General features: G+C 46.9%; 3 protein-coding genes across 3 annotated transcripts; all 3 read left to right on the top strand.

The window, feature by feature from the left end:
• The first annotated feature begins 2517 nt into the window (after positions 1–2517).
• Positions 2518–3453, top strand: LOC127196192 (olfactory receptor 6B2). Its single transcript, XM_051153740.1, has one exon. The coding sequence runs from the start codon at positions 2518–2520 to the stop codon at positions 3451–3453; it is 936 nt and encodes a 311-aa protein (XP_051009697.1).
• A 7223-nt stretch (positions 3454–10676) lies between these two features.
• LOC127196191 (olfactory receptor 6B2-like) lies at positions 10677–11663 on the top strand. The gene has a single exon (XM_051153738.1). The coding sequence runs from the start codon at positions 10677–10679 to the stop codon at positions 11613–11615; it is 939 nt and encodes a 312-aa protein (XP_051009695.1). The 3' UTR covers positions 11616–11663.
• A 7075-nt stretch (positions 11664–18738) lies between these two features.
• On the top strand, positions 18739–58506 carry Ndufa10 (NADH:ubiquinone oxidoreductase subunit A10). Its single transcript, XM_051154366.1, has 10 exons — positions 18739–18892; positions 21127–21295; positions 22018–22233; positions 25238–25324; positions 28178–28299; positions 30740–30819; positions 31568–31622; positions 34258–34343; positions 45264–45372; positions 58079–58506. Exons 1-10 carry the CDS (start codon positions 18818–18820, stop codon positions 58145–58147), a joined length of 1068 nt encoding a protein of 355 aa, XP_051010323.1. The 5' UTR covers positions 18739–18817; the 3' UTR covers positions 58148–58506.
• Positions 58507–71004: the final 12498 nt, after the last annotated feature.

Raw genomic sequence — 71004 nt, 5'->3', positions numbered from 1 at the left:
CCCTCTCCTGTGCTTTCCCTCAATGACAAGTGTCCTAGGTAGACCACCTGAGCTTACCTGTGTCCTTGCCCACCTCCCAAGATCACTGAGGATCATAGCATGGGTCTCAAGGCAACAGGCATTTATTCCCCAATTACTTGGAAGACCAGTAATTCAAGATCAAAGAGGAACAAAGCCATCTTCTCTCTTGGTCTTTGAGGAGGATCTCTCTGCCTTTTTCTAATCTCTGATTATTTGAGGATTTCTCAATCCTATGGCCTTGTAGATTGGGTCTTCACAAAACCTTCCCCTATTGTTGTTTTCTGTCTTTCCCAAGGACATGTCATCTCCCTTAGGGTCCACCAGTAAGGAGGCCAGAAGTCTGTGAAATCTGAGTCAACCTTGTAAAACTGTGAGTGCTAAAACTCGCCATCAATGAGGAGACTTAATCCATCCAGAGACCCTGAAAATCCGACTCTGGGGATCCCCACAGTACAGCATTCCTAAAAGTCACTGTCACCTTTCTGTAAGCCTTGACCTCTGGTAGCTGCAGAGCGCCAAGGCGTTCGCAAGCCTCTTTACATGTATGCAAACTTCAACAGGGCAGGTAGAGCTCCCAGAACATATCAAGCCCCAAGTGTGCCTTTGCCCTCCCTCTGGCAGGAAGGCATAGTCCTGGCCCAGTGTCCACCTTCTGGTCTCATTTAAGAATGTGGCGTCCATCTCACTCTCTGCATGATGGTGAACTGGGCCCGTGGCTGCATGGCTTAGCAGACAGAGTGAGGTGCGAGGAGTCATTCACAGAGATGTGAGAGATGGGAAAACTAAGTGGAGCGGGCAGATGCCAGCTGATCTCTGCTTGGAGGGGCTGCAGCCTCCCAACCTGTCCACCTTGCTGGATGGGTCTCTGGGAAAGTGAGCAATTTCTATGGAGCCTTATTTGATGCCTGTTTAGTTTGGGGACAGTTGGACCTTATGATGAAACTCACTGTCCAACCTGTAAGGAACTTCCTGGCCTGCACCGTTGGTGTTCATCTAGCCACCTCTGTGTTGGGGCCAAGGGAAAGCATGTCCACTCCAGCCACCCTTGCACTGTGTCATTTCCCTAGTCTCAGAGCACTGAGCTCTGCCTACCCTGAAGCCCTTGTCCAACCCCATTGATGCTTCTCGGTCTCCCAGCCTGTCCCCAGCTCCCCTGTGCACTCCTTCAGAGCCCCAGAGGTGAATCACCTCACAAATGGCAACACTCACCCCTGAATTTCTCTCGTGTTCCCTCGAATAGTTTCTTTAATTCACGCCTGCCAGCCTATTCCCATAGATTCTGTTTTAAAACAGGGCACGTAGAGCTTCACACGGTCTAGATTCACTCTAGCTTTCATCATCAGGACCAGGAGAGGATCTGTGAGCTACCCTGATGCTCACCCACCCACCTGCCAACCAGAAAAGCCAAGACCAGGAGACGGCACCAGCACTTGCCACACAGGTCCTCAGGTATACTCCATGGCGCTGTCCCAACACCTCCCTTCTTATTTGTACTCACTTCACCCAGTGCTCCTGCACCCACCCAGCTACGGCACCTCCTTCCCTGCATCTAAATGGGTCACTACAGCCCCTCTTCCTCTCTCTCTCCCTCTACAGCTCTCTTACTCTGTGTCCCTCAAGATTCCAATCATGGTCCTAGAAGGGATCCTTCATCTACTGAGGGGCCAGCCTTCCCCGACATGACTTCAGGGGTTGCCCTAGATCTCCTCGGGCCTCAATTTCTACATGTTCAAGTTCAGCTGGCTTTCTAGCTACCACTTTAGTCTGAGGCCAAGGAAGGCAGTGATGCTATCATCAACATGAGGACTGAGTGGTTCCTTCTGGTGTGTGTGTGTGTGTGTGTGTGTGTGTGTGTGTGTGTGTGTGTGTGTGTGTGTGTGTGTGTCTTCATGCCGCTGAGGATGTAGGGTCGGAAAGCAATTAATCATGCCAGTGAGGCAACTTTGGAGCTCTTGCTCAGTCAGTCCTAAGATTCCCTAGACCACTACACTCATGCATTCTGGGAGGTGGAGCATGACCCCCAACTCTACTCACCCCTAAAGAAGGGAGGCCATGACTTCATGAACCCTCACTCACATTTCCAGAGTGGGGTCATGGATTAATATTTTTTTGAACTCCTTAAGGATTGGATTCCTTCCATGCTTCTGGATCCAAGGTGGAGGGTATGGACTTGTCAATAGAGATGGAGACATGGGCCGATCTACGTCCAGCATTCCAGGGTGGGGCCACATGGGCAACAGAAACAGCTTACATCCTGAACACCTATACTTAGCACATCGTCTCCTCTATGTCCCCTCTTCACTATGCACCCAAACCTGAGTGCACAGCTCTGCCCAGTCTAAGACCTGGCAGGAAAATGAATCCTTTCCTGCTACTCACGGGAACCAGGAGTGCTGTCTGTCTGCCAGCTGAGGTCACTGCCTGACTCCCTGTTCTCCCATCAGCTGACACTTGGCCCTTCCTGTTGGCCTGTTGGCCTGTTGCAGGTGCAGAAGGATGAGGGGGGAGAACATCACCAAGGTCAGCACGTTCATCCTGCTGGGCTTCCCCACGGCCCCTGAGCTGCAGTACCTGCTCTTCCTCCTCTTCCTGCTCGCCTACCTCTTCGTGCTGGTGGAGAACCTGGCCATCATCCTCACCGTCTGGACCAGTGCCTCCCTCCACAGGCCCATGTACTACTTCCTGGGCTCCTTGTCTTTTTTAGAGATCTGGTATGTGTCAGACATCATCCCCAAGATGCTGGATGGCTTCCTCCTGCAGAGGAAACGCATCTCTTTCATTGGCTGCATGACTCAGCTCTACTTCTTCATCTCCCTGGTGTGCACAGAGTGTGTACTCCTGGCTTCCATGGCCTATGACCGCTATGTGGCCATCTGCCACCCTCTGCGCTACCAAGTCATCATGACCACGGGGCTGTGTGTCCAGCTTGTGGCTTTCTCTTTTGCAAGCGCCTTTACAGTCTCTGTGATCAAGGTCTACTTTATCTCCAGTGCCACCTTCTGTGGCTCCAATGTCCTGAACCACTTCTTCTGTGACATCTCCCCCATCCTCAAGCTGGCCTGCACCGATTTCTCTACTGCAGAGCTGGTGGACTTCATCCTGGCCTTCATCATCCTGGTGTTCCCTCTCCTGGCCACCGTTCTCTCCTACGGACACATCACCCTGGCCGTGCTGCGCATCCCTTCAGGCACAGGCCGGTGGAGGGCCTTCTCCACCTGTGCCTCCCACCTCACTGTGGTCACCTTCTTTTATGTAGCCATGATTTTTATATATGTGCGACCCCAGGCCATTGATACCCGGAGCTCCAACAAGCTCATCTCTGCTGTGTACACTGTCCTCACACCCATCTTAAACCCCTTGATTTATTGCCTAAGGAACAAAGAATTTAAGGATGCTTTGAGAAGAACCCTGGGGTTGGGTCACACTCTATAGGGGGACATTTCATGATCTAGACTCTAATTTGTGGTGAAAAAATGTCTCTTGCACAGCACCTAGTGTTCTTTAATTTTTTTTTGTAAAATGTAGCAAAAATATAGAGCTAGCTACAGTAATGAGTCTTTATCCAAATATATTTTCTGACATATTCATAGAAAATGTGTAGGCTCCGATAATTAGCTCCTGGGTAGATCCTAGTTACACTCTCTGCTTCACGAGAACCACTAGGTTGGTTTCTAGTGCCAGAAAGTAACCTGGGTCTTTTGAAGGCTTTATGAGTTCAATCATGAAGCGCTTATACTTGTGTGTTCTGCTTTGGCTCAGCACCATATTATTGGGTCTTCCTGTCTTTGCATGTAGCAATGATTCATGCATTGTTGCTCAGTAGTACACACACACACACACACACACACACACACACACACACACACACATGCATGCAGCTCTGTTTTGCTCTTGGTTGGGAGTATTATAGATACTGTCAAGCATGGAATCCATGTAGTAATTTTTTTTACTGATATCCATACAGTGTGGTGAGCTACACAGGACTGTATCTAGGCTAGGCCAAGGTACATATAGGAACCTGATGAAATACAAGATATGTGTGTATGGCCAGGTTTAGCAGAAACTGCAAAACTGCTTTCCAAACTGTACATACCAGTTTTACTCCCGTTAGCAGTATAGGAGAATCCCAGCAGTTGCAAGCCCTGGCCAACATGTAGTGTTGTTCATGTTTCAATTCGGCCTTTCTTCTGGGCTCAAAGTTATCTCACTGTGACTTGAACCTACATTCTCCAAATGTCCCATTACCCTAGTTTGCTTTCCTGTTGCTGTGATAAAATACTTCGAGAAAATAGGTTTATTTGCCACTAATTCCAGGTTATAGCCCATCATTGCAGGGAGGTGAACATGGCAGAAACACAAGGCAGCTAGCCACACCCACTGCCAGGGGCAGAGTGAGGAAGTGCACATATGTTTATACTCATCTTGTTTTTCCCACTTTTTAAATATACTTTAGGATCCAAACCTAGGGAATTGTGTCACCTACTTTAGGCTGGGTCTTCTCACATCACTTAACACAATGACAGCGTCCCCACAGACATGATGCCAACCCAGCCAGACCCACAGAACTCCCTTCCAAGGTCATCCAACATTGTGTCACGCTGCCGATTGAAACTAACCATTACACTCATCAAGGATGTCCGTTCAATAGTCTCCATCTGTTAGTGGGCAGACACAGTCAACATGAAACACTGATTGTCTTCCCACCATGATGGGACTGTAGAGCTTAGGAGCTATGCTAGTACAGTGGGAACAGTCACCTCACAGTTGTCTTGTAACCCAGATAATTCCCCCAAGCTTCATAGAGTCGGGCTTTTAACAAGATAGCTTTGAGAGCTTAGGAACAACCAGCACTGAGCCCTCTGTGGGGCCACACTTACACACCCTTTCAGATATCAGCTTTGGTTTTTTCTGAATCAGGGGCACAGGTGTGGCCTATTAAGTAGATGGTTCTTTCTGAGAAGGCTTGGACCAGACTGTGGGAGGCACTAGGCTTACCTCTTATCAGTGTCCACACTGGCAGGTGCAGCACAAAACCCTGGCTTGATGTTGACTGACACTTGTGAGCTTCACCTTAACGGTGGCAATGTGACACTGAGACAAAGGAAAGGAGTTTGTCCACTTGGGGTTGTTTTGATGACAGTCCCACTGCACCTGAGAAGCGACAGGTCCACAGTGGGCCTGCTCCCCAACTGTAAATGTGTATAGATGTTTGCTGGTTTTTCCTAAGCAACATGATGCCTGTCGTGTAGTGCAGGAAGCTCCATGTCTGGGTTGGCTCAAATCCTGAAACACTTTCTTTCACTATGAACTTACTTGGGACTTGAGCATCTTGTCTGCCTGGCAGCCTCCTTCTGAGTCTTTGGCATAGGATGCACCAAGGGGATACGTGGTGAGGACTGCCCAGTAGACGACCTCACAGAGCAACACCACAAGCCTCTGTTTCTGATGCGACACTTGCTGAGCTGATGATGGTTTCTCCATCATCATGCAGCAGTAAGAGGCAGAGTCTACTTCACAACTGTGTCTGAGACAAAGACACTTAGATACTTTCTACTCTACTCATGGTTTCTTTGTGCATGAGAAAATGTACATAACCTTTGGAACATGGGTACATAAAATAGGTACACAATCAGGTATTTACTGACATAAAGCGTATATACATTTATTTTAAAACAATTTTCAATATAGAGGAATCTCCCTTTTATTAAAGATAAAGGCAGATTTGCATATTTAACCACATGATATGCTTGCTTAGTTTTATACAAGGAATGAACTATTGGCTGAATACTTGACCCTGAAAAACAGAGAGAATCTTCAACTTCTTCAGTTGATAGGCATCTTGATTTTATAATTGTCAATGATGAGAATTCATCATCGCATAAATATGTAGTACAAAATGGCAGAAGTACATTTAGGACCCTTATGAAAATGTTGGAAACTCTCAGTCTTAAGACAAAGTCAACTCAACACTTCCTTTGTGAATCTCAAGTCAGGGACTCAAATAGCAGTTCTAAAAACCAAACATTCTGTCTAATGAAAAGATGGCACTCATTTGATTCTTTCATGCTAAGGAATGAGAGTGGGGATACCTTGAAAGTCTTTAATATTCATAATGAAAATGTCATACTTCTAAAAGAGCAAAAAAGTGTGCTCTTGCAGTACAAATGCTGCAGTTCGTGACACCCAGTGGTCTGGAATCTGAGCTGGGGTGTTTCAGCCAGGGTTTTTTGGTGTGTGTGTGTGTGTGTGTGTGTGTGTGTGTGTGTGTGTGTGTGTGTGTGTGTGTGTGTGTCAGGAGGCATACATGGTACATAGTATTCATGTCATGTTCAAAAGGAAGAGTGCAGTGAGGTCGCACACCCAACACAGGTGAGTGCTGACAGCCACCAGGCATTCATCAGTTGTCATGCGTGCTCAGAAGCCATCTAGTACCACTAAATCTTTTATAATCCACAGACTTAGCTACAGAAGTTTGTCTCAGAGCTTAGGCGATGATGGGAGAATTCTGTAGGATGGTAGTGGAGCCACTGAGAAACCCTGGGTGAACCTGTACTGTCCAGCAGATAGATGTCCATGTGGGGGGCAGGCAACAAAGAAAGGCTCCGTGGGCTCCATGGGCTAAAGGGCAAGGGCGACTTCAGGGGCAGCCTGCCCCAGAGGCCCTGATGCAGTTCATTCCCAGTATGGGCAGCCTCCGCAGCAGCAAGGGGGTAATTGGGCCCTGGAGACACTGGGCTCCAGCTACAAAGCCATAACTCTTCCTTTCTACACTTGAGGAGCCCATGTCCTGACAATCTGTCTAAGGCTCATCTGGTCACTGTGGCCAGCCTGAGAGTCACCAGCCAGGAAGAAGTCCCTCCTTGTTCCCAAAGTCTGTCCAAGTGAAGCTTCCAGAGCCCCAGGTAGGATGAGGATGCTTCTCAAGCCAGGGTGGTCCATGCTGCGCTTTTAGAGTACGCTGTATAATGTGCATTGTAGAAGAGCTGTGTGTGCAGTGTGACTGAAACCCCATCATACATGTCCACCCTGAGGCTGGGCCAGGGTTCACCTCCACAGCTGTACCATGCAGGATGAAGGCTCACGGTGCTCACTGATGAGTCTTGCATCTATAAGTGCTATGCTGAGTGGTTGTCTGTGACCCTACAATGAGTGTACATTGATGGGCATTGTGTGAGTACTGTATCCATGAGTACTTTGCAGAGTGTGTAATGGGTGGGCAGTGTGCTTAGTCTGATGAGGTCATGTTCACGATTTCTGTACAAAGTGTGTACTGATGAGTTGTTTGTTGCCTAAGCATTGGTGGCTGCTGTGTTGAGTACAAATCTAGAACTGTGCTGAGTGCACAGTGTCCAGGACCAAATGTTGACATTTCAATGGCGAGGCCATTACTGAGTCAGCTTAAAAGGCTGGAGAACATCTTGGAGGACATTGTAAGTGCTGCTGAAGTCGAGTCTCAGCCTTAAACCACACTAACCCTTTATGGCAGGCAACAGCTATGTTTCCTTGGGACAGCCCACACTGTGGCAAGTTTGGGTTCTTACGAGACACTCACCCTTGGTGGCAGGAATCCCTATGCCAACTGCAAACCTGTCCTGTGCCGTGCCTTTTCTAGATGGTTCTTTTTCATCCCAGAACCTTCCTGTGAATTCTAAGCTGGCTGAGCCAACCTTACATGACAGCCAGCAAGCGCTCCCATCACATCTCCCCAGGAGGAGCTTCCAGACATGGGGAAGCCACAGAAGCCTCTCCCATCGCTGCAGTGGCCTGGGTAGGCTAAACAACTAGGCTTACCTGGCTCTTTTTTCCTCTCTCCTTGCTGTGAGTATCCAAGGCTATTTCCACTGAGGACCAGAGCCTGTGCTTAAAACAGCACGCATTTTTTTTAAGTTTTGAGGGACCAGAAATCAAAATGCAGCAGGGCTGCTCTCCCAGCTGACCTCTGCGGGGAACCCTCCCTGCCTTTTCCTGTATCTGGTGACTCGAGGAGTCCTCAGGCCTGTGGCTGCGTGCTTTCAACACCTGCCTGAGTTTTCATGTGGCTATCCCTTCCCAGATGACTATTCTCCGCTGTCTTTGATAAAGTCATTGTCATTTGAATGTAAGGCCCACCAAAAAGAGGTCAGAAATCTGTGAGATCTGAGTCTGCCTTGGGACCATCATGTGCATGCCGATGGGAAGGAAAGGATTCCTTTTATACTGAGGGCCCAAGAACCCCTTACTGGGGCCCCAGTGCCACAGCCTTACCCAGGGACACTGACTCTTCCCAGCATACATGTGACCATTGATATCATCTGGACATCTAAGTGTTCACATAATATTCTTTTCTTTTGCAAACCAGAATTCTGGGGCTAGAATTACAGTGACACAGGGGGCACCCTGAAAATTGCTTCCCCAGACTTACTTTACCCACAGCCTGCAAGCCTGCAGCTGCCCACTCATCAGCACTAGTGCACCTTCAGCAGCCTGAGCAAGTAAGTATCCATCACTCTCTACCCTAAATTTGGTGTCTACCTCATCTTAAGTGCTGCAGCTAGAAGAACTGCAGCCATGTGGCTGGGCGGACACATAAGCTTTACTGTGAGGTGCCAGGGGTCATTCATGGAAAACTGAAAAGGGCAAGTATGAAGCTGAGCTGAGCATGTATGGCTATTAATGTGTGTGGGGGGTGGCGGGAGGGTGGGGGTAGGAAGCATGGGAGCAGACCCAGTCGCTGGCCCAGAGGTCTGCAAACACAATGGGATAGGGAACCGCCAGCCTGCAGCTAGGGGAATGCAAGTACAGGAGTGTGTGAGAGTAGCTCTATCATTAGCCTACACAGGCAGTCTTTATCCTAGAGATGGTGTGTCTTGGATGTTTGTAGAAGTCAGGTCTGTTGCTGTGTTCACTGCCACTCTGCTACCTGCAAGAACTATCTGTGGCTGTGGGGGTGGGGGCTGTCCTCAGCCCAGACCCATCCTCCTGAATGAATGGTGGCCTCGGCTCTGGCTCCTCCATAGCTGTGATCTGGTGGGCGTTTGGTACTCCATAGCTCCACGGCCAGGATTCCTAGTTGGAAGAACCAGAGCTCCTGCTTTCACTCCTGCCTGCCAGGTCTCTGGGAGCCTGAGGAGCTGCCAGAGCTCCCTCTGCTCCCCATTTAGTTCAGAGTCAGCTTGGGTGCCTGCAACCCAGACCTTGTACTAAAGCTTACTACCTGAGCTGCAGAGATCATGGAGGCATGCATCATGTGCATTCACGTGGCTTCCTCTGTTGGTGCTCCCTGTCCACCCTGAGTTCAGTCGGCTCTGGAATCCTTGTTCAGCTGTCAGTGCTCCTGAGACCTGAGCCTGGCCCCTGTTCCCATGAGTGGAATAGCTTCTGTGCTTGGCAAGCCCCAGCCCGGCCCTTTGTTTCCCTTCTGTTGTTGGACCTGCATCAGGCAGGTGTTTGCTGCATGGTCCCAGCTGCTCCTCAGCTCTCTATCCCATTTTTATTCTGCCCTGTCCTCACTTCACCCAACATTTCTCCTCATACCATGAAGCCTCCCGGCCTGAATCTAAGTGGGACACTGGGTGCAGTTTCCCTCTCCAGCTCTCTAATCTACTTGCCTCAGGGCTGCAGTTGTGGCCCTAGAGGGTAATGCTCTTTGTCTGCTAAGAGGCTAACTCTTTACTCAATGTGCTTACAGGAACTTTCATGGACCTCTTTTGGCCTCAGTTTTCCCATGATCAAATCAAGTTGACTTCCCATCCCTATGTTTAAACTAGGTCAGCTTCCTGGCCACTCCTCTAGTCTGTAGCCAGGGAAGGCAGTGATGTCACTATCAATGTGTGGAGCAATAGTTCTCAACCTTCCCAATGATGCAGTCCTTTAAATAAATCCCCTCATGTTGTAGTGACCCCCCAACCATAAAATTATTTCATTGTTACTTCATAACTTTAATTTTGCCATTATGAACCGTACAAATACCTGATGAGATCCTTGTGGGGGGTCAAGACCCACAGGTTGAGAACCGCCGATGTGGACTGTCAGAATGTGTGAGCAGATGAGAGTTCTTCCTGGTGTGTGGGTGGTGGGGGGTGGGATGGGGTGGGGTGGGGTAGGATGTGGAGACGGGATCACATTCTCTTTATACTCTTGTTTCCAGATTAAGGAACAAGGTCCTGTCTATACTCGCCCCTACAGGATAGCAAACACAGCCCTGACTATACCACCGTAATAAATGTTTATGATATGAAAGCAGAGCAGGACAAACACTAACTTTGGCACCTCTGATCCGAAGGGGAAACATATAAAATAAGTGTTATCATGTTTGCCCTGACTGAACAGGGGGGTGGATGCCCAATGGTGGCTGGAGAAGCCAAGGCATGCACTTCCTAGATGTAAGACCCAAACCCAGCAACACAGCAAAGAAACCCACTCTGGATCCCAGCTACTCTCCTGATGGGCCATTATAGGCTTCATTGGCCTTAAAGATCTATCCTCAGTAGTTTCTCCCGTGTCTGTCCCCTCTTTATTATGCACCCAAACCTGAGTGCACAAGTCCACCCAGTCTAAGACCTGGCAGGAAAATGAATCCTTTCCCCGGTCTGCCAGCTGAGGCCACTGCCTGACTCCCTGTTCTCCCATCAGCTGACACATGGCCCTTCCTGTTGGCCTGTTGCAGGTGCAGAAGGATGAGGGGGGAGAACATCACCAAGGTCAGTACGTTCATCCTGCTGGGCTTCCCCACCGCCCCTGAGCTGCAGTACCTGCTCTTCCTCCTCTTCCTGCTTGCCTACCTCTTCGTGCTGGTGGAGAACCTGGCCATCATCCTCACCGTCTGGACCAGCACCTCCCTCCACAGGCCCATGTACTACTTCCTGGGCTCCTTGTCTTTTTTAGAGATCTGGTATGTGTCAGACATCATCCCCAACATGCTGGACGGCTTCCTCCTGCAGAGGAAACGCATCTCTTTCATTGGCTGCATGACTCAGCTCTACTTCTTCAGCTCTCTAGTGTGCACAGAGTGTGTACTCCTGGCTTCCATGGCCTATGACCGCTATGTGGCCATCTGCCACCCTCTGCGCTACCAAGTCATCATGACCACGGGGCTGTGTGTCCAGCTTGTGGCTTTCTCTTTTGCTAGTGGCTTCACCATCTCTGTGATCAAGGTCTACTTTATCTCCAGTGCCACCTTCTGTGGCTCCAATGTCCTGAACCACTTCTTCTGTGACATCTCCCCCATCCTCAAGCTGGCCTGCACCGACTTCTCTACTGCAGAGCTGGTGGACTTCATCCTGGCCTTCATCATCCTGGTGTTCCCTCTCCTGGCCACCGTTCTCTCCTACGGACACATCACCCTGGCCGTGCTGCGCATCCCTTCAGGCACAGGCCGGTGGAGGGCCTTCTCCACCTGTGCCTCCCACCTCACTGTGGTCACCTTCTTCTACATGGCCATGATCTTCATGTACGTGCGACCCCAGGCCATCGATAGCCGGAGCTCCAACAAGCTCATCTCTGCTGTGTACACTGTCCTCACACCCATGATGAACCCTTTGATCTACTGTCTGAGAAACAAAGAATTTAAGGATGCTGCGAGAAGAACTCTGGGGTTGGGTAGTATTCCTCAGTAGACATTCAGTATTCTCAAGTGTAATTCAAATAAACCCTATTATGCTACCCAATTCTATTTAACATTTTTCAATAAAATTTAACAAACCTGCAAAACTACCTCCAGTAATGAGCCTTCATCCAAATATGTTTTCTGAGTGGGAACACACTCCCAGGTAGATGAGCCTCACCACTAGTAACCATCTGTATCAAGAGAACCACTATGCTGGTCTGAATGCCAGAGAGTAGCCTGGGTATCGTGAGCGTCATTAATGTAATCATTAAGCACTTATACTTGCATGTTCTGCTTTGGCTCGGCAATGTGTGTGTGGGTGTCTCCTGTCTTTGCCTGTAGCAATCCATGCGTTGTTTCTCACTAGTATTCACACTGCATCAGCATGCAGCTCTGTGTTTTGCTCTTGGATGACAGGGTTATGGATACTGTCTAGGATGTGGGATGCTGCAATATGCAATCAAGGTAGCATAAGGTATATGTACGGCCAGGTTCAGCAGAAACAGCAAAACTGTTTTCCAGACCGTAGGTAGCTGTTTTACTCCCATTCACAGTATAGGAGGGTCTCAGTGGGTCCAACCACTGGGCAGCATCTAGTGTTGCTCATGTTTCAAGTCAGCCTTTCAGCTGGGCTCCAGAGGTGTCTCACAGTGACTTAAACTTGGTTTTCCAAACGCAAATGGTGTCCTGCTGATCTCGACACAGTTTCTCACTGTCCATTTGGATAGGATCTCTCTGATGAGCCTTCCACATCTTCTGCCCATTTTCACACGGGCTCTCTTTCTATACCATCTGCACTCCCTGTCGGATCTCAGCCCTCTGATGCAGAATCTTCTGGTTAGTTATATGCTGTGACCTCATGGCTCTTACAATGAAGAAAAGTTCTTTAATGTCCAATGTGTACATTTCATCTTATAGAGATTTTCTGTTTAGGAAATATTTGCTTCTCCTAAGTTCATGGAAATATTCTCCTGTGGCATTCTAGAAGCTTTTTGTTTTTAGATATTTAAATCTGTAATCCATCTGAAATTGAAACCATTTTCCAAAAGGACCAAAAATCTGTCTAGCACTCACCCACTGTTTGAAAGGTCACACTCTTTCCTAGGTATTGTCACCCTTTAATAAACCAAATTGCTGAAAACATATAAATGCTTGTGCTTCCACCCAGCTGCCTCTTTGTTTCTACCTGTTGTTGGGAGTCAGAGAGACCCAAGACTCTATCAGAGGCTCTGATGAAGGGCAAAGGGATGTTAGTTCTGTGTCCTTGTGCAGGAGTGGACTTAGCAAGGCTGATCTGGGGCTCAAGCCAGCACCTCAAAGGAGTCAAGGCTGTGGTTTCTGGGAACCCAACTCCTCTCCCTGAGCTGAGGTTATCAGTTCTAAAGTGGCTGTGTCTGAAGGATCCTGCGTTCTCTTGCCAACACAGTCTGGCTTAGCTTTCAGTTGACCTTGACCATATGCCTCCTGCAAATAGTATATAAGATACTACATTAATAAACTTAAGTAGCCAGCTTATGTAAGGCCTCCCCAGTCCATCCAGGTCCCAGGCTTCTCTCTCCTCTCTTCTTCTCTCTTTGCTCTTCTCTCTCTCTCTCTCTCTCTCTCTCTCTCTCTCTCTCTCTCTCTCTCTCTCTCTCTCTCTCTCTCTCTCTCTCACACACACACACACACACACACACACACCTCCTCAGGACCCTGCCACTGAAGAAGGAAGGAGGACCTAGTCCAGGTTACCCCGCTTCTTCGTGCATCGGTACTACAGGGCTTTCCTGAATGTGGCCTTTCATGTACCATGATGTCCATTTGCATGCCCTCCATTCGTGTGCTTCTAGGCTAGGTTGCCTTTGTTTCTCCGAGGGCTTCCTGAAAGGAGAAGTTACACAACCGAGAACCTGCTTGTCAGCATCAGCAGAAGAAAACCCTGTGGGTTCTTATTTGTGGGATCGTGTTGAGTTTACAGATTAATTCTGAGATGAATGTTATCCTCATAACTTTGAGATTTTTTAATCAAAAGATAATGAGCACCTGTCTTCTGGAACAATTTCAATTTCTTGGTTAGCTTGATTAACAGTCCTTCTTTCCAATGCTTGGATTTCTAAAAATTCTAACACAGAAAGTATCTCTTAAGTTTAAATGCTAAATTTCTGTTGATCTATTATTCTGCACACAATATAATTTCAAACTGTCTTTTAGGGATAATGGCAGATTTACAAAATGCTGCAAAGAGATATGCCAGGCAATCCCATGAGTCCCTTCCCACTAGAGTTATCTTGAGTGACTAAAGTATAGCTCAGTGACAGGACACTGATGCTGGCATATCCTACAGAACTACAGTTCCATCATGTATCCAGACTCCTGTGTCACAGAATGTATATGTTTGTGGTGACTGTAGACACAGTGTAGCTAAGCAGCAGAGCAGTTTCATTGCCAGTCGAAGATATCTGGTGTTGCTGACTTGCAGCCACACCCTCACATTGTAGCCTCTCCTCTCATTTTATTTCAGCACATAGTATAATACAAATAGAACCCCATCCCTTGACCTTTGGAGAGTGCCACCGTGCCCAATCCTGGACTATTTCTAATGTGACTTTAAAGAAGCTATATATTCTAGACACAGATCTGTTGACAAAGATGCCCTTCGTGAATATTTTCTCCATCTGTAGTTCATCTTCTCAGTCCTACAAGAAGGTCTCTGGCAGAGCTGATGTTTCTGGGTTTGAGGAAGTCTACTTAACCTCTTTCCTTTGATAAATTATACATTTGATATCGTTAAAAATTATTTCCTTACTCCTACACCCAAAATGCTTCTCCTGTTTTATTTTTTTTCTAAAAGCTTTGTAGTTTTACATATTACATTCAAATACAGGATCCATTTGTTAGGTTGAGTTTTTTGTTTTTTGTTTTTTAAGGTTATTGAAGGTTCATTTGTTTCCCCCATGTCCAGCCAATCGATTTCACACTATTTGCCACAGAACTGTGTTTGCGCCACTGTAGCAACAGCTGAGAATACTTTTTGCTGATTCGTCTGTGGAAGCTCTTTGTTTTGTTGGTTCTTGTTCTGTGAACACCAGAGCCCCATCACTGCTACATGTTCTTGATTTGTATCAGCATGTAATAAACTTCAATAATGGAAAAGTAATTCCTCCGACTTTATTCTTTTTAAATTCATTGTGGCTAATCCAGAATCCTTATATTTCTGCAATTTTATAAAGCTTGTGTCTGACCATTAAAACATCCTTTGTGGAGGCTTTAGTGGGACCCATTAAACCTATAGATAGCTTGGGAAGACTTGACATAGCATGTTTCTTCTGATATGTAAACACACACACACACACACACACACACACACACACACACACACCCCTTCCTATTTTCCAGGGCTTTTTTAGATTTCTTACATCAGTGTTTTAACCATTGCAGCCTATGGGTGTGTTATGTTTAATATAACTCAGGGTTACAGTTTACTCAGACCAAGCACAAATTTAACTCCATCTGCTCCTCAGCTCTGACTTCTACGCTGTCAGCAGACAGAATACTGTAATTCTGTGTGGCGTTTTGTGTTGCACAGCCCAGCTAAATTTGCTTATTCATTCTAGAGGCTTTTATGTCATCTTCTTTGGGGCTTCTGAATAAAATTCCTATTATCTACAAATAGTTTCATTTCTTCCTTTCCTATATGTATTCCATTTATATCTTTTGTACTTATTTATTATGTGAGTTAGGGATTCCGTGGCTCTGCTGAGTAAATGTAGGGAAAGCAGAAACCCTTGCTTTTTATTCAAAAGGCAAATCCCATTCTTTTTCTAGTCATATGATGTTAGTTCTAGGGTTTTCTGGGCATGCTTTCCGAATATGAAGCAGTTGCCTTATAGTCTTTGTTGGAGCAGATGTGCTCTATATTACAAATGAGTATTGAGTTTTGTCAAATGCTTTTCCTGCATCAGGCATTGGATCACATAGATTTCTTTTGCTTTAATTTGATTTTAAAACATCAGCTGGCTTTGCATCCTTTGACTATACACATTTGCTTATGGTGCACTACTCATTCTGCATGTCGCTGGATTCAGTTTGCTGATGATTTCGTAATGACTTGTGTGTATAAGGGATATGGATCAAAGGAGGTCTTAACTGCTTTGTGCTGTGTTTGACAGACATGGCAGCAGAACGTGTGGTGGTAAGCATTACTCCTTCTGTTTCCCAGAGGAGATTGCACACATTTAGTATTATATATTTATGTATTAAGTAAAATTCTTCAGTAAAAACATGTGTTTAGGAATTGCTCTTTTGGTTAAGTGGTTTTTAAATTACAAATTCAATTTCTTCAATGTAGAACTACTAAAGTTGTCATATAATTGATATATGAAGGCTTACGTATGACTTTTTCCTTTTAATGACTCAAAAAGGTTATAGTTTTACAGAGGCTACTTCGTGCATGTAATAAATATACTTTGCACATTTCCTACTCCATTTGTTCCCAGTTTCCCTTCTACTTTTCTATCATCAGTATATAAATGATTTTATCTATCTATAAACTCTAGGACCCACAAATAGGAAAAAGGATGAGATATTTGCCTTTCTGACTTAATTTGTTTAAGATTATTTGTTAATAATCTCATTTCATCCTTTCCCCCACCCAAAATAATATAATTTCAAGATTCTTCATAGATGAACAAAACTTCTTTTGTATACCTAGCACAATTTCTTCATTCATCTGGCTGGACACTTAGGTTGGCTCCATAACTCAGCTATTGTGAGAAGTGTTGCAATAAACATTGAGGTGCACATATTTTTGTGACATGTTGACGTGGGATTTTTGTGTGTGGTACAAGTTGGCCATATGGTAGTTTTATTTCCAGTTTTTGAAGAATCTCCATACAGGCTAGCTTAGCATTAATGTGTGTGTGTGTGTGTGTGTGTGTGTGTATGTGTGTGTGTGTGTGTGTGTGTATTCATTCTTTGTTGTCGTTCACATCCTCACCAGAATTTGTTGTTACTCGTTCTCTTCCTGACTGCCATTCTGACTGGGGCGAGGTGAAATCGCAATGTACTTTTAATTACATTTCTTTGATCAGTAATGTTTTTAAATTTTCACATGCTTACGGGCCACGGGTGTTTCATCATTTGAGACCTCTCTGCTCACTTCTCTGGCCCATTTATTGAATGGGCTGCCTGGCGTTTAGTTAGTTCTTTGTATATAGCAGACATCAACTGTATGACAGGTACATAGCAAGCAAAGGTTTTCTCCCATTTTGTAGGCTATCACATCTCTTAATTGTTTCTTTTGCTGTGCTTAGAAGGTTTTTAGTTTCATGAAACCACTGTTTTCTATTGGTTTCTCCTCTGCTTTTCTTCCACCTTTCAATGGATACTTTGTACATATCCTTAAATGAATTCCATATTATTTGCTTATATTTGGAGACTATCATTTTTGCAGTGTTGTTAGTGGTGAATCTAGGTGTTGCAATATGCAGATAAATTTACAATACCTGCTGTCAAGCTGATTCACTACTCCTAGTGCTGGACCAAACATTACTTTCATTTAGATTCTTCTAGTGCACCCCCATTTTCTAAATATGATTATTCTATTTCCTGTATACACATGAGGTATTACACTGATGATGCTACAGTCTCGTTTCGGCCACCAAGTGTGGTTTTAAAACTCCTTCACTGAGGGGCAGCTATGAAACGTCCATTCTTTTACTCTGTCTTTCTGATGGAGTGCCCGGCCTTCTGCTGTCATTTGGTAAGCTCCCCTCTCCCAACAATGATTAAGAAAAGTCTTTCTGGAGATGAGAGCTGCCATCCAAGTTGGCTTATTCTTCCTCTGAGTGGCCGTGGAGTTCCCTCAAGAGCTCCAGGAGAGCTTCAGGCCCCATCAAGAAACTCACTGGTCACAAACCTCCAGGGAAAATAAAATGGGTGGAAATACTCCCCAGGTCATTGGTTGAAGCTTACGTCATCTTGGTCTTAAAGTGACACAAAAAGAGTCCCTAACTAAAAAATCACAGACCATTACCCTTCATGAACATGCGAAGGTTTCTTTTTAAAAGTTCAAGTACAACTCATTACTATAAGATATGGGAGTGTGCAATACAGGGATTCAAGGCGCATTAAAAAGTCAATATTTTAAAATATCTCACAGTTAACTCACAGTAAACCTGGGGCTGCAGCTTAAGTAGCACCATGAAGGTGCATGCAAGCTAATGGCATACGCCGTTTTTTCATGGTGCCACCAGCTGAAGTTGTCCAACATGCAGGCCTGTCTTAGGACAAGAGGTCCTATGGTCAGGACGCAAGGGGAACGTGGAGAGGGCTCTCCCTCTGATCCCCAATACACTGGAAAGGACTCTGGGCTTTCTAGAAATCCAGAAATGCAGGAGAGGTGGCCCAGGCCCAGTTGGGACCCCCTCATTGTCTTGGCGATCCGCCCCCCTATCAGCACTTCCTGGATTCCTCAAAGTTTTCTTCCTTAGCCTCATTTACAGGGTCTTGGAGCTGAAGACCTTTCCTAGCGGCGACTGTAAAGTTGGCAGCTGTGGGAGTGAGGCAGGGAGCTCTGCACTGGAGATCACTGTTGTCCCAGCCTGAGGCCCCCTCGGGGTCTCAGCACTAAAAGAGCTCAGGACCTGGTTGTGTGCGGATCGTATACACAAAACCCAGGCGGGGAGAGGGCGAAGCCCACAGAACCCAGATCGATTCCCTATCTCTCCACAGCGTTCAGGAGGACTCCCCCACAGAACCCAGACTGGTAGTGGGCGATGTCCATAGAACCCAGGAAGTAGGTCCTCTCCTCAGAGCTAGGGCGTGGAGAAGGGAGGCAAATTCTTACCACACCAACTGAGGAGAGAGCAGGTTCACCCCACAGAACTCGTAGAATACCCTTAGAGGATGGGTCACACACCTCAAGGCATCTGCGAAAACTCCAGGTCAAACTGGCAGCTTCTGTGCAATGCACAAGGCTTAGAAGGGTCTTTTCAGCCTTCACCGCACATAGTTCAACTGTCTAGGATACAGCCCCAGTCCCCTCCCAAAATGGTCTAACCCCAGGCCCTTAGAGCGTTGGTCTAGCCTAAGCACCGCCCCTCTCTTATGGCCGGCGACAGGCGCCGCGAACACCTCGGCCGTGACGTCATTTCAGCGCGTCGTAGACAGCATAGGACCCCGTCGCGCTCGCGTCCCTCTGGTCCTTGAGCCGGCGCGGACAGCGGAGCAATGGCCTTGAGACTGCTGAGACTTGTCCCGTCGTCGGCGTCCGCGCGCGGCCTCGCGGCGGGAGCCCAGCGCGTGGTGAGCGACGGGTGGCTAGCTTCGCTGGGGTCTCCGCCTGTCGGCTCTAAGCCATGACACCCCGCCATTGTTGGTCAGACACTGGAGCTGCGAACTCCTGGGGCCTCCGCTCAAAGCTCCGGGTGCAGCGATATGGTCGAACTCTCCCGGCTGCTCTTGGAGAACCCGGTTGCCAGAGCTCTGGAGCCTGGGCCCGCGCGCTCATCCGTTCAGTGACTGGCGAAGCTGCTTTGTCGAGCGCCTTGTAGGCGCTGGGGTGACGTGATGTGGAGCAGCAACGGAGATTAGGGTAGATTGGGAAGGATTAGGACTTCCTGGAGTGCATGCTGAATAGTGGGCGATACTAGGTGCTTAGGGGACCGTGCCTGGAAACAGGGCACGTTTTATGATGTCATCGTAACTCCTTTGCTTTCTCGTAGCTAGAACTACGGAGGTGTTGTTGACCCCATAAAGGGGTTGACCTTCACGCCGAGGATCTTTATTTTGAAAGCTCAGTCATATTCTGTGTTCCATCCTAAGTAAATTTTGCATGCATTGAGTTCGTACCTTGTGCTGTGAGGTTATGTGGTTTCGCCCAAGGGACAATGTCACACCTCGGCCTTTACAGTACCACACAGTACTTCATATCCCGAAAATCCTTTTTGCTTAATATTCACTTTTTTTCCACTCTCAACTCATGACAGCCACTGCTCTCTTGATTGCTGTCATTTTGCCTTTTCTAGACTCATGTACTCAGTCATGCGTTACCTGTTACATTGCTTTCTTTGTTTACATTTACTTTTACACTTATGCTTAAAATTCGCTTGTGGGCCTAGACAGATAGTTCAATGGTTAAGAGTGCTTGCTGCTCTTTTAACACACACACAAACACACACACACACACACACACACACACACACACACACACACACACGATCTAAATAGTAAATCTTAAACACACCTTTAATCCCAGCACAAGAAAGGCAGATCTATGAATTCTAGGACAGCCTGGTCTATAAAGGGAGTTCCAGGCCAGCCAGGGCTACATAGTATGACTCTTTGTCTCAAAACCAAACCCCCAAAACAGCAAGGAAAAAAAAAAGATTTATTCATGTCTTTATGGTTTATTTAGTCATTTTGCATTGCTGGGTGATATGCCATAGTTTGTATATACTGTCATTCATTCATTACCTGTTGAAGACCTTCTTGGTAGTTTCCCCTTAAAGGCAATTTTGGAAAAAGCTGCTGTAAGTATGTGGGCAAGTTTCTTGTGGGAATACATTTTCTATAAATTGGGTGATGTGTTTGCTGGGTCATGAGACTGTGGTTTTATGACCATCTGTCTTCCCCTGGCTGCCCTGCTTGCAGTCCTTAGCAGGGCAGAGCATCCTGTTGTGCGCTGCCTTGCTGACCCTGGTGCTACCAGCCGTTTGCATTTGTGAACATCGCCTGGTCCTCCTCGGAGCATCTTAGGTGCTTACTTGCTGTTGCATTATCTTTGTGAGATAAGTTTGCTTCTTAACTTTAAAATTCGCTGCCTTTTCGATTGTTCTCCTTTATTTATGTGCCCTCCACTGCCCTCAGCTTGGTGGTTTTTATTTGGGGAGAGTGGATTATTTTAGCTTGCAAGTTTGGTGAATAAACTGGGTGGATGCTGATGAGGGCGCCCCTTGCCTTGTGGATGAGAGCTGTGAGAATGGCCTTAGGGTCGGTGCAGCAGGAGGGGAGGTGATGCTTCTTCCACGGTCAGCATCTGTAGGTGATAATGGAGTAGAAGGGAGGCAAAGACAGTGCTGGTATTTCCCTGTTTTCTGGATCATAGACAGTTTCCATTGTTCAGGACAGCATTTGCGGGGGGGGGGGGGGCTTAGAGTGTGGAAACTCTTACTTAGGCTTGAGTCTTGTAGCTTTCTCATGCTTAAAATGTTTACTCACTGGTAGGGTAACTAGGAACAGGCTGAAGACAGAAGCCTAGATCAGAGAGGTGCTTTTATTTTGTCAGGTACTCCTCTGCCATTTTTCACAGCATGCGTCCATCTTTCTGTCCCTCTGTTCACTCATCCATCCCGTTTTCATTAACATAGCAAGCATCCTTGCTTCCAGCCTTGTTCTAAGACCAAAGCGGGTAAACAGTCAACTCTCAGAGCTTGCACTGAGCAAGAAGGGCATCAAACAAGAGGGGCCTTAGTATTTTACATAACAGCTGCTAATGCCTTCAGTAACCAGAGGGCTGATGTGATAATTGTGTTTTTCAGGGACAAATTCACACCAGTGTGGATTGCAAGCTGAGGTATGGGCTTTTGGCCTTCATTCTTGGTGATAAGACAACCAAAAAACTGAATGAGTACAGCCGAGTGATCACAGTGGATGGGAACATATGCTCTGGGAAAAGCAAGCTCGCCAAGGAAATCGCAGAGAAACTAGGTATGGACGTCATGCAGAATGGCCCCAGCTTGCCAGGTGTGCCAGGCTTGGCCCACTTAGAATTTGGCTTTTGACTAGAAAAATTTAAGTCTAAGGTAGGTCTTTACAGTTTCTAGTTGCTTGTTGCTTGAGAGGCTGCAGCAAGAAGGTTGCCATGAGACTGAGGCAAGCTTGGGCTATATAGTGAGTACTAGACCAACCATAGCTTCATGGGGAGAGCATATCTCAAAAAGACCATATTGGGGGCGCCGGGAGGGGCAAGTAATTAATCTCTCAAATGTAGCAAAATTTAAAATCCGTTACCAATTGGAATTGGATTTTCCCCAGGAGAGCAGCAGAATGCCTGCCTGAGCCGCCCTCCCACAGTTATCCCTGCACTTGCTGCCACACGGGGTGATGAGGAGGTAGCTGGCCTGCTCCTCATGCAGCCGTCTGCCGGCTTGCTGTTTGGTGATGTTGGACAGCAGCAGTGGGCTGAGGTGGGCAGGGGCTGCGCTGTGCTGCTTGCTCACAGGGAATGGAGAAGTGCGCTCTTCAGCTGCTGCCCACAGCACGTCTTGTACTTCTTGAGCGTGAGATGAAGTGTGGACACAAAGGTGACTTTCCTTGGTTCTGATGCCAGGCTCTGGCAGTAACGGTTGCATTTCCATGTGTTTCTGTTGAGCTACACACAGTAGGAGTGAGTGGCCTCCCCATGCCTCACCCAGGTCACCTCTCCTTAGGCATGAGGCACTTTCCAGAAGCCGGCATCCACTACTCAAGCAGCACCACAGGTGACGGAAAGCCCCTCGACACGGAATTTGATGGCAGCTGTAGCCTAGAGAAATTTTATGATAATCCAACAAGCAACGATGGCAACAGCTACCGCCTGCAGTCCTGGCTGTATGCCAACCGCCTCCTGCAGTACTCAGATGCCTTGGAGCACCTGTTGAGCACAGGTACCGCTGTGTCCTGGGCGGGGATGGTGGGCATTCTCCTTCTTGATTCTTTCTGAGTAGAGGTTTTTTGAAAAGGAACTTTGAGGCAAGTTCTGTGATTCCAGTAAAATCATAAGTCCTTGAAATCCCTGTTGATGCAGGCTCAGAATAGCACGGGAGAGCTGCAACCTGTAGATGTCAGGACGCTGCTGTAAGCATAAACACGACGAAGGACAGAGTGTACCGGTGACTGGGAGAATGTGAAGTCACTCTCATGAGGATGGACTGCATGTCCTATAGAGGCATGGATGACAGCCAGTGGTTTTCTGAAGGGAGAGTGGCCAGGTTGGAAGTTGCCGCAGAGCAAAAGTTAAACCTTGAAAAGATGGCAAAGGTGGAGGAAGCAAAACATTCAGGGTCCCAGGACCTGACCAGTTAGAGAGAGTGTGTCCTCATATGCTATTTAAGCTGAGTACATTTGGGCAAGCAAAGTGTAAAGTGGGAGCCTGGTAGCAGGGACCAGGAAGCAGTTAGGGCCTGAGAGGAGAGCAGATGACAGAACAGGAACGTATGTAGGTGAGGTCAGGGCACAGCCCCTTCCCTGTCCTAGGAAACAGCAAGGGTTTTAACTTGGACTTGAACCCAGCATTCCCTGAAAACTAACAGTAAACATACTGCCAATCCTGTAGCCAAAGCCATGTGCCAGGAACAGTATTCCCAGTGGTACACAGTAGTACATTGTGTGTAGGGGAGAGAGGGTGTGGCCAGCATGTAAGGCTGTGTCTACTCCTTATAGCAGTGGCTGCCCTGTGGTTGATGAGCGGATTGTGTGGGAGAAGGGTAGCTGGTGTTTAAAGCTGTGTCTACTTTGTATAGCTGCCCATGATTGATAGACAGATTGTGTGAGAAAGACTGGGTGGCTTATAGTTAAGGTTATGTCTGCTTCCTGTGGCAGTGGTTTCGTGTGGTTGATGGTGGGTTTAGAAACAAGTTAACTGCGCCTGAGAAGTTGGCTCAGAGATTCTGAGCTGTAAGAACAAGGCTGTGCTTTCATCAAGGCCTCATATAGCTCACAAAGCTGCTTCACATACTTGCATTTGGGACCCACTGCCTAGGTCTCTGAGTTCCTGAGCACACAGCATGTGTCCACAGACTCTGAGTCGTGCTGAAGTTGTCACAGAAGTGTCTGGTTTTTATTTCCCAATTTTATTCATGATTGTTTTCCTTCCATGGGTGGAAGGTCTGCTCTTAGTTAGTGTTATTGCTGGAGTCTCCCTCTTGGGTACTGTACCTACCTCAGGGAAACCCAAGCAGTAGCTTGGAGATGATGCTGGCCTTCAGGGCAGTCCATTTTCTTGTAGAAGCATATCCCACCTTATTTTCTAATTACTTGTTTCTTAAATTAAAAAGAAACACTTTACATGTTAAGTGCATAGTGACTTGTTTCCTTTTTTGTTTTGTTTTGTTTTTTGTTTTTTGAGACAGGGTTTCTCTGTGTAGCCTTGGCTGTCCTGGACTTGCTTTGTAGATCAGACTGGCCTCGAACTCACAGCCATCCACCTGCCTCGACCTCCCGAGTCCTAGGATTAAAGGCGGGTACCACCACTGCCCGGCTAACTTGTTTCCTTTTATGATATGTTCAGTCATTAAATATTTTGTGATACCTGCTGTGTGCTAGGCTTATTCCAAAATCCAGGAACACTACAGGAAAGAGGCTTATATTTTAATAGGGTGAAGACTGACTGGAAATAGATTGACGAGTGAGTGGGTGGTGAGTGCCTCGGAGAAGCTGGTCCTAGGTGAAGCTACACAACAACCAGCATCTCAAACACACAGAACAACCAGTTTTCTCTCTGTGGAAAGCAGGGCGGGGCCCATTCTTTCAGGAGGGCAAGTTCTGCCTAGGCCCAGCAGGAGGGATTGCAGGGACTTTTTGTCTTGAGCGTCTTGGGTGACTGAATTAGAATGGGTGCAGCTGGTGGTGATGGTGATAGAGGTGTGACGTGGCCAGCTGAGAGTGTTGAACTTGGAGGTCTTTACTCTGAAGGAGAGAGGAGGCCACTGGGAGGTTTGAGCTCCACTTCAGTTCGGGAGTGCCCTGCTGCTGCTGAGAAGGAAGGCTCAAGATCTAGTTGGGAGATGCTGTCTTCTGTGAGCTTCCCGTCCACCTTCTCATTGAGTGTGATGGGAGCACCCACCTTTGGCTTCTTGAGCACCACCACCTCAAAGACAGGAGTGTCCCCGTGTGGCTGCACATCTCTCCTGCTGAAAGACATAGAAGACACTGGACCTGAAGAAAGAAGTGATCTGAGATGGTCACCTAACTGCTGGTCCAGAAAGTGTACTTGACTGGAGTGTTAAGCAGTTCTCTGTAGACTAAAAGTAACACTCTGAACCAGGCTGTTCTTTGGGACATGATTGCTCTGAGGCACTAATCTGAAGCCGCTGCTGAAAGTGAACAAAATTGTTTTCTTTATGATGGGGATGGTCTCAAGAGAAACAGGAATGTTGCCTATGGCACAGCATTGTATCAAATGCTGGAATTCCACCTCTTGTGACAAGATCAGAACATGAATTTGTCCCATTCCCAGACAATGAGATAATGAAGTTATTAACTTGAACTTGAAACATTTTTATACTTAATTCTTTATATTCAGAAGAACAACAAAATATGTTTGAAAGAACTTGAGTGTAGAACACGAAGCGCAGGAGTTGATCTGGGATCTGGGAGGTCACAGTGACACTGAAGCAGCTGATTTAGGTCGCATGGCCCTCTTCTGTCATAGGGATGGAAGAGACAGTGTTACCTCAAACCAGAAACAAAAACAAAACAAACCAACCAACCAACCAACCAAAAAAATCCCACTATGGTTTTAAATGTGTTTTCTACTTGTGGCATAGTCTTTGAAAAGAATAGGAACTACAAGTGACTGGGTTTTTTGTTTTTGGTTTTTTCATTTCTATAAGGAAACTTGTAGAAAGCAGTGCTTTTTATCCATTTGGTTCAAATTTTTTGTTTTAACAGGACAAGGTGTAGTCTTGGAGCGCTCCATCTACAGTGACTTCGTCTTCTTGGAGGCAATGTACAACCAAGGCTTCATCCGGAAACAGTGTGAGTTGTTTCATATCCCCTCTGGCTTGCTTGTGCCTCAGCTGATGGGTAGGCTGCTGCAGAGGGGAGGGTATTCTGAATTAAATAAATGCTGTTGCATATCCTATTCCCCAGGGGAAGAGGAGGCCCACTAAGCTCCCGTGTGCTCTTCATCCTAAATAGGTATCTTTGACCGTTCACTTACCCTGTAAGCAAAGTGGCATCCTTGCTGTTCAAGAATACTCAGGCCCCCGCAACTCTCACAGTCATCCCCCAGAGACCCCTCATCCTCAGTTCAGCCCTGCAGCTTCACTGGTTTTCCTGGGCCTGGGTAGCTGATTTATTGAACTCTCCAGGATGGACTTGGGCTGTTTTATTTCACCCTCTGTCCCTGCACCGTTGCCAGTGTCATTGCTTCCCTCCAATAAATTGATGAGCCTATTTTAGGAACATTGCATTGGTTGGACCACTGGAAGGTGACAAAGGAGAAAGAGTAAAGGGCTTTTGGTTAGAGTAGGCTGGCCTGGGAAACCTAGGGAGGCTGGTGTAGCTGTAAAGAGATTGGGCAGTGCTGTGCTAGGCCTGGGTCAATTTCAGTGTCAGGCTCTTGCCTGTGTACTTGATGGCTGCACCAGTGGGCACTGAACCCTGAAGGTCAGCGTAAGTGTAGTTGATCAGGGAAACTGAGGCACGCAAAGGGGTGCTTGTAGTCTGAGGCTCTGGCTCTGCTGGACCCTGGTGGCCAGAGGCCACACACCTGTGTTTGTAGAGCAGAAAAAGTGGGCAGAAACATTTTGCTTCTGCCTGAGGAGCAGCCTGCCCTATACATGCTAAGCAGCAGTTGAGGTTTCTGGGGGCCATTGTGAGCACAGCTCTTGCCTGGATGCTCAGGGAAACCAGGCAAGGCTTTTGCTATCCTAAGGGCAGCAGAAGTGATGAGTGGCAGAGCAGCATCCCTGAGCACCCCTCAGCCTTACCCAGAGTGCTGTGGAAGGAGCACACCTGTGATCAGGCTGATGTGTGCCAGGGGTGGAGTCATTGCCAAGGGCAGCTCCAGTGGTGAACGGCCTTCAGGGACCATCCGCTGAGTGCAGGAGGAGTGAGGACAGGTGCGTTGCCAGCACTAGGCTAGGGGTGGTCGTGTAGAAGGAGGGCAGGGGACCAGCCAGTGGTGTGGTGCAGTGGCATCAGGGCATGCACAAGCAAGGACTGGCACCTTATTAAGGTAGGAAGCTTGGATGTCTTCTGGAATACTGAGGGACCACTGAGCATTTTAAGTGTGAGAAGGAAGATTTGCTAGTCACTGGAATGTCTGGAGAGAACATATATGGTGAGGGAAAGTCCAAGGGGAGGAGGCCAGTTGGGAGGGAACAGGTTGGCCTAGGTTGGAGGACACACTCTATTGAGGCTAAAGCTGTTAAGGAAGAAACAGTGGTCACGCTTACAGAAGCACAGCAGGAGAGTGATGGAAGACCAGTTTCTAGAATGAAGAGGAGTCAGTAGGTAGATTGCAAGGTGGGCTTCTGTTTGGATATCTTGGATGTGGGATTCTCTGAGATGAGCTCAGGATATACCTATAGGCAGATTCACATTGCTAAGGCCTGAGGACTAGGTGGCAGCAGGTGTAGTTTGTGGCAGCACTGACAGTGGGGCTGTTTTGACTTGTTAAGGCCCCTGAGTGACGACCAGGTCGTGGGCACAATTACCGAGGAGGCCGAACCCCCAAAGGGAAAAGCTCCATGGCTACATGTACACAGGGATAGCTGGAGGGTGGGAAGGGGTTGGCCATGCCGCATGTGCTGTATGTAACCGGTGGTCATTGGATTTCACCTGTCTGAGGTTGCTGACTGTAGCCAGTCATATTAGTACCAGGATAGGGAAAAGTACATTAGTTAAAGCCAGTAGCATCCAGTGAGGGAAAATGGCTGAAGGAATGGGATGTTGACACAGTTAAGTAGGCAAATGGAGATGGGACAGAGGAAACAAGGTAGTATATTACCTAAATAGAGGCAAGGCTAGTACATTGCAAGTCTAGCCAGCGGGGCAAGGCATAGCTTTCTCCTTTGACTTGTGTGGGTTTGTTTGAGGCAGTCTGTGCAGGTGCTCCAGGCCCATGGACACGCCTCTTCCATCATGCTTTCCCTGCTCCAGCTTGATCTTCTTTGGCCTTGGTCACAGACCAGTCCAAAGATAGCCTTCAACACAAGTGACCACGAAGGTCACTGGCATGCTCTGAAATGAAGTGTATTTCCATGGGCCTTAGGGTGAGCACACACTTGTCACTTCTGGATCATTTACCATGGAAACAGTGCTTTCCCAACACTGCACAGAGGTGTCCAAGTGTGGACATCCCACTGTGAGCCTATGCATTCTCCCATGTGGGGGCTAGTGTGGATAGTGTGTGCTTGATGGCACTGGGTTGTAGTGCCTTTTAATAATGAGTTTCTCTGGTCATGAGATCTATGTGATTTCTGTGTGTTGGGTGCCGGTGGTGAGATGACTGCAGCAGTCTCAATGCTCAGTTTATTTTTGGTGTATAAACCTAATTCAGTAGATAGTTATGTGTAGTCTTTCAAAGTCTCTGAGATATTCTGAACCCAGGTCAGGGTAGCATGTTTTTCAGTTAAATTATTTGAGAAATACTTTGAACTCCCTAAAAACCCATAAAGAAATAGATACACAGAGGGTGTATCATAATCCCAGCTCAACAACCACATTAGGAGAACACTGGTGTGTCTCCAACTTGCTCAGGAAGCGAAGTAGTTATACTCAGGGTCTGTCCTGTGGGGGCGGTTAGGGCCATGCTTTAGATCCCCATGTGCCAGAAGCAGCCTGTAGGTGTCTAGAATTTGACAATGATGGGCTCTCTTGAAGGTGTGGACCACTACAATGAGATTAAGCGGCTCACTCTCCCAGAGTACCTGCCACCCCATGCAGTCATCTATGTTGATGTGCCTGTGCCAGAGATACAGAGCCGGATCCAGAAGAAAGGAGATGTAAGTCATGAGCCATGAGAACCAGGCATCTATCTTGTGATCAGCATGTGACAGGTGCCAATTCCCAATGGCCTGTATAGAGCAGGACACATGTGCCGGAAGTCCCAACCAAGAGTGCACATCTGCCCTGAGCCATTCCTGTGGGGAGGCAGAGAGCATCTCGTTTGCCCTCCCTGGACCCTTGTCTTCTCTAAGTGTCTCATGTCCTGTTATCCTGGAAATGAAAGTGATTTGGATGTCCTTTCAACTGCCATGTAAATGAAAACCTCCCCCCTCCTTCACATGCACTGGTTCTGTAGAGCGCCATGTGCTTCCACACCTCCAGCTGCCTCTTTTGTTGACACTCTTGTTGGCTCCCAGAGAGATTAATAGATGCTGGTCCTAGGGGAGACGGGGACTTTACATGAATTGGCAGAGGTAAGGTTGCTGCAGTGAGCCTCAAGTGGCCATCCTCAGTGCTGTGTCCTCACAGGTGCTCCAGGGGCATCTTCCCTAATGCAGGCTTCAGGTGTCTTTTAAAACACTATTTATTACTGTTATCGTATGTAAGCTGGACAGGAGTGCACGTATGGCAGCACACAGAAATCAGGACCACTTAATAATGTTGTCTCCCTTCCCCTTTATATGGCTTCCAGAGATTGGCCTGGTGTCTAGGCTGTATGGCACAAACCTTAACCCACTGAGCCATCTTGTTACTCTCCAGGCGGACAGTTCTTCCCTTTTCTTGACAAGTAAACCATTTTGTGGGTGCCTGTCTGTGCCACAGGCTGCAGAAGAGCTCACCCTAAGTGAGCGGATGAATAAGTCAGGACTTGTCATCAAATTAGAGGGAACTGCAAATACTTAATTTTGCCAGTAAAATAATTTTCATCACAATTGTTTATGACAGATAGTCATAGAGAAATCCTGTCATAGCTCTAGAAAGCAATTTTGTTATGTTAAATAAAGTATTGTGAGTCCAGCATTGTGCTGTCAGCCATGCTTTTTTTTAAAGTCAGGTCTTAATCCCATAGTCACTTTATAAACATGGCCGCTTCAGTGGGAGAGGTGTGTGCTCTTACTGTCTGTCAGTGCTGTCTGTGCTTCCAAACTGTGGGCATCTAAGACTGGGCAAAGTTACTGACAACTCCCTGTTTTACCCAGGATCAGTGGGCAGAGTGTGCAGTGGGTGTTCTTGTGTTGGGTGTTTACATTTCTGGGAATCTTCTAGAGTCCTCCTGCATGGGATCTTGCTTCCCTTTGGCCATGGCTAGCAGTGCAATCATTCCCGTTGCCCAACAGTGCTTTTGTGGCCCCTCAGCTGTTCATACTGAGTGGCTGCATCTGTCAGAAGTGTCTGCGGTGCCTGCATGGCATGCACTGTGTGCAGCAGGTTCTCCAGGGAAGTTGGTCCCCTTTACCTTCATGGACAGACTGCAGCTGACCGTCACAATTTCCTGTGCCTGTTCTAGGTGCCAGAGCTGCAGACGCTCAGGAAATGTGTGGCTCTTTTTTTGAACAGCTTCGGTGAGGTGTGATTTGTGCTTGAGGACGTGCACCTAGCTGAAATTTACAACTGACTTTTAGCAAACTTAGGAAATTACGGCAGCTCCCTTCAGAGTCCAGTTTTAGAATAGTTTCTTTTTTTTGTAAGTCAAAACAGTAGGCCCAGTCATTGTCTTCTCCCTTGCCGCTTCCCTCCCACAGGTGTTTCCTGAGCACTGCTGTACTAGGTTACAGGGGCTAGGACTGTGCTAACTGGGCAGGGGAGTTCCCCACCCCAACAGCTCGTGTCAGAGGAGCTCGGTAGTAAACAAGGAAACAAACAAGTCACAAAAGGCGAACCCTGGAAAAGAATTTAGCTTTGGCTAAATTGTCAAGTTTTAAATACTGAAACTTGCCACTCTTAATTGAATTTTACTTATTTTAAAATTTTTTTAAATTTATTTTATTTGCCTACATCTATGTCTGAAAGAGGGTGTTGGAGGCAGTGGTGAGCTGCCATGTGGGTTCTGGCAATTGAATTTTAAAACGTTTTAAAATTGTCTTCAGATGACAAGGGAAGTGAGAGAGTGAGAGAACGAGTGAGGATGGTAAGGCAGAGAGCAGAGAGGGTCTGCAGTAGAGCAGAGCTGAAGCAGCTGGGAGATGGAGGACCTCCCAGGCTCTGAGCCGTCCTTGTCTTCACCTGATGTGAGGAGCGGCAGAAAAGCAGGTTGGCTTTACCGAGAGGCCTTTTGAGAAGCCTTTTCTGACCCGGCTCTGCAGAGGAGGGTCATGACATGGGCTCCTGTAGTCGGGAATAGTTCTCACTGGGTGTGAGCCCCTTCCCTGTCTCCCGAAGCCCTTGCAGCTTGTCCCTCCATAGAAAAAAGTGTCTGCAGTTGTAGTCATGCTTTACATAGGTACGTAAGAAACTGAGTCTAAATGCCTGCTGCGCTGCTTTCTCCCCTTTGTTCAGCCTCATGAAATGAAGGTCACCTCCGCCTATCTCCAGGACATTGAGAATGCCTACAAGAAAACCTTCCTCCCACAGATGAGGTGAGCCCAGCACGGTGCACACATGTAAGACTCAAGCTGCCTTTCAGAGACGGGAGCCCACAGCCCAGGGTGCTTTCTCTCATGTCCACTGCCTCGCTTGGGCTGCAGAGCCAGCAGGGCCTGTTCACCTCAGGTTTTATGAATTTGTTTGGGTGGGTTTTTAAGATGCTTTACTGTCCCCCCCTTACATCCTTAAAATTCTTGATGCTAAAAATAAGCCTATGCTCCTCTATGTCAAATCTTAGCACCAGAGGTCCTATGCATTCTTGTTATGGGAGCAGCTAAGTATCTAGAAAGATGGCTTGAAACACTCAGCACACCCGTGGAGGAAATCAATAAGTATAGTCCCATAGGTCCTTTTAGCTGGCATTCAGTGATGTTGGGCTTAGCGTCACCAGATCACTCTTCTTCCATCTGGGGTAAGTTGAAACATGAGGAAAGTGTGTTTTCTTCACACAGTTCTCAGGTCCTTGGTGTACTGTGTGTAAGGGAAGATGTTATAGTTAGGTTGTTACTGAAAAATCTCAGAGTGTTGCTTTAATTCTAAAGTAATTAAAATTATGAGTAAAAACCAAATGAAGTTAGTGATTTTTGCCTCCTGTGGTCATATGTGGTGGCATGAACACCAGGATACCTGGTCACACACTGGGGGATGCTTGGATCAGAGTGGGGGCTCTTGTGGCTACTGGACATTTGCACAGACCTTTTACCTGGAAATGCTGACATATGCCTCTTGTTCTTCTTGCAGTGAGATGTGTGAGGTTTTGGCGTACAGTGCCTGGGAAGCTGAAGACTCAACCAAGGTGGGGCAATGCTAGCCAGTGGCAGATGCTCTTAAACTTGATGCGCAGGGTTCCCCAGACCACAGGACAAATTTGATTTCTGCTAGTTTGTGGAGCATTAGCATTTCATAATAAAACTCCATAATCCGCCTGAGCGACCCTGCTTGTCACTCTTCCTGAGCTATGAAGTTTTTGACTTTTTAAAAAATAGCTTTGTTGGATTGAACTAGAAATGATCATAATGAGTGTGTTAACCCAGAAGCAGAAAGACTCAAATGGTATATACTCACTTATAACTAGACACTAGCCCAAGGGACATGTCCCATGAAAGTCTTCACCTACCAGGAAAGTGGGATAGATGTGAGGACATCGTTTTGGGACTCTAGGTCACAGAAGCATGGGAGAATGGGGAAATAGAAGGATCCAGAGGGTCCTAGAAACCTACAAGAAGAACATTATGACGGGCAGATCTGGGCCCAGGGGTTCTGCACAAACTATGGCACCAACCAAGGACAATACGTGCAGTAAACATTGAGCCCCTACTCAGATCTAGCCAAGGGACAGGTCAGTCTCTACAGATGAGTGAAGAGTGGAGACTGACTTTGACATGAACTCTGGTGCCCCATATTTGACCACGTCCCCTTGATGGGGACGCCCAGTGACACTCAGGGGAAGGATAGCAGGCTACCAAGAAGAGACTTTATACCCTATGATCATATACAGGGGGAGGAGGTCCCCCTTAGTCACAGTCATAGCGGAGGGGAATAGGGTGAAAGTGGGAGGGATGGAGGAATGGGAGGATAGAAGAGATAGGATAACAATTGAGATGTAATATGAATGAATTAATTAATAAATAAATTTTTAAAAAAATAGCTTTGTTGCCGGGCGGTGGTAGTGCACGCCTTTAATCCCAGCACTTGGGAGGCAGAGGCAGGTGGATTGCTGTGAGTTTGAGGCCAGCCTGGTCTACAAAGCGAGTCCAGGACAGCCAAGGCTACACAGAGAAAGCCTGTCTCGAAAAACGCAAAAAAACAAAAACAAAAACAAAAAAACTTTGTATGATCTTAAAGTCATAAATGGCAAAGTGCTGTGGGACATGCATCACAAAACATGACAGAACCTTGTGTTATCCAGAGGAAAGTTAATTATTTAAAGAGAACTGTTTCCATAAGTCTACATTTTGTGAAATTCCAGTTAGTCTTAATGGAGTTTTCAGGGAACCTAATGAGTAACAACCAAGAAAAATCTGTAAAGGAGTAATTCAGGACAACTACTCTACCAAATACAAAAACATGCTCAGTAAATGAAAACATTGAGTCGTTAGTGCAAAAAGTAGCAAATCACCCAGGTACTGTGAGTCCTCTACCTCACCAGACTCCAGAAACAGCTTGGAGAGACTGTCTTAGTTTGGCAAAGAGTTCCTTCAAGATTAATAATAATAATAACAGTAGTAATAGTAATAATAATAATGTGAAATGGGTGGGAAAGGTGATTTCTTAAATGGTATTAAGGTAAATAAATGCCCATTTCATGAAAAAACAGAACACTAAAGTAAAGAAACAAGCTGGAGGCCAGCCTGAGTTACATAGTGAAAAGAGCAGCCTGGGCCACACAATGAGGCCCTGTTAGCAACAACAAAAACTAACACCAAACCTCCCACGGGAGTTCTACGTTATATTTATTCATTGTATCTATAGCTCCAATTATCAGCCAACAGGCTTGGCCCAGTGAAGCGTGTTTGTAACGCCAGCACTTGGGAAGCAGAGGTGGGAAGAGTACTGCAAGTTTGGGGCAGCCTGGTCTTCAAAGTGAGTTCCAGGCTGCCCAGGGCTTCCAAGCAAGACCCTGTCTCAGAAAGAAGTGAAGGTCGGGAGTGGGGCTGGTAAACGATAAGAGGCATAGGAATCCAAGACGGAGGTGCTGGCTCAGGCTCCTCTGACCTGCAGAAGGATCTTTCCGGGCTATGGCTGTGTGCAGCCTGCATGCTAGGTTCCTGTCTGTACAGAGGATGCGAGGAAGAGGACCTGGTGAGCTCTTCCACCAGGGCACGGCCTCTGCTTCAGGAGGAGCCTGTGTTCTAGTATGCTCACTGCTTCCTGCTTGAAGCATGCTTCTGAGTTACTGGCTTATCTTACTTGGACTGAGAGGCCAGTTTCATTACCTTCCTGGACCAGTGCCAGCTTGTTCACATCCGTTTAACTTTATACCTTTTGATTGGTGTTTAGATATGTGTTTAGATGGTATATCTAGAATATCTTAGAATAATGAACCTTGGACCTTTAAGTGAGGTCTGAGTGGACATGTTCTGGAAGAGCTTTGAGCATGAGAAGATTGCCTCTCTGAAGGCAATACTGGGGGCCTGGCGCTCCAGGACTATGTACCAGTTCCTCTGCCTCTCTGTGTGGCTGTCTTTCCTTCCAGAAAGAACTCATTTGGGAAGATAAGGGTGGCCCTCAATGTTGGCTTTTCTTCCAGTCTTCAGGACAGCTCTGTCCCCTTGGTACTTTGGAGTGTTGATGAGGCAGGATCATGCTGAGCAGCACTCAGGTCCCACCATTTTCTTCATGGCTTGTATGCTTGATTCTGCCAAGAGTTTGTAACTTGCAGTGTTGCCTCATTTACAGTTCTAAGCTGGGCTCTGTTTCTGTTGTTTTAGGTGGTAGAGGACATTGAATACCTCAACTACAACAAAGGGCCTTGGCTTAAACAGGATGATGATACCTTCCACAAACTGCGGATGCTGTGAGTCATTGGGGCGCTGTTGGGGCAGGAACAAGCTGCTCCTGGGTGTACATTGCAGGGTCTCCTGCATGCTGTAGAAGTAGACAATTTTAAAATAATTTATTTGTCAATTGCAATGGCCAGCACTGAGGTATTCTCCTTTACTCCTCTGAGCAACTCTGGAATTCTCTGGTGGGCTCACTACGTAGTTGTTTGCCGCTATTAATTCCATCCTTATTTGCTTCTGCCCTGTGCCAGACTTGGTTTTAGTTTGAAAGACTTTAGGATCAAGTAAAATTTCTCCTCTCAACGGAGACACATTTTAGTGGGAGATGCAAACAAACAGGACATGGAACTATTGAGCAGTAAAGCCACTCCCAAGCGACAGACAGAGGACTGAGTCCTACTTCCCCCAGGCCTCTTCATGCAAAAGGCCTACACATCTTGGGCATTCAGCCTCGTTACTCACAGTCCAGGACTTGTGCGTCCTTCCCTCCAGTTAAGACTGCAGGGAGCACCTTGCTGCTACATTCACAGCAAAGCACATGCTCCTACTACAGTCTCAGGGAGCTTCCCAGCGCACTTCCACACCACAGCAAAACGCGAGGTTCCTTCTGTTTCTCAGAGTCTGTCAGCAAGCTTGCAGCCCTCTGCTGGAATATGGAGTGCATCCTGAGCAGGTACGTCTCCAGGCTGCAGAGCACTCACACAGGGCCTACAGGCAGGGCTGAGTGCTTCGCTCTACTGACCAGGAAGACTCAGGAGGAGCCTTTGTCTTGTATTCAGTGGAGAGTGTACTAGATTCTTTAAAGAGACTTTTCTAGAAACAGCAGGTTACTTTTAATGAGCTTAAGAATTGTTATTAGGTCAGACTATATAAATAAATATAATTACTTTTTTTTTAACAAGATGATTCTGTAGAAACTGTTGGTAGTGAATACTTTTCTCTGTAAGGAAGTACAGTTAGGGTTGGGAGATGGCCTACTCATTAAGGGGCTTGAGTTAGTATTCCATGCACCCCCACAAAAAACTGGGCACACTTGTGCGTGCTTATGCGGAGGCAAGGGGATTCTTGGGGCTTGCTGATCAGCCAGTCCAGCCAAATCCATTCAGTAAGAGACCCTGTCTCAAAAATTAAGATTGAGAATGAATGAGGAAGACTCAGTGTTGCCCTTTGGCCTCTGTACACATTTAAGACGCACACATGCACACATGCATTTTGCACACACACAGGAACACCAGTCTGTGCACATGTGTACACAGTGATGCAGTATAATTAAATAAAAATCAAAGAAAGCCTGCTGCTTTGTTCCCAGAGTAAAGAGCTGCCTTGCCGTGTAGTTCCTAAATTTCAGCTTACATTCCTCTTGCTTGCTTATGTGGGTTGCTAGTCTCCTTCTCCAGCCGGTGAGTTTTTCAAAGACCCAGGTGTTGTCTGTTGGTTTTCTGCTGTGTGTTCAGCTGGTGGTTTTTGCTCATTTCCTGCTTCCTTAGGACTCAGCTGCTCTCCAGCATCTCAGGGTAGAGGCTCACACAGCTGAGTTAGACGGTCTGACCTAGCAAAGCCCTGGTTCACTCAGTTCCTCTCTAGGCCTGCTTTCCTGCAGCCCACACATCAGATAAGGAGTATTCTTAATTTCACTAAGGTCAAATAGTCTAAGAATTTCATGTGACTTCCTTGTCTCACGTGATTTATGATTGTTTGGTGTTGTGTCTGGGGTTTTCCAGCTATCATCCTACCCCCAACCCCAAGCCCCAGCGTGATCTAAAAACATTCCGCCTATTTCACCTCCATTTATGTGTCTTACTGGCTGTCATGCCTTTTGCCTTAGCACATGCTCCATTGAGCAGACAGTGTGGGTCCTGCTGTGGGACAGGGCGTGCTGAGCCTGCCTGTTGATGAATCTGAGGCCTGTGGTGACCTGATCATCTGTGTCCTCTGTGGGATCTGTCAGTTCTGAAAGAGGGTAAAGCTCAAGCACTGCCCGCTCTCCCGGGTCTCCACTGAGTCCTGTTTATTTTTGCCTTGAGTTTTGATTCTTGTTGTTAAATACATCTTATTAGATACTGCCATCTGCATGTGCCTGTACTTTCCTTCTGAAATTTGCTCTGACTGAAGAAGATACTTTTGCTCTCAGTTAGCAGGCATGATATCTTTTTGTTTAGTCTTTTACTTTCAAATTGTCTCTACTTTAAATCATTTACACAGAAAATAGTTAGGTCTTGCTTTTTCATATTGTCTGGCAGTTGTGCTTCTAAGTTTGGCGCTTTTAACATTAAAGTCAGCAGTAATATTGGAACCCATTTCTCCAGAATTTGTGGTTTCTACTTGTTACATTGTTTTCTCTCCTCTGAATTTAACTGATCATTTAATATAATTCTGCCTTTGTATTAGCTAGCATTTGATACTTTAGGGAAAAGAAACACATTTTCAGTTGCTGTGTTTTCCTGCCATTCCCAGCTTATCTGTGTCCACTGGTGTTGACAAGAGGGCAGGTGGCTGACAGCAGGGTGCACCCTCTGTCCCTTACGGCATTGCTGGCATCATTCCACTCTGCTGTGACTATAGAGTCTTAGAATACTGTAGCTGTCATCTAAGAAACGTGCACTTAGCCTGCTTTAGCCACAACATCAGAGCCAAGTTTAATATATATATTTTGTGACTGTGCTGAGTATGTGGAGACTCTTCCTCCTCGGTATTCTTTAAGCATTGTGGTGTGAAACTGTGTCCATAGTGGGGATTACTGAAATGTATGGCAGGAAACGTGGAGACTGTGTGACATCACAGTGCTTCTTATGTCCTTAGAGTTTGCTGTCTACAGCGTCCCTGGAAACATCCCTGTGGATACCATGGGATGCCTAAAACTGGTTGAAATGGAGCTAAACATTCAGTTCCCTGGTATAGGGGTGTGGGGTGTGTGGAGGGTGTCCGTGTGGGTGTGTGTGATTTGTTAGGTTGGTTTATAGGCTGCTGTCCTGATAGTCTAGCAGTAGCTGTTTCACACTGGAGGGGCTGAATCAGGTAGATGTTCAGTCCATGAGGCTGGATTTCTCTCTAGTTCCAATCTGGTACTGAAGGCCTGGAGGATTCCTGGAGTCTTAAGAATACACTGGAGTCCCAAAGAAGTTGGTTCTAATATTGATATATTAATACTGCAGCAACAGGATAGATGGGCTTGCTAGCAAGAATGAGGACAAGCAGGGGGAAGCGGTCACCTCCTTCTGTAGCCTTGACTATGCAGTCAAACTACTGTCTACAGCCAGTCACACATCTAACTATTTCTCCGTCCAAGTAAAATGTACAGCCTTGTGCACTGCCCATGGTTGTGCACACTGTGAAGATTTCCCTTTAGTGTCTTTTCAAGGTTCTCCAGAAGGTAGTATATGCTTTGAATCCGCATTCAGCATGTGGCAGTGCTCCTCCTATAGCAGTCCAAGTATCAGGGGTGGAAATGGGAATAGAAATAGGAAATAGGGACTGTCTTCCCTACTATCCCAGTAGGAAAAGTTTTGCTTCCTGATCATACGGCCTTATGCCATGCTGTCCGAGAACTTTGAGTACTAGAGAGTGGCCTGTTACTGTAAAGAACTTGACCATGTTTTGTTTGTTTGTTTGTTTTGAGGAACAGGGAAGGTTTTGGTGCTTTGGACTAGTAAAGCAGTTCAGTTTTATAAGCAGAACTTAATGGACTGTTCTAGTAGGAACTTGAAAGTCAATAGCCCTGAGGGTAATGCAGACAGTGAAAGGCTTGTGGGGCTTCAGAGGAAGCAAGGATTTTACAAACAACCAGGCTATGATATCTTAACAAAGAATCTGTCTGCCTTCTGCCCTTGTTCTGAGAACTTGCCTGAAGTTAGTTAGGTAATGATCTAATCTCTTTGGCAGAGGAAATTTCAAGACAATATAACAGTGAGTCTGTGGCATGGTTATTATTGATAACCCTATATGGTTCTACATTGAAAAAGAGCAAGTGGGACAGAAGTGCAACATACATAATTTGGAAAAAAAGCACTAGAAAGTTTAATGTTTATAGCCAAGCCATCTCTTTCAAGAGCGGCTTTAATTGTTTAAAGAGTTAGCATCGTTAAAGGAGAGTCCACCTGTTCACATTGGAGGAATAAGATGCCCCAAGACAAGCCCCCAGCCAGCTAAGCTTCCACCTTCTGAGGAGGCTTGAGCGGTTTCTCCTTTGGAAAGCTTCAGTATACCAGTGTGGTCAAAGGCAAAGAGGGGCCATCGCAAGCTGGCAGCTGAACTTGGCAATGCTATTTAAATGTTACTGGCTCTAGAGGCATGAAATGTGCAAGAATTGAAGGGGCAGGGATTCTTTTTCCATGGTTTCAGAGAGCTGTGAGTCCAGACAGCATATGGCCGGGAAGTCCCTTCATGAAGGCCAACCCAAAGAGGACAAGAGGCCATATAAGATGATTGCATGAAGCTGAAAAAGTAAAGCTTGGTTTGCATTGGAAACCCCAAATTTTGGAGATGCCAGAGCCATGGGATGTCTCTCAGAAAGACAAGGAATAGAACCAACCAGCCCAAGATAGATAGATAGATAGATAGATAGACAGACGGACAGAGAGACAGACAGACAGACATTCTGTGCTGTTGCATGTTGGGAGGATGTGATTTGCTTGTTGATTTTACAATAGGCCACAGCTAAAAAATTGTCACAAATATCAGAAGAGACTGAAAGGCATTAAAACTGAAAGACTACTTTAAAAGTAGACTGAATGTATTTTGCATTGTAATGTGACTGGGAGCCTGTTGAGGCATGTGGGGAATGCGACTTGAATGAGAAATCCCAGTAGACTCTGGTATTTGAACCCTTAGAGCCCAGTTGGTGGTGCTGTTTGGGGAGGGTGTGGAACCTTTAGGAGGTGGAGATTTCCTGGAGGAAGTATGTCACGTGGGTCAGAGTTCCAGTTTGCTCTCTGCTACTTGCTTGTGGTTGAAGGGGTGATCTTTCAGCTCCCTGCTCCAGTTGACTTCTGCCATACCTCCCCACCATTATGGACTCCCCTTCTGGAACCATAAGCCAAAGCAAATGCTTTTCTTAAATTGCTTTCAGCTATGGTGTTTTTTATTACAGTATCAGAAAAGTAACTAAAACGTCCCTCTTTTTAAACATTATTGTCGCTTTGTTGTCTGTACCTTGTATGTGTGCTTTGCACAGTGTCCATGTATGTTGGTGACACCTTTTACTTTTTGTTTCTAATTTTGCTTGATAAGCTCTCATAACTGGCACTGTCTGACCTTCGTTTCTGAAATCTTACTTGCTGCCATGTGACAGCGCCATCAGGAGGATATGCAGCAAAGTCCTCTGTCCTCCATGGAGCCCCTGCTTTCCAGATGAGGAGGCCCAGCTCAGAGACCTTGATCTGCTGAGGCCCTGTGGCTGCAGTCTGTGTAGGGCTGTGTGGGGGCTCTGGTTTGTTTTTAACTCGGGGAAGTGGAGCTGCTGCAGTGCCGTCGTGCCCTGCTCTGTCATGTGCTTGGGGTTGAGTCTGAGGCTGCAGTACTGTGTTGAGCACCTCCCTTTCATGCCAGCCCTCATGGCTCCCTCAGGTCCACTCTGAAGGCTGATGTTCTCCACTTTGGTTTCTCTCCTGTCCCTGATGCTCTCTGCCATGGTGGTTTGGTGCTTTCGTTTTGGAGCTCTGCTTCTGGTCAGCTACTCACTGCCCTCACTGTTTTCCAGTACAGCTCCAGAGCGTGGTTTGTCTTGTTTGCTTGTTGTTAAGAGTGTTCCTGTTCCCCTCAATGCAGAGTGCTCCCAAGCACTGCCGTTTCTGTTTGTGGATTAGCTCAGGACTTCGGCCTCCGTCCTGGTGCAGCGCCTGGTGATTATCTGAATCCTTGTGTTCAACTTCATTTCTTCACAGCCTGCAAGGAGTCACTGCAGCCCTACCACCATCCTGACACCTGCTGATGCTGTGGGGCTGTCGCACACGTGTCTGCGATCCTGCCCTGTTAGGATCAGCAGGGTGTATGAGCTGGCATGTAGGAAAAGAGGACTGTCAAAGTCCCGGACAGAATTGCTGAGACTAGGGAGTATGTCTGGCTTTTGACCTCCCACAGATAATACCATGTCATTTTCTAAATGTGATCTGAAACACGTGTTGATCGGACCCATGCTTAAAAGTCATAATTTTGGTAATTACTTAGTTACATGGTTATCAGGGCATAGAGCTGTGTCCTGTAATTTTCCTAGAGTTTCTGAGTTACAACATCCAATCAATTGCTTTTATTTAATTTACTGTGGCTTTGTCCTTTCCCTGTCTTGTGTCCTCTCCTCAGTTTCATAACAGTTTTCAATGGTAATTGTGTTGATTTTAATTTCTTGAGTGAAAATTATGATCTATTTTCTGAGACAATTATTGTAAACATGCCACTTGCCAGTTATACTCATTTGGTCCAGAACTTGACCAAATTATTGCTTTAGAACATTTCTGTTTAATTGTCAGTGCACCCACCCCCACCCAACCCCCCAGCTTCCACAGAGCCCCACCTGCTGCCCATGAGGCTCACTGTGGCTACCAGGACCCACTTCCAAAGAGAGATCTAGTACTGTGGAGACAGATGGAGCTCTCCATGTGGCTTCAGGCAGAACTGTAGCTCAGAAGGAAGTAAAAACAGGCTGTGGAAGGTGGGAGAGAAGTGTACTTTGTCCTGTTGGAGAAATCTCCAATCATAAAACCTCGACTGCTGTTCTGTTTTCTGTTATCTTGCCTCAGCCATCTGTTTAAAGCTGTCTGCCCATGGTACTTCTACCAGTCTAGCCATCACATCAGAGTTGGACAGCGGTGTGGCAGGTGCATTGTGCTCAGCTGGGTTTTTCCATCTGCAGAGCTGAACCAAGCATTTATTCTGTGAGCAGAACTCCTCAGCTGCTCTTTGTGTTCTGACTCACTAAACCTCCCTAGTGCCTTCATTTTCTAATAATGTCTGACCAAGGATGTTCCCTCAAGCCTGGCTGAGAAGTGTTTACTGGAGATGTGCTGTGGCTCTTCTCATTTCTGAGAGCTCTGCTGCTAAGAGTTCTCTCACCAGGTTTGAGTAAGGTACAGAGTAGAGCAATGGATTACTTTTAAAGCCACCTCATTCTTTTTCTGGGTAGGTGTAAATTGTAATTTTGGCAAATTTAACATAGATGGCGCTGTTGCTCTAGATTTCACACACTTCCTGGACATGAAGTTCTGTATTTTCCAGCATTTTCTAAGAATTTTCAGCTATAGAGAAAACCAGGCACCTCCCTGCCGCTCTGATATTTACCATGTACTTCACTTTTAGTTGAAATATTTTGTTACCACTTCAAATAAATTAAACAGTAACAGGTACAGAGTAATTCTGTGTGTTACAGTAGAGAGTGTGTACTCATACACTGCTGGCATACAGTCACAAAAAGAGTTGTCAGTGTGCAGCTGTGGAGAGGAAGTGCTAGAAGGTGATGGGCTTTGGTACTGTGGGTACATCTAAGAGCTAAACAAAGCAAGCTCACGAAACACAGCAGCTGCGTGTCCTCTACTGCTTGCATGCTTGAATTGTTTTTAAATGTTTTCATATCTTTTGGCAGAGAAAACCAACTGGATATGAAAGCTAAGAAAAGCACTCTGAATCTTTACCGTGTCCAGTATGGCCATTTACCTAAACAAGTGCAAACCCACATGGGAGGACAGGCAGGCGGGGCTGCCCGGACAGCTGTTGCTTGGTGTGGGCTTTGGGTCACTGAACCATAAATTGTAGGAGTGGTGTCTTTGTGCCTGGACATCAGGCCATGCTTTTGCTGCCACCCACAATGCTCAGCCTGTCACAGCTCTCATTTCCCCATGGTTTCCTGTGGAAGCATGGCCCATGGGCCCAGGTACCTTGCATTCCTCTTAGGTTGTTCTAGTTCTGGAGGGATCTGCCTGTCTGCAGATCTGCATGGTGAGTCTAGACACTTCTTAGGTCCAACCACCAGGAGCCAGACACAGTTACAGAATCTCCACTTGGAAATTTCAGGCAAGAAATATCCTTTTGTTGCCTTTACAACTTAGGTGTGTCTAAGTACCTATAGAAAATGATGGCTTTGTTTCTCAAGCCTGTAAGAAAAACTTTAGTGCCTTTTCCCCTTAAAGGGTTGACGCACACTTAGAACAGTTCCCTTGCCTTAGCTTCCCAAGTACGGGGCCTTCAAGCATTCACAGATCTCACGCCTGCATGACTGTGCCCAGACTTAATGCTGCTTTCTTTATAAATAAATAAATAAAGGTTTGTCTTGTCAAGCATAATGGTTATGTTGAGACCAACTTGGAGTGAGCTGTAACAACTGTATAAACGTTCTGCCATCAGCAGAATGAAAGGCAAAGCTAGGGGAAACACCTACAGTTGGTATTATTAGTACCAAAACTGAAACTGACTTTGGTAAGTGTGGCCCCATGTTTGTGCTACCTGGGAGGTCCATGTGGCACTGTCCCTGTCTCTTTATACACTTTAGCCTGCCTTCCCTGCTGGTATTAATGTTGCAAATTTTTAATGAGGGCATAGTGTGCGTACCATGATGACCTACCACCTGCTGGTAGCTTTCTCCCTGCTACTGTAGGTGAGGCACACATTGGTTCCATTTTCCCATTGCCCAATTATTCATCCAGTGCCCACTGTCTGCAGGCACCAGGGCTTCACAAAACCTTCTCAGTTCTGGAGCTGTTTCAGTGGAGTGCATACACGGCCCCAGTGATCTTTGGGAAAGATGGCGCTTCAGAGACACCTGCTTGTGAACAGCATTTAATCTTAGGTTTTAGGGGGTGTCGTTGTTGTTTTATAAAAATACGTAGGGATGATAGGACAAAAAGTAGATTATTGAATCTACTCCTCAACTTAAGCCTTTAATTGTTACTTACAAATAAGGTTAATTTTAATTCATTGATACAGAATTTTGTATATTAATGTAAAATAAGTTTAATTTTGATACATTGAAATAGAATTCAATTTTAAGATTATTCTTCACACCTTATATTTCTACTCTAATATGATAATTAAGTAATACAAGTCAATTGTTAGTTGATCAACTCATGGTCATGTCAAGTACAGGAATATACATCCTAGGTTTAACAGATAGATATGATTCTATAGATAGATAGATAAGGTAAAATAGTTAAATAAGGTCTTCAAAAAACCTCAGAGATCTACAGAATATGGCATTGAAAATGTTTTTATTATTTTAAGGATTCTTTGAAAATTAGACAGGTTAACTCCTGGCAACACCCAGCCTACCTCAAAAAAGATGATGAGCATCAAAGAACCTCCTTATGGAGATGGCCTCAAATGAGGCAAACAAGCCACTGGACAAAAATGTCCTTTTATTTGCCACAGACAAAATTCTGCCTAAAATGGGCACACTTGGATGCAGGCAAAGTTGACGGCCAGACTCTGCCAAGACTGGATAAACAAGTCCTCAACAGTTCCTGCTTCACAAATATGCCTGTCAGGTACACTGGGCCAGAAGGCTAAAGACGATGCTCCAGCGTTAGAGTTTTGGGTGACTGTTCAGGCAGCAATCTGTCTCTGTCATTTTTTTTCATTTTAGAAGATGCTAACCTGCACTTCCTGTTTACTCAGGTAATTAAATTTATTCCTTCTCAAGTCTCCGATGGGGTTGAAGACCAGATAGTTAGTTTTAAAATTAAACTTAGTTGTTTAGAAGTTAAAAAGATACTTCTAGTTCTAGATAGATATTTTTAGGTTGATATAAGCTTTAATAGATACTGATTTAGGTTCAAAATTTTAGACTCACCAAGATAAAATAGATAATATTTCTTCAAGGTTGCCAAATACCTTTTGATTAGACATTATATATGTAAGTCTTACCTATTGGTTTTTAAATAATTTTTATAATTGTTCTTACAGTATATAAAAAAAATAGCCTTTTTATTTAGACAGAAAAGGGGAATTGTTGGAGGTTGGTCTGATGTATTTTGATGGTAATTAGTGCTTGCTGTCTCTGCCTACCAATACCTTGCCTAAGAGCCTAACCTATTTGACCAATAAAAGGCCATCACACCTGGGCGGAGCAAATGGGATAGGCGTGGCTAGGGTCCCAGGGCTAGAGGAGACAGGGAGAATCTTGGGAGGAAGATTGGGAGAGAGGAGAGGAAGAAGCAAGGCCATCATGGGTTAGACAGATTTGGCCCAGATGAAGAACATGAGCAGGTATTTGGGATTATGAATCGGAGGTAGCTTGATAGAAATTATTAGAAGCAGATGGCATGGGATTGGGGCAGGTATTCCGTGGGAACACTATGGGAAGTAGTTTAGGAGATTAATATCTGCCCTGCCCCAGGTTAACTAAGGCTGTTTTAAAATATAACAAGTGTCTGTGGCTTGATTGATTGCTAGCAGGTTAGAAAATACTGCCAAAATAATAATTATAGGCCTAATGATAAGCATAATTAGGCCATACTGGTAAATTAACAGCAACATTGTTGTTTATTTTGTTTTTTGTTTTTGTTTTCAAGACAGGGTTTCCCTGTGTATCCTTGGCTGTCCTAGACTCACTTTGTAGACCAGGCTGGCCTCAAACTCACATAGATCCTCCTGCCTCTGGCACCCAGATTGCTGAGATTACAGGCGTGTGTCCCCGCACCCTGCTGGTTTGGGGCGTTTTAAAGATTTATTTATGTTTATTTTTGTGCATTGGTGTTTTGTCTGCATGCATGTCTGTGTGAAGGTGACAGATCCCCTGGAACTGGAGTTACAGACGTTGTGAGCTGCCATGTGGGTGCTAGGAATTGAACCCAGATCCTATGGTAGAGCAGCCAGTGCTCTTAACTTCTGAGCCCTTTCTTCAGCCCCTATCTTAGAGATTTTTAATGTGGATATGTGAGGAGTCAAATATAATATTTGCCTGATGGTAGTTATTTTAATGGCTTGTTGTAATACATGTTTGTCTTACTTTTCAGGGTTCAGGATAAGTTGAGCGTGCTGAATTACACGACAGTTCCTATCTACCTCCCAGAAATCACTATTGGAGCTCACCAGGGTACCCGGATCTACAATAGCTTCAGAGAGGTGAGCTCTACCATGGGGCAGAGTCTGGGGTGCTTGTGGCCACTACCCCCGCCCCCCCCCCCCCCCATGAAGAATGATCTGCTGCTGTCCCTCTTGTTTCTAGTCATAAAGCAGTGAGTCCTCAGATATGCTCCACATCTAGTGTCATCTGTAGGTGCGTTATCTTGGTGGGCATATGGCCCCCATTCCTTAGGTGGTATCTCCAGTTCTTCACAGCTACCTGTGATGTCACCTTACTCTTCACAGGATATCTCTAAGGCTTACATTGGTGAGGCCTTACAAATGTGAGGCTTCATTTCTATGGAATGTTCTCAAATGTTTCTTTTAAACAAGTTCTTTGAGTCTTTTTGAAAATAATTGTATTCACTATAGAAATTTGGGAGCGTGGCCATAAAGACTTCAGCATCACCAGTGTACACATTGGCGCTGCTCTTGTTAGCGGAATACAGCACTTGTGTGTCTCTTCCTGAGTGTGCTATGCAGATCAGTCAGTTCCTCCCACCAAAGCCACGGTGGCTCCTTGCCTTGGTCCTGTCTAGACTGACATCATCCTACTCAGTGGGCACAGCTGCTCCCTGTGGCCACCAGGTCCACACACTCCTTGCCTCCCTCTGCCACGCAGAAGCAGTCTCCTTCAGGTTCAGCTTGCCCAGTGTTTGCAGCAGCAAGACGGTCTCCAGCATTGCTGAACCTGTGTCCCTCCGTTCTGTCAGCTTTGGCCTCACTGGTGGTGTGGGTGTGCTGCTGGCTAGGTGGTCAGTGCAGTCCCATTTGTGCCTTTGACCTTTTCACCTGTAGCTTATTGACGGGTTTGTTCTGGTGCACGTTACCGCAGCACCTTAGGCTTTCTTCATCTAGTATTGCACAGGATACCGCTTGCTATTCTGAATATTTGGAATATCTATCCAGTTACATTGGAAGACAGACCTAAATGGATTGTCTCACAGTGTCTTTTGACCTTCAAAGATTTTTTTTTTTTTTTCTTTCTCTTTTATCTTACATTTTGGGGATTAAGGTTTTTTCTGGATTCCATTTATTTCTCTCTGTGCTGACTGGTTATTATTCTGATACTAGTTAATGACTGTAGTGAGAATCTGGTAAATAAAGTGGTCATCTTTGATATATTTGAGTCTAATATTAGTAGTTTTCCAGTTGTAGGTAGTGTGAAGTCACAGACTGCGTAAGCCTCCTGCGGGCTGTGTGATTCTGTGTCTTAATTCCCACAAGACCTTATGGGGACTATAGAGACAGTGTTGACTGAGACAGGGCCCCACCACCGTGACATCCACTCTGCCATGGCTCAGATCTTTGTGTGGCTCTGCTTCTGCTTAGGATCATTCTCAGGAAGAAGTCTTTGCTGCAATAAATTAAAATGATCTTTATGTGATCTTCATTTACCTTTATTATTATAGTTTTATGATTGTTTAGAGGAATACTTCAAACTTTTTAAAATGACAAGAGGGGCTGCAGAGATGATTCAGCAATTAAGAGCATGCCCTCCTTCCTGTTGTGTAGGACCTGGGTTCAGTTCTTAACCTCCACAGGCAGCTCACAACTTCCTCATTTCTCCACTGGCACCAAGCATGCACATAGTACATAAACATACAAGTAGGCAAAACACTCAGACACAAAATAAAAATTACTAAATCTTAAAAATGACAAGAATAAGCCAGGCATGATTGCCTATAGTTCCAGCATTTGCGGGACAGACACAGAAGGATCAGCAATTCAAGGTGATCCTTAGCTATACAGTGAGTTAAAAGCCAGCATGAAAAAAAAAGAGAAGCAAAAAGAACCTTTCCTGATCCAGCTGAGGTCACTGTAATGCCCTTTTATCATCACATATCATCAGACTCACCATTGTTGTTACTCATTGTGTGGTCTCTGCACCTTATCTCCAGGGTGCATACTCACGCATTACGGATACAGCTTCTTGGACCACGACCAGGCCTGCTGGATCACATCCCAGCATGGATGTTGAGTCTTCCAGTCCACTGTAACGACCATCAGGACTTGGGACATTCCACATTTGAACATGGTATTCTTACAGACCCCACTGTGTCTGGCAGTCTGTATGAGAGGATTTATATGCTGCTGCCAGCCACATACCAATTGAGTGGAAACACAGAAAATGGAGAAATGCTGCTTATTGGCTTGTCCCCCATGGCTTGCTCAGCCTGCTCTCTTATACCATCCAGGGCCATCTGCCCAGGTGTTTTACCACCACAGTGGCTGGGCCCTTCCATATTAATCAAGAATCAAGAAAATGCCCCACAGGCTTTCCCTAAGATCAATTTGATAGGGCCATTTTTTTTTTTCAATGGAGGTTCCTTCTTCCCAAAGCTTGTGTCAAGTTGACAAGACCCCACCTAGCAAAACACCAGAACACAAAAAGCCATAAAACACAACGGTGATAATGGTGTCATGTTACTATACAGCCACCAGCCTACATCTAGGTTTTGGAGGACTAGCTAGCTCAGACCAGCTCTGTCCTCCCATCCAAGCAGAGATAGATGACACCTCAAGTCCTCACTCACAGGATAAGGCAGGCAGGAGCTGCGTTTAAGGGTGTTAGTACAAAGGACTGGTGGGCTTATAGTCACATCAGCCTCCTGGCTCTCCCCACCTCTCATGTGCAGCAGCAGTGAGGCCCTGAATAGAGCTTCTAGCAGCAATGCACACAGAAGGAAACTCTGCTAAACACGCTCCCTCAGGCAGGAAAAGCTGGAAACCCATCAGACCTCATGGGACCCACAGCCCAGTAGATTCTGGTGCTCTGCCTTCACTTTAATGTTGACCAGAAGAGCTCCCTGTGGGTGAGTGGCACTTTAAAGTCCAAAACAACCTTTACAGTCTTAATAAAATACTAACAAAAATGACAACAGCCACAGTGAGTGAAGACGAGACAAAACACAGGGAGCACCTGCCAGGCTGCAGAGATGATCAAACAGCAGCAGTAAGCCAGGCAGTCAGACACTACAGTTATCAGTAAGGCTCAAAAAATTGTATGGCAAAATAATTTTGCAAAGCTGAAATTAAAGTGTAAACTCTGGAAACAACAACAAAAGGCAACGATTAAAATTAAAAGCTCAATGATAAAACAGCAGTCAGAGGAGCTGGAAAGACGATTGGTCAGTAGCTTGGAAGACAGCAGAACATGTGCAGGCTGAAGCAGACTGAGAAATGGCCGTAAGAGGACAGCAGAGCCCCCAGCACACAGTGTGAGACTACCACCCTGGTAGTCTGCCTGCCTGAGGAGAGCAGAGAACTGGTATTGACAGTGGAGACCAGCTAAAGGGACAAAGGGCTTCACGAACCCCAAGCCACATGATGAAAAAGGCACATGGTCTGACCCCAGGTACCCAGAGCCTTGGCAAAGCTCAAGAGCACATCAGACACCAGATAAAACCCAGACCCATGAAAGAAACATTCAACAGAAACATCAAGATGCTCTTTAGAACACATAGTCAGAAGCCTAAGATGCTGAAGCTTGGATTGGCTGAAAGAAAAGCAAGCTGGACATTCAGAATTCTCTGCCCGTGCAGATGATTCCTCAAGAACGAAGATGGTCTTTCTCCCTTCCAAGTTTGACCAAAAGCTTTCTGTAAGGCTGAATATGGCTTTGGACACCCTAAACCTGGGGTGACCGCCACTGGCGGGGTTTGAAGCACACCAGGGTAACGGGAATAGGTCAGCATGGGCGCAGATGGGGCTGCTCACAGGATCAGTCCTGCAGGGGCCGAGAGGGAGAAGGGCTGAGCAGGCACTATGCTGCCCTGTAGAGGTAATGGGAACCTGACACTGCTATCAACTCATGATTTCCAACATACACAGATAAACAGACAAATGACTCATACACAGGGGAGAGTGTTTCCTTACAGCAGATACTGAAGACATGGAAGGGATGACAGAAAAAGAACTCCAGCTAGGAAACCATCAAAGTGATAACTAAGCATGGACGTTGAGTCTTCCAGTCCTCTGTAACGACTTGGGACATTCCACATTCGAACATGGTATTCTTACGGACCCCACTGTATCTGGCAGTCTGTATGAGAGGATTTATATGCTGCTGCCAGCCACATACCAACTGAAGGGTGTTGGTGAGGTTACATCTGATGGCTTTGTGTCCTTGCCTTTTGATTTCCTCAGTATTTAAGAACTTGATGTTTCAAGACTTTTAGAGACTGCAGGTGCTTGGTTGTTGACTATCCCCCAGTCTGGTTTTTTGGATATGGATTCGGGCCATAGTTTGTTGTGGAGGGAATGTCCAGGAACTCATTTCAGCTTCCTAGGCAGTATGACCCGCATTGGCCCTGTCGTTGCTTACGTTTCCTTTGATCATTTGACTAAACATGATGTGCCTTTTCATTCATTCTTCAAAACCAGGAGTCATCGGGGGAATTTGAGACTGCAGGCGTGTGCTCCTCTGTCAGATTTTATGCCAGAGTTCTGGCATCCATTGGGTTTCTTAACTGCTGAAGAAAACCCTGTGACCAGATTCTCAGCCCAACCTCCCGGAGAAAGGAACCCACATTCCTGAAAAGCTAAACTTAATATTTTTAAAACCTTTGAAATTAAAAAGCAAAATGTTTCCCTAATTATTTGTTTGAAATCTTTAACATTTCCAACATTTAATTAAATCCACATGCTCAAGTCCATAAACTTTTTGATATTCGGTACTTCTCTTAGTTAGGTCTCTATGGCTGTGATAAAACATCATGACCAAAACAACTTGAGAAACAGAGTTTATTTCACTTTACAGTTTGAAGTCCATCGCCCAGGAAAGTCAGGGCAGGAACTCCCATCTGCACAACTTACCAGCACTTCTTTCATCACTGAATTCTGCATGACGCCACAGATCTGGCTGTGGAGAGCTGGACGTTGTCTCTGTATGCATGGCTTCTGCACACAGAGCAGTTTGTCCCCAGCAGTCTTCGACATCTGCTAGCAGCTGCCTTCAGAAGGGCCCTGTCCAGTGGTGTGGGTCTCACTGATCTTAATGGTGGTGTCTGTGGGGCCATGGGTTTGGAACTGTCACCATCGGGTACGCACCTGAAGATAGTAACTTCCAGACTCTGTTGTAGCCAGTAGTTCAGCATCCACATGGGGTCCCGTGAGTCCCTCCCTGATCCATGGTTGACTGTTGACAGGCCTACTCTGTTACAGGCACAGTGTAGGAGATGACAGATCATAGCTGCCGTGAGATCATGTTTTCAGTGACAGTCATGCCCTGAAGATAGCATTTTGCAGCCCCTTTGCCTTTCTTTCCACTTTACATTCTTTGAGTCCCCTCTTCCATGATGTTGTCTAACTAAACCTTAGAAGAGGCATATAAATGTCTGTTTTAGGGACGAGTACTCAGCCATCACTTATTCCTAGCACCTTGAGCAGCTGTGAGTCTCTGCATTCACTGTTATGACACAGTTTAGTGTCATATCAGACAACAGTTTGGGAGCAAAGTTTATATAATCAGCCATATATTACCTCGTGTGGAGCAGACCTCAAATCTAACCCAAGAGTTGTTGGTTCCCCATAGCAGTAGTGCCAATATTGTACTTCCGGACAGATCTTGTCTCACAAGCTGACTTTATAGTTTGTAGGGTTCACCGCTGGGGTGAGGCCCCTGAAGCCTTTTCTCTCTCTTTAGTCTGAGAGCACCTTCCAGCACTGTGGAAGCTATCCCGCAGGGAAGGTGCAACTGGCCAAGGTCCAGCTTGATTTCTCTGTGTTTTGCAACCAACGTACATGGTGTCTTGTCATTTATGAGGAAGAATGCTGAGAATCTATATTGTGGCCTCCATGGCCAAAAGCTTATAAGGAGAGAATTTGCATTTGGCTTTTTTTTCTTTTACAACCTATGTAATAGTAGAAAATATCTGGCAACTGTACACCTGATAGAGGACTAACATTTAGATTGTGCAAAGAACTAAAAAGAAAGAAAGAAAGAAAGAAAGAAAGAAAGAAAGAAAGAAAGAAAGAAAAGAAAAGAAAAGAAACTTCAAGAAAACAGTTTGATTTAAAAATGGGCTTTGGAACTGAATCGAGACTTCTCAAAATAAGAAATATTAATGGCTAATAAATACTTCCGAAAATATTCAGCATAATTAAGCCACCAGGGAAATGCAAACTGACACCACTTTGAAATTCCATCTTACACAGGTCAGAATGGCTATTATCCAGAAATCAAATGACAACAGATGCTGTTGAGGTTATGGGGAAAAAGAACTCTTATTCACTGTTGGTGGGAGTGTGGACTGGTAGGTACCTCATTATGAAAATCAGTGTGAGGTTCCACAAAAAGCAACACGTGAACATACAGTATGACCCAGATATACCACCCTAGGCATAGACCCAAAAGACATTATACCCTGCTGTAGAGACACTGCCCCATCTATGTTTGTTGCTGCTCTTTTCACAATGTTATAGGAATATTTCACAAAATTCCAGGAAATAGAATGAGCCTGAATGTTTTGTCAACAGATGAATGGCTTTTTAAAAATATGGTAGATACAAAATGGAATTGTACTCAGCTGTGGGGGGTGAAATTTGCAGGGAACTGGATAGAACTAGAAAATAGAGATGACCCAGGACCAAAAAGACAAACGCCACATGTTGTCTCTCCTGCGTGGGTCCAGCTTAGACTCTTTAGGTCTGCGTGCTTAACTTGGAGCATATGCAGAAGCTGGGACTAGAAAGGAGCCATCAGGGGACCCTTAGGTGAGGGTGTCTGGTAGAAGAATGTAGGTGATAATGCTGGGCATGGTTTGTGTTCAGCCAGGGTAGGGATGAGATGGAGTGTGATGGGAGAGTTAACAAAACATCCATCAGAACTTCCTATTTTGTAAGCCTATTACCCTTTTAGGACATACTTCTGTCTTCCTGAACTGTCATGTTGGGTACATGCCACACCTTTGTTTGGACCCAAGGTTTTGCCTGACTAACTTAACAGTTTTTATATACAGGGCCGATGGTGACAAATTCCACTGGCTGGCTCTCTTTAAAAAAAAAAAAAAAAAAATTTTTTTTTCAACTCAATCTGAGAGGTATTTCCAGTTGATACAAGATTCTAGCTTGCCCATTCTTACTCACACTAGGGTTCTTCTGTGCCTGGTGCCTGCATTGTCTCTCATGGGAGATCTAGTCACTCTTGTCTTTGGTCTTGGTGCCCCAAGGACCCTTTTATCTCTGGCTACTTTCAGGATTTCTACAACCTCTTCACTCGTACTTTCAGGGGCTTTGTTATGATGTGCCTCTGTGTGCTGGTCTTGTCGGTATCTTGCAGGGGTTTGCAAAGCATTGGAAAAGGTTCAGCCATTACCCTTAAGGGGGATCTATTTATGCATGCACTAGATGGAAGTGCTCATGGGTCACTGGAACTGTCTTGGCTTTTCTTTTTTTCCCCCCTGCCTTATTTTGAGTTGATTCTGTTATGTCTTCATGTTCACTACTCTTCTCTATGCTGTTAAGAAATGTGCTGTCGTTCCACTGTGTTCACTGGAAATGTTGAAGCAGTGTATTGGGAGGGAACAGAGAAGGGTAGACTAGAAGGGGCAGGAGAGCCTGTGCCATGCCTGACACGCAGCAGGGAAGACAGATCCAGGAGACGTGATCCAGGCTAGAGAGAGTGCTTCTGGGAAGAGCTTATGGCCACAAAGCGGATTGGCACTACTCCTTTGCACCCATCCACTGACAGGGAGGGTGCAGCCTGCCATGGGCAGGACAGTGAATCCCAAGAACAGGTCCTTCATGCAGCCCCACATAGCATATTTGCATGACCCCCGCACCCACCCAATAGAATCGTCCTTCAGGAATCTTATTTTTAAACTGGGAACTTGTGCCTGGTCCTCGCTGTTTTCCAGTCTCCCTTATTTCTGTCATCTGTCATTCTGTTCCCAGAACATACCGAGCACTTTCCTAACAGATGCTCTGACATCGCTTCACTAATGCATCGTCTTCGTCATTTCTGAGTCAGCCTGATTTTCCCTCTGGTTGAGGGTCATAGTTTCCACTTGCACATGTCTGGAAATGTATCGCTGGCTGTGATACACTGTGAGTTTTATGGTTTGGAATGCTAGATTTTGTTCTATTCTGAGACAAGTGTTAGAAGTTTTCTGGCTGCCGTGCAGTTGCAGCACATCAGCATTAAGCCTGCTAGCACTGAGTTCCTCGCGCTTTCCAGTGCCTTTCGCATAGCCTGTTTGGGGGGGATGGTATGGCCGGCGATCTCTCTTGTGTGTGAGGAGGGGCTGGTGGGAACCCATTTGACCCTCAGCCAACAGTGAGCAGCCATGGATTCATTCTGCTCACAGCTCCTGGAGGCTCTTGGTCTAGCCTTGTAGGATGTTGCCCCTGTTTCGTGGACATTGTTTTCATCCAAAGACCGGTGTCCCTGTAGCACATTCTGGAGCTCTTTCTCTGCCTAGACTGTACATCACCACCTTCCACCCCATACACTGCCTGTTCAGAATCAGACAGGACATGGGACTCAGCTTTCCAGCTCTAAATGCCTGTGGTTGGAGGGGAGAGGCCAGGCACAGTAGCAAACCATTTTGAGAAGCTGCTGTTACTTGATAGCAGAGAGTCTGGTAGACGTTAAGTTGTCAGGCCCTAGTACTGGAATCCAGGGCCTGGAGACTGCTGTGTTACAAGTTGACCCAGAGGAGGGCTTTTTCCACGCTAGGCTGCTTTAAGAAGTGTCCACTCAAGCTGGCTGTGGCATGAAGAGAGAGGCACCTTTTACAATTCTCAGTACCCTGTTACTTTGTGTCACTTGAATCCAGAACTCAGTCGTGTCACCTGTTATGCACAAGATGACACGTTGCTACTGCCTCTCAAGCTCCCAAATGGACCTTGGTGCAGCCATTATAGCCAGCTTGCACACACGTGGGTTGGGTGGCCTTGTTTGCAAGGACAGCCAGTGAGGCGGGGCTGAAGGGAAGCAGTTTGCTGACCCTGGTGGGAGGTCCTAGCAGACTAGGAACAAGGTTAGATTTTCTAGGAACTGGGTTAGATTTTTAAGGAGAGGCAGTGCTGAGTCTCTTCCCATGCCTAAGCCTCAGCACAGTAATCCAGGCCAGCTCTTCCACACTGTCACGCTAAACCCGTGGAGGGGGTGCTGTCTACACCTGCTCTTCAGGCTGATTTGCTTCAGCAAGCAGTTCTGTTTCTAGTTTATCCTAAGCCCATATCAAGGGGAAGTATTGTAAGGAGGAGTGGGGGCTGGAAACAGCAGGGCCTGGCAGCTCAGGCCCACCGTCAGATGGGTGGGTACAGCAAGGTGTCTGCACACTGGGCTCAGGACCCAGTCCGAAATTGGGAGACAAGTGCAGATTCTTGCCGTGTGCTCGAGGCAGGTGACTTACTCTGTGTGAAAAGAGAAGTACCTGCACGTCCCTCAACATTGCAGAGCTGCAGACAAGTATGCTGACCTTCTGTCCCCAGCTGCCAGCGCCCTCCCCAGAGGCAGCTGTGTCATGGCCTTCATCTGCAACCTCCCAAGATCTAATTGTTGGTTTAGAGTCAGCATGGCCTCCAGCCTACAGATGAGCACAGTTAGATACTGGGATCTTAGAGGTGCTTTTACATATTGTCTGTGTCTTCTCCCCAGAACCTAAGAGCAGAACCTGGATTTTATAGGCCAATTAATTGCCCCCAAGAACTCCAGAGAGTAGATTTTGTGAAGCAATTGGTGTCATTCAGTGTCCGGAGACAGGTGGCCTGCGTCCCGTGTCCTGCAGGTTGCTCCAGGCACTGCTTGCCTCTGGACGATAATGGATAGATCCCAGGATCAAAGGTGCAAAGGTCCCAAGGGCCCGTTTTCTTGCTTAGGGATGGCTAGATCACTTTAGAGTGAGGCCTGGGAGCTAGGCCAGGTTCCCAGTCTCACTGGAGGTCAACACCAAGCAAGTAGCAGTGGTGGAGCAGACCCTAGGGGCTGCAAAGGCAGATCCACCATTGCTGCCTGACCACTGGGCATCCAGCTGCATCCCCCCCCCCCCCCAGATTAAATGGAATAGTGAGCACCCTCAGCAAGCCATCCAGCCTTTATTTATAAACCGTGGGGAAAGGCTTTGAGGGCGAATGTGTCTGATTCACTAGGGCTAAAGGTGCCGGGATACTTTATCTACATACAGTGGTACAGTAGCTTATTTACAGTCAGTAACACAGGTGCCCAATCACAAGAAGGAGAAAACAATACTTAATTACCGTTTGTGGGAGGGATGACTTCTAGGTATGATTAAGGGTCATTTGCTGGAGGCTAGGATCTCCTCAGCATAAGGTACAGTACTTCCAGGATTCCCTGTGCTTGAACAAGTTCCTTATCAGGAAAGGGTTGGGCCTGTAATTTTCTCTCAGGGCTATGTGAAGCTCTTTACAAGATCTGGGGTTAGCAGATCAGGTGGAATGAGAATGCCACTGAAAGAAGGTAATCCACCAACACAGACCGATGCAGAAGTGGCTGTCCGGGGAAGTCAGACTTCAGCCTTATCCAGCAGAGCTCCGCAGTTGGTAGGCATTGGTAAGGTTCAGCAGGTTGATGGTGTTCAGCTAATTTTTACTTGCTCTGATTTAAAATTTTGGACAGTTGTGGTTGAAAATCTCAGGTATGCTGGCCAACTGGCCACTGGTGTAATACAAACCTGCTCAGATCATCCTCTAAAGGATGTACGTGTTTTTTGTCTTAGTTGTGTGGATGATTCAGCAAGTGAGAAGATGCGACCTTCTCTTCAGCTGGATGCAGTTGCAGAAGCTCTGTTTCAGTGGCTGTTCTGCCAGGGTCTTCCCAGCACCACCTTCTCTCTGCAAGAAAGCTTCTTGCTGCTGGCTCTGAGGAAATAGGATGAGAGGGGTGCTTCCAGCCTCAGCCTGCTGTCCTGCCCTTGTATTGATAGGCAGATCTTGTGGCTGTGTGGAGCATCTATCCTGTCCTTTGCCTGTCTGTAGTTCTTTCTGAGCTCCATGACTGTTAATACCTGGGTTCGTGCGCGCGTGTTCCCTCCCCCCCGCCCCCAAGACCTTGTTGACCTGTTGACCGTGGCCTCCTTTTTCTTTCCTTTTCTTTACCTTTTTTATTTTCCTAAAAAGGGAAAAATAAACTGAGTATGGAACAGGATACCACAGTATACATCTGAACACCTGCTCACATACACCACAAACCACTGAAACTCACAAAGATGATCTGAAGTAGTTACAGTAGTACATTCTGAAAAAACTCCAGCAAGATTCAGATCAGTATATTTCAAAATAAACCATTGCAAAAAAAATTTCAAGGTTTTCTTAGGTTCCTAAAATATTAATACATTAATATTAGCTAAGATACCAAAAGAAGAGGTTCCTCAAATATTCTAAATATCAGTGATCCAGTGGGGGCCATTCAGGCATCTGCTAGTAGGTATAGGGAAGTAATGAGCAAATCATTAGCTTTTTTTCTTTTTTAAAAAACCTTTTACTGATCCTTTGTGAGTTTCACATCATGCACCCCAGTCCCACACATCTCCCCATCCCCTCATATTCATACTTTCATTTTTGCAATCTTCCCCCCAAAATAAAACACATAAGGAAACAAACAACAACAAAAGCTTGGACAACATCTCATCGTGGAAGCAGTAGTATGTCACAGAGTGTCCCACACAGCTTCACTTGTAAACGTTCATTGCAGTGAGTCACTGGTCTCGGGAGAGCTGGTCCCGCCACTCATCTGCTGTGAGGTGGCATGGGTGCCGGGGCGGGGGGAGGGGGGTGCTAATGCCTTGTTCCCGTGTCTGCTCACCACCATGGTAGTCAGGAGAGCTGGCCCTGGGGCCATGAGAATGGGAAGCTGGCCCTGCCCCCTCATTGGCTATAGCATTCGGGAGAATGGGCAATACAGCGGAACTGGCCCTGATGGCAAAGGCACTGGAGAGCCAGACCTGAGGGAGTGAGAGCTGAGAGCTGGCCCAACCCCACAGGCTGCAGCTGGGAGAGTGAGCCCCAAATCTTAACTGGGGGCAAAGTGGAGCTGGCTGTGAGTGAGAGTATGCCCTGAGGGCATGAGAGAAGGAGGGCTGACCCCGCCTCCTGCTGATTGGTGCCATTCTGTGGTCTAGCCAGAGTTTGCCCTGGTGGTGTGGATTATTGAGAGCTGGCAGGCTGACCAGCTCAGCTACCACCCAGGCCCAGATCCAGGGCTCTGAATTGGCCCACCCCAACATCTGTATCATCTGTAATTTGTCACGAGTCATGAAAGGCCCAGTCCTGCTGATCCAAAGCTGCAGAATCTCCATGACACAGGCCAACAACAGGCCATCCAGGAGGAGTCCTGGTGAGGATTCAGTATTGATGGTATCACAGAGGCCAGAGAGCTCAGTAATGATTTCATCACTGGTTCCCAAAGATAACCTAATGTCTCGATTCATAGGTCAAGCAGGTAGGCAGGGCGTGAGAACAAGACATGTCCCAGGCTCAGTCCCCTCTGTCAATTCTCACTGAGTGCTACCTGTTTCTTGTCCCTCCTGCCCATTACTTTATTGACATCAGGGAGAACGCTAGGGGTTTGTCTCCATCTGGAATCTCTCCTGGACAGGACGTGTGGGCAAGGCTGCTTCCTACAGTGGATCCCTGTTCTCAGGTGCTTCCCTGGGTACTAGATAGGCAGACAGTAACTGGGCAACTCCAGGGGTTGGGAAAGTAGTCACTCTAAACATCTTTTAATGCCTTTCTCCCACAGCTACCAGGCCGCAAGTATGCCCCTGGATTCAATGCCGAGGTGGGTGACAAGTGGATCTGGCTGAAGTGAATGGTCCCCTCTGCCTAGGTATGTCACAGCCATGAAGATGTCTGCTCTACCCAACTCTATGAACTCCTGAGCTTTTAAAACAAGACAACAGAAAAAAAGGAAATGATCAAGAAGTTGCCAGAAGAAATGATCTAATAAAAGCAGTCTACCCTGTGCTTAGTCAGGGTTGAAAAAAATCAACTTCCACTGAAAAGGTTCTGGAACCTTCTAATTTTATTTTGCAATCACCTGGGGAAAAAGCAAAGCAAAGCAAAGCTGGTCTGCTCTGAAAGACCAGCTACCATTGGAAGCCCTGTGTCCCAGTGCTGTTTCCTGAGTCCTCTCAACTTCATGAAATAAAGCTGGCTCTGTAGCCCCTCCTCCTGTGTCTGCATGGCACACATGTGCCTGGTGGCGGTGCTCAGCCCTGCAGCCTCCACCCCTTCCCTGCAGTTTGGGTCATTCACCCAGTGTTGAGCGTTGTTCTGAAACATTTATTCTTTTAACTGTTCACATGAGAGTAAAAAGGGAAAGAAGGGTCACCACAGGCCAGCAGGATGCTGTCTTCTAGAGCAGGCGCACTTCATGGCCATCCTCAGGGTCTCAAGCTGAGTACAGAACCTGGGTGCAGATGCAAGATCAGATGCTCTTACCAAAAATCAGGCTGCCAGTCACGCATGAAAAATGCATTTTGCTGTTCAGCTGTATTGGAACATAGGGGAAGGAGTGCTTATTGCTTGTGTCGATCTGCATGGCTCTTCAGGAGCTCCTTTAAGTTGTCAGTCTAAGCTGTGAGTTTGTACTGAGACCCCTGCTGTGGCTGCTCCGAGCACATGTGGTTTACATGTAACTTAATTAAAATGTAATGACATTTAACACTCAGTTCCTGGTTAGCACTGGGCTCCATTCAGGTACGCGCAGCACACAGGTGGTGTCAGCATTAGGCAGTACAGAAGAGAACACTTAGATCTTCCAGAAAAGTCTGTTCTGCCTACCTGCCTGCCCCGCCCCCTTCTTTTGAAATGGGCCCGCCCTGGAGTGTCTAGGTTCTAGTAGCATGTGAACCCCTTGAGAGGGTTAAAGGGAAAAGCATCTTTATCTTGGCTGTCCTACTGCCATAGCTAGCCAGAGTTGCTGCCACTGAAACCTGCACAGCAGCAGACACGCAAGGTTCTTAGCAGTGAGTGCTGGGCCACTTCCCAGGGACCTCAGCCACATTGACTAGCACGACAGCACAGCAAAGGCTCAGTCCCTCCGAGTCCACATGCTCAGTTCTTTCCCTGGTGGCTCTGCTCCCTGAGTATAGTGTGGCACTTGTCATTTGTGTTGCTACAGACATCCGTCTGCCCGTTTCCTGAGTTTACCCTGTGTTAGGCAAAGGAAGATGAGGACCCTTGCCAGTCTGCTCCAGGGTGAAGCTCTGCAGGGGAGACTGGTGGATGCTCCAGTCTGGTTTCACCACAATGCTTACCACTCTTTAAACCATAGGTCAGGGCTGAAATAAAGCCATGCGCCTCCTCGAAAATCAGGAACCAAACACTGTCTCAACACTGGTTCTGTGTGTTTTCTGTTGAGGAAGCCCTCATGGACTTCACGCCCTCATGGTTTCCTCCATCTTCAGCAGAGCAGGGCTCGGCCTGATGACAGCTGGCATGCTCCCCAGGCACCAGACCTCTGCCAACTGCAACCCACCACGCAGCCATCGAGCCACAGCACATAGCCACTCACCAGGCAAAGCAGTGTGGTGGGGGCAGCGGGTAGCTAGGTGGCCACTGCAGGATGAAGGGTGCTGGGGTAAGTGTGGGGTTATGCAATGCAACAGGAATGAACACCACATTGCTCTTGCTTTCCTGGGTCCCTCTTCTAAAGCCTATCTGCTCCAATTGCTTGGGAACATCCTGTGTTCTGTTTACCAGAAAGGACTTCTGGATTGGCTGTAAGTAGTGTGCTGACACCAAGGAGACAGACCTGTCTGGGGCAGATCTGCAAGGCTACGGCTGCAGTGTGGTGGCCTGGAGGGATGTGAGCTTTAGCATCTTCCACTTAGGCTTTGGGAGGAACAGCTCAGAGCTGGGTGAGTAGGAGAAAGCCTGAGTCACCCCGGGGTTTGCAACCCCCAAGGGCAGCACTTCTCCCAGGACCTCAGCCCTCACGTCTTCTCATCTTGGGGTTTTTAGAAGGATGCTCATCTGGAAGGAGGCAAATCCAGGATTTGACCCAGAATTTGAGGGGAAGTGCCCTTTTCAGCTGCATGGCCCTGGGCTGTGAGTTTTGGTGTGTTCCTGCTCTCCAAAACTCTCACCTGGACACCCTAGGACCAGATAATCCGCAATAGAGGCTTGCCCAAAAGGACCAGTGGCAAGGGATCTTTGAGGCAGGGCATCACTGGCTCTCATGAGCTGCTGGCCTTTGCTCAATGTTTTTAGTATTCTTCCGGCAGGAAGCCAAGCCAGTCTTCCTTTTAAACCTGCATTTTCCTAGAAGGGCTGTTACCAGCAGCAGTAGGATCTTTCTCTCCTGCTACATGAATTGAAAACAGAAAGCCCCTACGTTCCTACCAAACTCGGTAGCCTCGTGGCAGAGTGGATGGACTGAAAGCATTCCAGGGGTGGGAGCATAGTCCAGTGGGATATGGTGGGACCTCAGCCAGCAGGTCAGTGGCAAGAAATGAAATGACACCTGGGAGCCAGGATTGTGTAAGACAATGCAATACAAAGGACAAAGACACGTGCGCTTGCTATCCTCACAGTCCCAGGTGGTCCCATCCACCACCTGCTGAGCCTAGGGCTACTGCAGGGGCCACGGCCGGCCGAGCAGATGGTAAGATCTGTATATCTTACCATCCTCCGTCCCAGATATCCCTACACGCTGCCTTCCATCCTTTCCACAGCCTGCAGCAGGGAAATGCAAGGTCAGCTTCAAATGGAAGCTCTCTGTGCTTGGAGGCCCCTCCTTGCCTGTAGAAGGTAAAGGGAGTCCATCTGGTTGGCATTCCCTGCACGCAGGCTCACGGGCCTGCCGGGCTCCATCCTTCAGGATGACCTTTAGAGGCTCAGGCTGGTTGAAGCATAAAAGAGCATGGAAAGGGGGGGGGGAGGTGGCAGAGATAAAGCTGCAGTGTACTGAAGGACCCTCTTGTTGGGAACCTGACATAGGGGTGGTTATACAGGAAGTGGGTGGTCACAGTTGGTAGGTGCCCCACAGGTGCAGAATTGTGGCCATATGTGTGCACCTGCTCTTAATCACTTGTTAAAGATTACCTCATTTCTACAGGCCCCCAGTCAAAACAGCTATTTTTGACAAGGGTCATTGTGTCCTCAACATTGTGTCCTTTTAATCTGGTTGCTGACTCAGCTCCTTGACTTTCTCAGTGACCAGACTGGAGAGAATGACCACCCCAGGTAATGAAAGAAGTCCTCTTGTCCTTCCTTATGAGAGATAAGAGTCTAAAGTCCACACTGGAGTGAGCATATAAAAGGAGAGAAGCCTTATTGATCAACACCGCAGCCAGCCCCTCAGGCCCTGAGCTCACTCTTGGCACAAGACAGGAGTAATTGAGGAACAGCAGACAGAGAGAGGGGAGCTCCAGCATTCTTAGATACCCCCGACACACAGCTACTCAGAGCTCCTTTGTGATTTCTGTAGAGACACTAAATGTGGATATGCTGCCTGTTCTGTGTTCTGTACGCTGTGCCTTGGGAGGGAAGAGGAAATCTCTGCCTCCTTGGCGCTCACACATCTTGTATCTGAGCCATTAGAGTGGCAGTGAGAGCTAAAATGGCTGCCTCGTAGCTGTGGTACGGGAGCCCACCCAGGACCATTCTCCATTCATTTTTTAAAGGCCACATGAGTCATATTGCCACCCTGGGAGATGAGCATAGCTAAGGATGAACAACCAATGCCCAAACATTGCTCACTGCACAGTGGGAAATGTCTCTCTGCAGCATGGGTGTCCTGCTGGAGTTCAGTTCAAGGCCATCTCTCCAGGAGCTCTTGCTGCTGTCAGTGGAATCTTGGTCTCACGCAGCACTTCCAGAGTCCTGCGACCTGTGGGCTGCACATTCTGAGGACACACCCTGAGGGGGTCTGGATGTCTAGACTGCTCAATCTGGAGATGGGCTCTGGGGAAAGTGAACCTCTCCAGGTCCACACAGTGCACTGGACCCTGATGCTCAAGGTGAGCTACCACTTGCTCTGTTTTCCCACAGCCCTGGATCTCATGTGGCAGACACCCCTGCCCTCAGGGCTCTCCATGCAGCTACCCAGCTGCCAGCTGCTGCTTGTCAAGTCTCTGCAGCCCTGAGGTGCCTTGTGGCCAGTCTGGTGACCCTGATGTCAATGCCCAGTGCTCCCTAAGACTAGAAGCCATCCCCTTTCACTAGTCTCCTTGGACTAAAGTGAGTCATTTGGCAGGGCTGGCTAGGAACCAGCAGCTGTTGAGGAGAAGGGACCATCTGGGAGAAGGGCGAGCTGGCTCAGAGAGCCCTGGACAATAGTAGGGGAAATTACAGGAAATGGGAAAAAATGGCAGATCCGGGCCCTATTTTCTAAGCTGCCAAGCTTTTTGAATATACATATAACAGGTATAATTACTTCTCTTCCTTCTAAACACTCCCAGATCATCTTTTCCCTTTTGAAACTGGCCAGCATTCCACCCTTGTCAGCAGTACTTGAGCCTCTTCTCTGGCCTCACAGAAGCATGCAGACATGGCCAGTGGGAAGCCAGGAGAACAGAGCCTTTGGGTTGCTGCAACCATAGATGCCTCTGGTGTGTGCCAACCTGACAGCTACTGTCCTTGCCAGCCACCTCCAGCCAGGACCTGGCACTTGCCTCCAGGCCACCAGGTGGTTCCTACGGTTATATGCCTACAGGTGTTTTGGGCCCAAGGTTTCTGAAAAGTCTGGTTTTCTAGGTCCCTATGTCTTAGTGAGAAAGGGCCAGAGTGCTGACTGACCTTGTTTGTTTTCTGAGCCCAGCTTTGACCTGGGAAGCCTTATGCGGCCTGGTCAGCATGACCAGCCTGGCAAGCAGGTGACCTGAGCTGGGCAAGAGGGCTTCTTGACTCCTACCTGCCCCCAGTCCATCCATTCCGACTCCCAGGCTAACTTAATCTTCACTGATTAAGCATACACATGCCCAGACAGACAGGCGTGTGAATGGAACAGGGTGAGCTGCCTAAGGGTCTAATGTCCGCTGGTCTCAGGTTTCTCTGCTTCCTGACTGCAGATGCGATGCAAACCAGCTGGCCGCCTCGAGCTGTTGCTACACCTTCCCTGACTCGATGGGCTATACTTGAGCTGGAGCCAAAATAAACCCCTTCCTCTTCGACTTACCTTAGCTGAGTATTTCAACACACACACACACACACACACACACATCCTGGGAGTGCACACATAGTGAACTGTGTGCACTAAGCTGCATAGGGTCTGGGCTGTGCTGTTTGGCTTTCTCCCTCTCACTGCAGCTAGGGCCTGTGCAGTGTTGGGGCTGGAGTTACATAGAAGCCAGAGGAGGCCTCAAGTCTTAAGACCTCCTAACAGCAGGAGTGCTCATTGGGGCTGGGGAGTTGGCTGTGCACAGAGTGGGGAAGGTAGAGGAAGAGGCCTAGAACCTCGTAACCCTGGCTCCCTATCCTTTCCCTACACTGGAGCCACTTGGGTGTGTCACTTACTGCAGTTACCAAGATGGAGGGTGACCAGGAAGGCTTCAACAAGCCAGAGAGCAGGTGCATTAGGTCCAGGGCTGGATCCAGACTCATAGTCTGTCCATTGCCTTAAATTTTCCCCCAGACATAAGATAGTGTTACAGGTTCCTACTAGACACTGATACAGCTACTGGTATGAGACACTTGCCTTCTTGCTCCTGTCATACACAGAACCTGGGAGGACAGATGACAGCTCTCCTCTGTAACCTAGAACAGGACCTTAGAGCCCAGGGCATCCTGAAAAGATGCCATTAGGCTTCAAGGCTATAGCTGACATGCATTTGACTGAGGCCACTATCATGCCATCTGAATCCAGCCCCCCCCCCCCCCGGGGCTCTGATTGGCCACTGTCCCTTAGCCTCATGAGCTGATGACAGGAGCTTCTACACTTAAGGAAGTGTGCTGTGACACTAGGCCACTTGGGCTCCCTTAAGGGTGTTTCCTCTCATGTGCTCAGCTTCAAGGCCAGGGCTATAACAACTGGTCCTGGTCCAGGACTGTAAATGTAGCAGCAGCAGCATTTTAGCACACAGAGCCCAGAGCTCACTTGCATCCCCCAGCCCCAGCCTGTCCTTCCTAGCCTCTGCCTCCTTGCTTCCTGTGAGCTATAGTCTGAGTCTCTATACACAGCCTCTCTCCTAGAACTAAGATCCTCCCTGCATCTGCTGAGCTGCCCTCTGGAACCTGTGCTCACTCTAAAGTTGACCAGGTGATGCTGAGAGCACCCTCTCTCCCCACTGTGGGAAGACCTGTCCCCATCCCTGCCTGGGTTTGGATGGTCAGCCTAAGTGCCCCTGATTCAGCACCGTGACACATCTTCAAGGTCACCAGGATAAGCCATTTAAACCTATGTCTGCTCAGAGTACTTTTTCAATGTCTGTATCAAGTGTGGTTGGTTTTCAGAGTCTCATAATGGGTATTTAGCAGTAGCCACAGCCAGCTTCACCCTTTGATTTTGTGAACTTGAGGCCACCGTTGGATGACTCCAATCTACTCTCATATTGAAACTTGTCTCTCATTTGTTTATTGTCTGGGCCTGTTTGTTGTCTATTTTAAGAAAAAAAAAAATAGCACAAGGTACTTTGTTGCTTTTTTAAGAGCCATGGAAGGAATCCACTTATTACCAGACATGCTGGGTGACAGAATATTTAATAAAAATTAGAACTCTTGTGAATTTGCCATTGATAGGAACTCACATAATTAGTCATTTATACATATATGTGTGTGTGTGTGTATATATATATATATATATACACACACACACACACACAGAAACCTTAAAACCTGTTGTATAATCTGAAAACCATATTGCTCTGAGCAATAAAAAGAAGGGGGTATATGGTTTTCATGCCAAAGTCCTTTTGGAGGATCACAGAACTCAAATGTTTTATTAACTACCCTGTAATTTGTTGCAAAAAAAAAAAAATCAGTATTGAAAACAAAATTCCTTATAATTTAAAAGAAAAACAAACAAATAGTCCTCATGTGACATTAGCCAAGAGACTGAGACACAGTTAGAGAATATTCTTTGGAGGGGGGCAGGGGTGTAAGTCTACAAGCTCAGAGAGGCAGAGAAAGCATCCAGCTGACCTTCCTACTAATCTGACATCCCAGGAGAAAAAAAAAACCTTTCCTACTCAGTTCATATCCCAGAAGGAAAAGGTTCTTCCTCTTTCTCCACACTGTCTTAAACACCCTTCATCTCGGTGTCCCTACTATCTGTTTAACCCCTGTCAGCTGGTTTCTTGCTCTACCTCTTGGCTTAGGGTTAACTCTAATCCTGTTGATTTAAGCCTCTTGGAGTAAAGGTGTGTGCTAGGACTGAGCCACACCACAAGTACTTGTTTACAGTAAACAGAAATCTCTAGGATCTGAGACTGAGCCATAACACAATTACAAACAGGTTTTTACAGTTCACAATCTCAGAGTTCACAATGGGATCAAATATCCTGCAACATTTCCCCCTTTTTGTCTAAATAAAAGACTCTTTAGGGAATATTCTTTAAGCAAAAAAAAAAAAAAAAAAAAAAAAAATTTTTTTTTTACAGAAATCAGGGAACCTACAAAATTCTGTTCATACATACATGTATATGTGCAGAAATAAATAATATATATTTTCCTCCTTCCCAACATAGAACTTATGTTTTTAGAAGAATAAAGAGAATAAAATGATTAACCTTTCACCCATATTTGAAACTCTTTGAAGCTGATATGTAGCTCAATGGTAGAGTTCTTGGCCAGCATGCATGAGATCTGTGTCTATCATCAGTGTTGAAAAGAAGGGGGAAAGTGTTTTCCAATCTTGTTTCAACTCCACCTTGCTGAAGAGCCTGGGACATAGTCTGCAGCATCCCCAACTTTGGTGAGGTGAGCCAGTCAGCTTGTTCTAAAATATGCTAAAGCAAACAGCTTGCCACTTGGCTGCCTGTACACGAGCCTGTGTCCTTCAGTGGTGAGGCCTTTCCCCACATCACCTGGAACCGGGTGCTCTCTGGCTTAGAAAGTCTTCCCTTGTAGCAAAAACACAAGTTCACATCCAGATCTTTCCCTTTCTTCACGAGAGAAGGGCTGAACCAGCATCCTAGGCTGTGGTGCAGGGATATGTAGAAAGGAGAGTAGAGTTGAGCAGGTACAAACAGACAGTGAGATGTCAGAGATCCTTCTCGGGCCAGTCCAAGCAGCGTGAGTTTGTTCTGGGTGTAACAGGACTTTCAGAGGGAGAAACTTTGCTGTGGAAGGGTGGCAGGTGTCAAGCCTCAGGGACCCTCACAAGGTCCCCCAGCTACTTCCTGATTCCCTCCGCACCTTAGTCTGGTACATGTCCCACTCAAGTGCTCCATGACAGCCACTCAGGCCCCTTCTAGAACACAGACAGGCTCTCCCGTGCTCCCCAGGAACACGGCGGCACAGTATGCAGCTGCTGGTTCTCAAAGACCTCATACCGATTTACTCGCATTTTTCTCCTTGCATCCTGGTAGTGTTGTCCTGGAATCCAGGTTTTTGAAAGCCAGCAGAGTGGACACAGGAATAAAGAGCCACACACTGAGCCTGTCCTCCATCCCTGCCTCACCTACTGTACAGGTGAAGCCAGGAGCAGAACCTGGGTATCCTCTGTGTGATGTGCTGGAGCTCTGGCAAACCTCAGACAGTGAAGAGGTGACTGGGTCAGCAGAAAGTAAGGGATGGCCAGTGCCAGGTGGCATGGTCAGGCTGAGGGTGAAGAGGAGGGGTGCGGCCGGACCCCTTGTTACAGTCAGCCTTGGACTGGAGGATGGCTGGTTTGGCACGAACACTCCCTGCATGCTTAATGTATCTGTGTGCACAGTTGAGCAGCAAAGCAGACTGATGTAAAATGGCCATCGAGATGTCAAGCTTATGTCCTGCTCCCCAGGACATCTGCAGACCCAAGAGAGAACTGAGCCTCTAAGTCCCCAAGGCAGAAGGGAGTTCCGGGTCTACCTTTGTGAACAGAAGCCGGGATGAGCCTGGTCCTGTGGATAAGCAGGAACCAGGCAGGTGTGGCCTGAACTCAAGTTAATTCGAATTTCAGCAGCAAGTTCCAGCTGACACTGGGCACCCTTGGGCTGTGTCGCTGCCTGAGATGATGTCACCTTCAGGTGAGGACTTTCGTTCTCCTGCTCTGCTGCAGGAAGGTCTCCTTATGGAAACACAGCTCCGGCTACAGGCACTGTCCAGGACAGCCATCGGCAGTCAAAGTCTGCTGTTTGCCCCATGTGGAGGTCAGTGACTGCTGGGTTGGAAAATGAGGCTCCCTGATAGATCTGAGAAGTTTTCAACTATATTTCTTCAAACATTATTTTGTTGACCTCCCCCATTATCCAGATATACATGGGCAACATTACCCGAATATCCCACGTTTCATGGTGCCCCAGCTCTCTCACCTTGCTAGGCCCCATTTTTTCGTTTGTTTTTGTTTTTGTTTATAGGTCTAATTCATCCATTCTTCCAGTTCAGGGTGTGTGTGTGTGTGTGTGTGTGTGTGTGTGTGTGTGTGTGTGTGTATGAATGGAATGTTTGTGCATGGACTGGTGTCCATGTATGTATGCTTGTGGAGGTCAGGGAACAACCTGGTGGGTGGGTTAATAGGGGTGGCAGGGAGCAGATATATGTGCATGCTTGCAGAGGTCGGAGACAACCTCAGATGTTTCTCAGTCACCATCCACCGGTTCTAGGACAGGGCCTCTCTCTTGCCTGGAACGTCACCACATAAGCTAGGCTAGCTTGCTGGTGAGCTCCAGGGGCCCACCTGTTCTGGCCTCCTGCTTACTATTGTTGGGGTTACGAATGTGGACCACGGTGTCCTGTTTTACATGTGGGTTCTGAGGATCAAATTCAGGTCCTCACACTTGCACGCTGAATGCTTTACCGACAGAGTCATCCCCGCCCCCCAACTTAATTTTTAAAAATCTATCTTCTTGTTGATATTATCTACTTGATAAGACACCATATTCACACCTGTATTTTCTATTTTAAACGAGGCTTTCTTCTGTTATTTGAACATATTTGTCACTTACAATGACTATTTTGAAGTCCCTCTGTGTTAAACCTGACACAGGTTTAACCTCACAGGCAGTTTCTGTTTGCGTCTTCTCAAAGATCTGTTTTCTTTTTAACTATGAGAGCTGGAGAGGTAGTTCAGTGGCTAAGAACACATGCTGTTATTCCAGACGGCCTGGGGTCAGTACCCAGTACCCACATTGGGTGGCTCACCACTGCCTCTAACTCCGGTTCCAGGCCATCTTCTGGCCTCCTCAGGTGCCTGCACATTCGTGGTGCACATCCGTATGCTTATATACATATACACATAAAGTAAATAAATCTTTATTTTTGATTGTGCGTATGTGGGTGTGAGCGTGTGCGCATGAGTGCAGGTGTCTTTGGAAGCCAGTAGCATCAGACCCCTGGAGCTGGAGTTGCAGGCTGTTCATGGCCTCCTAACACAGGTGAGGCGTCTCCACAAGAACTGCAAGTGCTCTTAACTGCTGAGCCATCTCTCCTGCCCCTATTGCTTGCATTTTAAAATTTTGTTTCTTTGTGTTCTCTCCCTCTCCCCGCCGGCCCCCCCCCTCTCTCTCTCTGTGTGTTTGAAACAACACTTATAAACAATATATAAGGGTCACATCCTCCTCGCCTTCTGATCTAGTTGGAGGCATGCTGTGAGCTGCCAACATACCTCAGGAGCTGTGTGTCAGGAACATCAGGTGAAGGGCAGCCACAACGTATGGCCAGCAAGATATAGTATCCTCTGTTACACAGACACAAGGAGATGAACAAGGTAAACATGGTAAAACAGAGCTGATGAGCTGGACACAGCGTCTTCCCGAGAACATTTGCTGGGAATGGTGCGATGCCATTGGTGGCTTATGGGAGGGCAGAGATGGGACTCCTGGGTCATGGGGACTCTGCAGTAACAGCACTCGGAACATCTGGAAATCAGATAAGGTATGCCAGTGTAGTGACAGGCCCACATGTGTGTGCCCGAGGCCCACAGAGCCAGATTCTCACTGTCTCCATTCTAGACACGATGCATCGCTTGTGCAGCAGCGATAAAAGTGAAAGAAAAATTCAAATTTGTCTCAGATGGTAAGATTCTGGCTGTGAATTCAGTAGGTTTTGGAGAATTTATTCTTAATAAGGATACTGTAGCTACATTGCCCATAAGTAGGGGAAAAAACTCAGGTGGCAAACACACCAGTTATTTAAATTAAACACACTGCTCATAATGCGTTGTCCTGAGTTACAGCAAGCTGTTTCTGCTTGAGTCAGAATAATCACTTAATGGCAAAGAAACTAAAAAAAACATCATCTGGGCAGAGGGAAAGGCCTCTTGCCATAGATCTATAATTCAGAGGGGGCCTCACTAAGAATGCGTTACATGGAGGTGACCCCCATCTGGGGTGAGGCTGTGTGGATAACACTGGCCGGGGCGGGCAGGGTGGGTTCCAACATCTCTGTTCCTTGATGGAGGAGAGCTGCCTGAGGACACACACCCTAAGTGGGGAGATACGCCTGCCATGTCTGCCTCCCTTTCTGGAACAGGCGAACAAACAGCATCTAATTACCTGGAGTCTCTTCCACAGCCCATGGGACCCTCTGATGTGGAGATGAGAAGAGGACCAGTGGTGCCCCTCTGGGAGAGGTGGGTTAAGGTGACCTGGGCCGTGGATCCCATGGGCATTAGGAGGATGAGCAATAACCATCTATCTCCACAAGGCCCAGAACTCTCTTTCTGAAACTGTGCAGGTCTTAACCCAAAGTCTTCCCATTCTGTTCTCCTGTCACAGCTAAGACTGAAGGGACCTTGGTCTGTGTCCTGCAGGCCTGGAAGCCCCTCTGTCCTGTGATCTGAGGGGTCAGTCATCCTTACTCCCTGCAGGGCACAGGCTCTGCATCAAGGGAGATGTGACATGTGACATTTCTATTTTCTGGCTGTAGTGAGGCTTTCGCAATTTGGGGTCCCTCCAGTGAGTATTAAGGGCCCTTGCTTTCATTTTCAGCCGCTGATCCCTCCCCCACCCCGTGCCCCCTCAGCCCCACCAGTGTGCATGTAGGCATGTCACTTTGCCCACACCATTTTCTCAGAGCTCTGCTCTGGGTTTTTCTGATGAATTAGTCCTGTGAAATTAGGAGTTTCACTGCCAGCACCCCTCCCTCCCACCCCACCCCACCCCCCACCCCCACCCACTCTCCCTGGGATCCTGGGCATGGGGGTGCTGCCCTCTGGGGGAGCTGCCCTCTCCATCTGCATCTGATGCTCTCTTTGATTCTCAGAGCACACACTCAGCTCCCCTCCTTGGTTCCCCTGAGGACAGGAATTTTCCCTCAGAGGCCTGGCAGTGCGCCTGGGGCTGTTCCCTCGTCCCTCAGATGAGCCCCGAGGGAGCCTATGCCAGCTGCTTGATTCGTCCTCTGCGTCTCAACAGCCTGGATCTCTCAAGAAATATCAGCCATCAGCACAATTTGTTTTAAACGCTGAGAACTATCTCCTTTAGTTCCTTGGCAGAAAGTGTTCGCATTGTGCCCAGAGGTCCTTCATGGGCCCTTGCTGGCCTCCTGTTTTTGCATTTCTGAAGCTGATTTTCCCAGAAGAAAACTACTATCATGAAAATTTGTTTCCAATTAAGCTGAGCTTCTAAAAACTGCAGGTACTTC

The sequence above is a fragment of the Acomys russatus genome, chromosome 12, assembly GCF_903995435.1.
Source record: "Acomys russatus chromosome 12, mAcoRus1.1, whole genome shotgun sequence".
NCBI classification, from domain to species: Eukaryota; Metazoa; Chordata; class Mammalia; order Rodentia; family Muridae; genus Acomys; species Acomys russatus.
Note: the sequence above shows the minus strand (reverse complement) of the source record. Positions and strands in the feature narration are given on the sequence as shown.

Coding starts and splice junctions, on each gene's coding strand:
- LOC127196192 (XM_051153740.1), top strand. CDS start 2,518: ATGAGGGGGGAGAACATCACCAAGGTCAGCACGTTCATCCTGCTGGGC.
- LOC127196191 (XM_051153738.1), top strand. CDS start 10,677: ATGAGGGGGGAGAACATCACCAAGGTCAGTACGTTCATCCTGCTGGGC.
- Ndufa10 (XM_051154366.1), top strand. CDS start 18,818: ATGGCCTTGAGACTGCTGAGACTTGTCCCGTCGTCGGCGTCCGCGCGC. Junction 22,234..25,237: donor GGAGCACCTGTTGAGCACAG/GTACCGCTGTGT, acceptor TTGTTTTAACAG/GACAAGGTGTAGTCTTGGAG. Junction 28,300..30,739: donor GGATCCAGAAGAAAGGAGAT/GTAAGTCATGAG, acceptor CCCTTTGTTCAG/CCTCATGAAATGAAGGTCAC.